Raw genomic sequence first — 70699 nt, 5'->3', positions numbered from 1 at the left:
TAATTCTATCCAAGACTTTCACTCCGAGAACCTTGGTACTTTCCATCAGAAATGCCATTGCCGTGTTTAGCTTGGCTACTGCAAAGAGTCTCTGTCACTGTGGTATTCTCTGTGCGATTGTCTGCCTGAGCTGATAAAACCCTTACACTAAGCGAAACATAGAAAGAGCGGTCCATTAATTTTATCCAAGACTTTAACTCCGAGAAGCTTGGTACTTTCCATCAGGAATACCATTGCCGTGGTTAGCTTGGCTACTGCGAAGAGTTAGTCTCTGTTGCTGTGGTATTCTCTGTGCGATTCTCTGCCTGAGCTGATAAAACCCTTACACTAAGCGGAACATATAGAAAGAGCCGTCCATTAATTCTATCCAAGACTTTCACTCCGAGAAGCTTGGTACTTTCCATCAGAAATGCCATTGCTGTGGTTAGCTTGGCTACTGCGAAGAGTTAGTTTCTTTTGCTGTGGTATTCTCTGTGCGATTGTCTGCCTCAGCTGATAAAACCCATACTCTAAGCGAAACATGTAGAAAGAGCCATCTTGTTCTATATTTTTCAGTCAGGGTTGGTGTAGGGTTATGGTCAGCAACAGAGACTGTCTGCCTGTGCAGATAAAACCCTTATACTAAATCTATCCCAACCCTTTAAAATGTAGAAAGAGCCATCTGTTAATTGTATACAAAGCTAAAGCTCCAGGACACTCAGTATTTCCCATCAGAAATGCCATTGCTGTGGTTAGCTTGACTCCAGCTAAGAATTAATCCCACAAAGAATACCATAGTAACAGAGACTGTCTTGGAGGTTGCCGAGCTAACCACTGCAGTGGCGTTTCTGATGGAAAGTACAGAGCTTCTCGGTGTGAAAGGTTTGGATAAAATTAACGGATAGCTCATTCTAAATTTGTTTTTTTTTTGTTTTTTTGCTCCTTTATGGGAGCTTCGCGGAAGGAGCGCATTCTGAGGGGTTAAAAAGGGGGAACATTTCATAAATCCACCAGTTTTATCCAGACCTAAACCTTAGTCCTAACCCTTACCCTAAAAACATTAAATTGCAATAGCAGACGACTTCCAAAAAAAAGAGAAGAAGCTTATATTACTCTAAACCCCACCAATAACTTTTCAAGCTTAAAGCAGGGTAAACTAATCAAGATGGGAGGTGAATTGTAAAGAAGAAACATCCAAATTTACCGTATCCTTAATCCATCAAACTCTATCCACATCCCTAACCCTAATTCTGGGGATATCTCGAAGCCAGCACTGGCGGAGGCACTCTGGTGACACGCGCTGTCCCGGGCATTCAACCATTAACTTTCACTCCGAGAAGCTCAATATTATCCATCGGAAATACCATTGCCGTGGTTAGCTTGGCTACTGCGAAGAGTTAGTCTCTGTTGCTGTGGTATTCTCTGTGCGATTGTCTGCCTGAGCTGATAAAACCCTTACCCTAAGCGAAACATATAGAAAGAAACGTCCATTAATTTTATCCAAGACTTTCACTCCGAGAAGCTTGGTACTTTCCATCAGAAATGCCATTGCCGTGGTTAGCTTGGCTACTGTGAAGCGTTCTTCTCTGTTGCTGTGGAATTCTCTGTGCAATTGTCTGCCTGAGCTGATAAAACCCTTACGCTAAGCGAAACATAGAAAGGGCCATCCATTAATTCTATCCAAGACTTTCACTCCGAGAAGCTTGGTACTTTCCATCAGAAATGCCATTGCCGTGGTTAGCTTGGCTACTGCGAAGGGTTCGTCTCTGTGCGATTGTCTGCCTGAGCTGATAAAACCCTTACACTAAGCGAAACCTATAGAAAGAGCCGTCCATTAATTTTATCTAAGACTAACTCCGAGAAGCTTGGTACTTTCCATCAGGAATGCCATTGCCGTGTTTAGCTTGGCTACTGCAAAGAGTTGGTCTCTGTTGCTCTGGTATTCTCTGTGCGATTGTCTGCCTGAGCTGATAAAACCCTAACGCTAAGCGAAACATGTAGAAAGAGCCGTCCAATAATTTTATCCAAAACTGTCACTCCGAGAAGCTTGGTACTATCCATCAGAAATGCCATTGCCGTGGTTAGCTTGGCTAATGTGAAGAGTTCGTCTCTGTTGCTGTGGTATTCTCTGTGCGATTGTCTGTCTGAGCTGATAAAACCCTTATACTAAGCGAAACATATCGAAAGAGCCGTCCATTAATTCTATCCAAGACTTTCACTCCGAGAAGCTTGGTACTTTCCATCAGAAATGCCATTGCCGTGGTTAGCTTGGCTACTGCGAAGAGTTAGTCTCTGTTGCTGTGGTATTCTCTGTGCGATTGTCTGCCATAGCTGAAAAAATCATTACGCTAAGCAAAACACATAGAAAGAACCGTCCATTAATTCTATCCAAGACTTTCACTCCGAGAAGCTTGGTACTTTCCATCAGAAATGCCATTGCCGTGGTTAGCTCGGCTACTGCGAAGAGTTAGTCTCTTTTGCTGTGGTATTCTCTGTGCGATTGTCTGCCTCAGCTGATAAAACCCATACTCTAAGTGAAACATGTAGAAAGAGCCATCTTGTTCTATATTTTTCAGTCAGGATTGGTGTAGGGTTATGGTCAGCAACAGAGACTGTCTGCCTGTGCTCATAAAACCCTTATACTAAATCTATCCCAACCCTTTAAAATGTAGAAAGAGCCATCTTTTAATTGTATACAAACCTAAAGCTCCAAGACACAGTATTTCCCATCAGAAATGCCATTGCTGTGGTTAGCTTGCCTCCTAAGAATTAATCCCACAAAGAATACCATAGTAACAGAGACTGTCTTGGCGGTTGCCAAACTAACCACTGCAGTGGCATTTCTGATGGAAAGTACAGAGCTTCTCGGTGTGAAAGGACTGGATATAATTAACGGATAGCTCATTCTACATTTGGTTTTTTTTTTTTTTTTTGCTCCTTTATGGGAGCTTCGAGGAAGGAGCGCATTCTGAGGGGTTAAAAAGGGGGAACATTTCATAAATCCACCAGTTTTATCCAGACCTAAACCTTAGTCCTAACCCTTACCCTAAAAACATTAAATTGCAATAGCAGACTACTTCAAAAAAAAGAGAAGAAGCTTATATTACTCTAAACCCCACCAATAACTTTTCAAGCTAAAAGCAGGGTAAACTAATCAAGATGGGAGGTGAATTGTAAAGAAGAAACATCCAAATTTACCGTATCCTTAATCCATCAAACTCTATCCACATCCCTAACCCTAATTCTGGGGATATCTCGAAGCCAGCACTGGCGGAGGCACTCTGGTGACACGCGCTGGCCCGGGCATTCAACCCTTAACTTTCACTCCGAGAAGCTCAATATTATCCATCAGAAATACCATTGCCGTGGTTAGCTTGGCTACTGCGAAGAGTTAGTCTCTGTTGCTGTGGTATTCTCTGTGCGATTGTCTGCCTGAGCTGATAAAACCCTTACACTAAGCGAAACATATAGAAAGAAACGTCCATTAATTTTATCCAAGACTTTCACTCCGAGAAGCTTGGTACTTTCCATCAGAAATGCCATTGCCGTTGCTAGCTTGGCTACTGCTAAGAGTTAGTCTCGTTTGCTGTGGTATTCTTTGTGCGATTGCCTGCCTGAGCTGATAAAACCCTTCAATTAAGCGAAACATAAAGAGCCGTCCATTAATTTTATCCAAGACTTTCACTCCGAGAAGCTTGGTACTTTCCGTCAGAAATGCCATTGCCGTGGTTAGTTTGGCTACTGCGAAGACTTGGTCTCTGTTGCTCTGGTATTCTCTGTGCGATTGACTGCCTGAGCTGATAAAACCCTAACGCTAAGCGAAACATATCGAAAGAGCCGTCCATTAATTCTATCCAAGACTTTCACTCCGAGAAGCTTGGTACTTTCCATCAGAAATGCCATTGCCGTGGTTAGCTTGGCTACTGCGAAGAGTTAGTCTCTGTTGCTGTGGTATTCTCTGTGCGATTGTCTGCCATAGCTGAAAAAATCATTACGCTAAGCAAAACACATAGAAAGAACCGTCCATTAATTCTATCCAAGACTTTCACTCCGAGAAGCTTGGTACTTTCCATCAGAAATGCCATTGCCGTGGTTAGCTCGGCTACTGCGAAGAGTTAGTCTCTTTTGCTGTGGTATTCTCTGTGCGATTGTCTGCCTCAGCTGATAAAACCCATACTCTAAGTGAAACATGTAGAAAGAGCCATCTTGTTCTATATTTTTCAGTCAGGATTGGTGTAGGGTTATGGTCAGCAACAGAGACTGTCTGCCTGTGCTCATAAAACCCTTATACTAAATCTATCCCAACCCTTTAAAATGTAGAAAGAGCCATCTTTTAATTGTATACAAACCTAAAGCTCCAAGACACAGTATTTCCCATCAGAAATGCCATTGCTGTGGTTAGCTTGCCTCCTAAGAATTAATCCCACAAAGAATACCATAGTAACAGAGACTGTCTTGGCGGTTGCCAAACTAACCACTGCAGTGGCATTTCTGATGGAAAGTACAGAGCTTCTCGGTGTGAAAGGACTGGATAAAATTAACGGATAGCTCATTCTACATTTGGTTTTTTTTTTTTTTTTTTGCTCCTTTATGGGAGCTTCGAGGAAGGAGCGCATTCTGAGGGGTTAAAAAGGGGGAACATTTCATAAATCCACCAGTTTTATCCAGACCTAAACCTTAGTCCTAACCCTTACCCTAAAAACATTAAATTGCAATAGCAGACTACTTCAAAAAAAGAGAAGAAGCTTATATTACTCTAAACCCCACCAATAACTTTTCAAGCTTAAAGCAGGGTAAACTAATCAAGATGGGAGGTGAATTGTAAAGAAGAAACATCCAAATTTACCGTATCCTTAATCCATCAAACTCTATCCACATCCCTAACCCTAATTCTGGGGATATCTCGAAGCCAGCACTGGCGGAGGCACTCTGGTGACACGCGCTGGCCCGGGCATTCAACCCTTAACTTTCACTCCGAGAAGCTCAATATTATCCATCAGAAATACCATTGCCGTGGTTAGCTTGGCTACTGCGAAGAGTTAGTCTCTGTTGCTGTGGTATTCTCTGTGCGATTGTCTGCCTGAGCTGATAAAACCCTTACACTAAGCGAAACATATAGAAAGAAACGTCCATTAATTTTATCCAAGACTTTCACTCCGAGAAGCTTGGTACTTTCCATCAGAAATGCCATTGCCGTTGCTAGCTTGGCTACTGCTAAGAGTTAGTCTCGTTTGCTGTGGTATTCTTTGTGCGATTGCCTGCCTGAGCTGATAAAACCCTTCAATTAAGCGAAACATAAAGAGCCGTCCATTAATTTTATCCAAGACTTTCACTCCGAGAAGCTTGGTACTTTCCGTCAGAAATGCCATTGCCGTGGTTAGCTTGGCTACTGCGAAGACTTGGTCTCTGTTGCTCTGGTATTCTCTGTGCGATTGACTGCCTGAGCTGATAAAACCCTAACGCTAAGCGAAACATGTAGAAAGAGCCGTCCATTAATTTTATCCAAAACTTTCACTCCGAGAAGCTTGGTACTATCCATCAGAAATGCCATTGCCTTGGTTAGCTTGGCTAATGTGAAGAGTTCGTCTCTGTTGCTGTGGTATTCTCTGCGATTGTCTGTCTGAGCTGATAAAACCCTTATACTAAGCGAAACATATCGAAAGAGCCGTCCATTAATTCTATCCAAGACTTTCCCTCCGAGAAGCTTGGTACTTTCCATCAGAAATGCCATTGCCGTGGTTAGCTTGGCTACTGCGAAGAGTTAGTCTCTGTTGCTGTGGTATTCTCTGTGCGATTGTCTGCCATAGCTGAAAAAATCCTTACGCTAAGCAAAACATATAGAAAGAACCGTCCATTAATTCTATCCAAGACTTTCACTCCGAGAAGCTTGGTACTTTCCATCAGAAATGCCACTGCCATGGTTAGCTTGGCTACTGCGAAGAGGTCGTCGCTGTTGCTGTGGTATTCTCTGTGCGATTGTCTGCCTGAGCTGATAAAACCCTTAAGCTAAGCGAAACATAGAAAGAGCCGTCCCTTAATTTCCTCCAAGACTTTCACTCCGAGAAGCTTGGTACTTTCCATCAGAAATGCCATTGCCATGGTCAGCTTGGCTACTGCGAAGAGTTAGTCTCTGTTGCTGTGGTATTCTCTGTGCGATTGTCTGCCTGAGCTGATAAAACCCTTACACTAAGCCAAACATAGAAAGATCCATCCATTAATTTTATCCAAGACTTTCACTCCGAGAAGCTTGGTACTTTCCATCAGGAATGCCATTGCCGTGGTTAGCTTGGCTACTGCGAATAGTTAGTCTCTGTTGCTGTGGTATTCTCTGTGCGATTGTCTGCCTGAGTTGATAAAACCCTTACCCTAAGCGAAACATGGAAAGAGCCGTCCAGTAATTTTATCTAAGACTTTCGCTTCGAGAGGCTTCGTACTTTCCATCAGAAATGCCACTGCCGGGGTTAGCATGGCTACTGCGAAGAGTTAGACTCTGTTGCTGTGGTATTCTCTGTGCGAATGTCTACCTGAGCTGATTAAACCCATACCCTAAGCGAAACATGTAGAAATAGCCATCTTGTTCTACATTTTTCAGTCAGGGTTGGTGTTGGGTTATGGTCAGCAACAGAGACTGTCTGCCTGTGCAGATAAAACCCTTATACTAAACCTATCCCAACCCTTTAAAAATGTAGAAAGAGCCATCTGTTAATTGTATACCAACCTAAAGCTCCAAGACACTCAGTATTTCCCATCAGAAATGCCATTGCCATGGTTAGCTTGACTCCTGCTAAGAATTAATCCCACAAAGAATACCATAGTAACAGAGACTGTCTTGGCGGTTGCCAAGCTAACTACTGCAGTGGCCTTTCTGATGGAAAGTACAGAGCTTCTCGGTGTGAAAGGACTGGATATAATTAACGGATAGCTCATTCTACATTTTTTTTTTTTGCTCCTGTATGGGAGCTTCGAGGAAGGAGCGCATTCTGAGGGGTTAAAAAGGGGGAACATTTCAGAAATCCACCAGTTTTATCCAGACCTAAAGCTTAGTCGTAACCCTTACCCTAAAAACATTAAATTGCAATAGCAGACTACTTCAAAAAAAAGAGAAGAAGCATATATTACTCTAAACCCCACCAATAACTTTTCAAGCTTAAAGCAGGGTAAACTAATCAAGATGGGAGGTGAATTGTAAAGAAGAAACATCCAAATTTACCGTATCCTTAATCCATCAAACTCTATCCACATCCCTAACCCTAATTCTGGGGATATCTCGAAGCCAGCACTGGCGGAGGCACTCTGGTGACACGCGCTGGCCCGGGCATTCAACCCTTAACTTTCACTCCGAGAAGCTCAATATTATCCATCAGAAATGCCATTGCCGTGGTTAGCTTGGCTACTGCGAAGAGTTAGTCTCTGTTGCTGTGGTATTCTCTGTGCGATTGTCTGCCTGAGCTGATAAAACCCTTACACTAAGCGAAACATATAGAAAGAAACGTCCATTAATTTTATCCAAGACTTTCACTCCGAGAAGCTTGGTACTTTCCATCAGAAATGCCATTGTCTCGGTTAGCTTGGCTACTGCGAAGACTTAGTCTCTGTTGCTGTGGTATTCTCTGTGCGATTGTCTGCCTGAGCTGATAAAACCCTTACACTAAGCGAAACATATAAAAAGAGCCGTCCATTAATTTTATCCAAGACTTTCACTCCGAGAAGCTTGGTACTTTCCATCAGGAATGCCATTGCCATGGTTAGCTTGGCTAGTGTAAAGAGTTGGTCTCTGTTGCTGTGGTATTCTCTGTGCGATTGTCTGCCTGAGCTGATAAAACCCTTACACTAACCGAAAAATATAGAAAGAAACTTCCATTAATTTTATCCAAGACTTTCACTCCGAGAAGCTTGGTACTTTACATCAGAAATACTATTGCCGTGGTTAGCTTGGCTACTGCGAAGAGTTCGTCTCTGTTGCTGTGGTATTCTCTGTGCGATTGTCTGCCTGAGCTGATAAAACCCTTACCCTAAGCGAAACATAAAGAGCCGTCAAGTAATTTTCTCTAAAACTTTAGCTTCGAGAAGCTTGGTCCTTCCATCAGAAATGCTATTGCTGTGGTTAGCTTGGCTACTGCGAAGAGTTAGTCTCTGTTGCTGTGGAATTCTCTGTGCGATTGTCTGCCTGAGCTGATAAAACCCTTACGCTAAGGGAAACATAGAAAGGGCCATCCATTAATTTTATCCAAGATTTTCACTCCGAGAAGCTTGGTACTTTCCATCAGAAATGCCATTGCCGTGGTTAGCTTGGCTACTGCGAAGAGTTCGTCTCTGTGCGATTGTCTGCCTGAGCTGATAAAACCCTTACACTAAGCGAAACCTATAGAAAGAGCCGTCCATTAATTTTATCCAAGACTTTAACTCCGAGAAGCTTGGTACTTTCCATCAGGAATGCCATTGCCGTGTTTAGCTTGGCTACTGCAAAGAGTTGGTCTCTGTTGCTGTGGTATTCTCTGTGCGATTGTCTGCCTGAGCTGATAAAACCCTTAAACTAAGCGAAACATAGAAAGAGCGGTCCATTAATTTTATCCAAGACTTTCACTCCGAGAAGCTTGGTACTTTCCAACAGAAATGCCATTGCCATGGTCAGCTGGCTACTGTGAAGAGTTAGTCTCTGATGCTGTGGTATTCTCTGTGCGATTGTCTGCCTGAGCTGATAAAACCATTACACTTAGCGAATCATAGAAAGATCCATCCATTAATTTTATCCAAGACTTTCACTCCAAGAAGCTTGGTACTTTCCATCAGAAATGTCATTGCCGTGGTTAGCTTGGCTACTGCGAAGAGTTCGTCTCTGTTGCTGTGGAATTCTCTGTGCGATTGTCTGCTTGAGCTGATAAATCCCTTACGCTAAGCGTAACATAGAAAGAGCCGTCCATTAATTTTACCCAAGACTTTCACTCTGAGAAGCTTGGTACTTTCCATCAGAAATAACATTGCCGTGGTTAGCTTGGCTACTGTGAAGAGTTAGTCTCTGTTGCTGTGCGATTGTCTGCCTGAGCTGATAAAACCCTTAAACTAAGCGAAACATATAAAAAGAGCCGTCCATTAATTCTATCCAAGACTTTCACTCCGAGAAGCTTGGTACTTTCCATCAGAAATGCCATTGCCGTGTTTAGCTTGGCTACTGCAAAGAGTTAGTCTCTGTTGCTGTGGTATTCTCTGTGCGAAAGTCTTCCTGAGCTGATAAAACCCTTACACTAAGCGAAACATAGAAAGAGCCGTCCATTAATTTTATCCAAGACTTTCACTCCGAGAAGCTTGGTACTTTCCATCAGGAATGCCATTGCCATGGTTAGCTTGGCTACTGCAAAGAGTTAGTCTCTGTTGCTGTGGTATTCTCTGTGCGAAAGTCTGCCTGATCTGATAAAACCCTTACAATAAGCGAAACATAGAGAGAGCCGTCCATTAATTTTATCCGAGACTTTCACTCCGAGAAGCTTGGTACTTCCATCAGGAATGCCATTGCCGTGGTTAGCTTGGCTACTGCAAAGAGTTAGTCTCTGTTGCTGTGGTATTCTCTGTGCGATTGTCTGCCTGAGCTGATAAAACCCTTACACTAAGCGAAACATATAAAAAGAGCCGTCCATTAATTCTATCCAAGACTTTCACTCCGAGAAGCTTGGTACTTTAAATCAGAAATACTATTGCCGTGGTTAGCTTGGCTACTGCGAAGAGTTCGTCTCTGTTGCTGTGGTATTCTCTGTGCGATTGTCTGCCATAGCTGAAAAAATCCTTACGCTAAGCAAAACGTATAGAAAGAACCGTCCATTAATTCTATCCAAGACTTTCACTCCGAGAAGCTTGGTACTTTCCATCAGAAATGCCATTGCCGTGGTTAGCTCGGCTACTGCGAAGAGTTAGTCTCTTTTGCTGTGGTATTCTCTGTGCGATTGTCTGCCTCAGCTGATAAAACCCATACTCTAAGCGAAACATGTAGAAAGAGCCATCTTGTTCTATATTTTTCCGTCAGGGTTGGTGTAGGGTTATGGTCAGCAACAGAGACTGTCTGCCTGTGCAGATAAAACCCTCATACTAAATCTATCCCAACCCTTTAAAATGTAGAAAGAGCCGTTTGTTTATTGTATACCAACCTAAAGCTCCAAGACACTCAGTATTTCCCATCAGAAATGCCATTGCTGTGGTTAGCTTGACTCCTGCTAAGAAGTAATCCCACAAAGAATACCATAGTAACAGAGACTGTCTTGGCGGTTGCCAAGCTAACCACTGCAGTGGCATTTCTGATGCAAAGTACAGAGCTTCTCGGTGTGAAAGGACTGGATAAAATTAACGGATAGCTCATTCTACATTTTTTTTTTGTTTTTTTTTTTTTGCTCCTTTATGGGAGCTTCGAGGAAGGAGCGCATTCTGAGGGGTCAAAAAGGGGGAACATTTCATAAATCCGCCAGTTTTATCCAGACCTAAACCTTAGTCCTAACCCTTACCCTTAAAACATAAAATTGCAATAGCAGACTACTTCAAAAAAAAGAGAAGTTTATGTTACTCTAAACCCCACCAATAACTTTTCAAGCTTAAAGCAGGGTAAACTAATCAAGATGGGAGGTGAATTGTAAAGAAGAAACATCCAAATTTACCGTATCCTTAATCCATCAAACTCTATCCACATCCCTAACCCTAATTCTGGGGATATCTCGAAGCCAGCACTGGCGGAGGCACTCTGGTGACACGCGCTGGCCCGGGCATTCAACCCTTAACTTTCACTCCGAGAAGCTCAATATTATCCATCAGAAATGCCATTGCCGTGGTTAGCTTGGCTACTGCGAAGAGTTAGTCTCTGTTGCTGTGGTATTGTCTGTGCGATTGTCTGCCTGAGCTGATAAAACCCTTACCCTAAGCGAAACATAGAAAGAGCCGTCCAGTAATTTTCTCTAAAACTTTCGCTTCGAGAAGCTTGGTCCTTCCATCAGAAATGCCATTGCTGTGGGTAGCTTGGCTACTGCGAAGACCGTCTCTGTTGCTGTGGTATTCTCTGTGCGATTGTCTGCCTGAGCTGATAAAACCCTTACGCTAAGCGAAACATAGAAAGAGCCGTCCCTTAATTTCATCCGAGACTTTCACTCCGAGAAGCTTGGTACTTTCCATCAGAAATGCCATTGCCATGGTCAGCTGGCTACTGCGAAGAGTTAGTCTCTGTTGCTGTGGTATTCTCTGTGCGATTGTCTGCCTGAGCTGATAAAACCCTTACACTTAGCGAATCATAGAAAGATCCATCCATTAATTTTATCCAAGACTTTCACTCCAAGAAGCTTGGTACTTTCCATCAGAAATGTCATTGCCGTGGTTAGCTTGGCTACTGCGAAGAGTTAGTCTCTGTTGCTGTGGAATTCTCTGTGCGATTGTCTGCCTGAGCTGATAAAACCCTTACGCTAAGGGAAACATAGAAAGGGCCATCCATTAATTTTATCCAAGATTTTCACTCCGAGAAGCTTGGTACTTTCCATCAGAAATGCCATTGCCGTGGTTAGCTTGGCTACTGCGAAGAGTTCGTCTCTGTGCGATTGTCTGCCTGAGCTGATAAAACCCTTACACTAAGCGAAACCTATAGAAAGAGCCGTCCATTAATTTTATCCAAGACTTTAACTCCGAGAAGCTTGGTACTTTCCATCAGGAATGCCATTGCCGTGTTTAGCTTGGCTACTGCAAAGAGTTGGTCTCTGTTGCTGTGGTATTCTCTGTGCGATTGTCTGCCTGAGCTGATAAAACCCTTAAACTAAGCGAAACATAGAAAGAGCGGTCCATTAATTTTATCCAAGACTTTCACTCCGAGAAGCTTGGTACTTTCCAACAGAAATGCCATTGCCATGGTCAGCTGGCTACTGTGAAGAGTTAGTCTCTGATGCTGTGGTATTCTCTGTGCGATTGTCTGCCTGAGCTGATAAAACCATTACACTTAGCGAATCATAGAAAGATCCATCCATTAATTTTATCCAAGACTTTCACTCCAAGAAGCTTGGTACTTTCCATCAGAAATGTCATTGCCGTGGTTAGCTTGGCTACTGCGAAGAGTTCGTCTCTGTTGCTGTGGAATTCTCTGTGCGATTGTCTGCTTGAGCTGATAAATCCCTTACGCTAAGCGTAACATAGAAAGAGCCGTCCATTAATTTTACCCAAGACTTTCACTCTGAGAAGCTTGGTACTTTCCATCAGAAATGCCATTGCCGTGGTTAGCTTGGCTACTGTGAAGAGTTAGTCTCTGTTGCTGTGCGATTGTCTGCCTGAGCTGATAAAACCCTTAAACTAAGCGAAACATATAAAAAGAGCCGTCCATTAATTCTATCCAAGACTTTCACTCCGAGAAGCTTGGTACTTTCCATCAGAAATGCCATTGCCGTGTTTAGCTTGGCTACTGCAAAGAGTTAGTCTCTGTTGCTGTGGTATTCTCTGTGCGAAAGTCTTCCTGAGCTGATAAAACCCTTACACTAAGCGAAACATAGAAAGAGCCGTCCATTAATTTTATCCAAGACTTTCACTCCGAGAAGCTTGGTACTTTCCATCAGGAATGCCATTGCCATGGTTAGCTTGGCTACTGCAAAGAGTTAGTCTCTGTTGCTGTGGTATTCTCTGTGCGAAAGTCTGCCTGATCTGATAAAACCCTTACAATAAGCGAAACATAGAGAGAGCCGTCCATTAATTTTATCCGAGACTTTCACTCCGAGAAGCTTGGTACTTCCATCAGGAATGCCATTGCCGTGGTTAGCTTGGCTACTGCAAAGAGTTAGTCTCTGTTGCTGTGGTATTCTCTGTGCGATTGTCTGCCTGAGCTGATAAAACCCTTACACTAAGCGAAACATATAAAAAGAGCCGTCCATTAATTCTATCCAAGACTTTCACTCCGAGAAGCTTGGTACTTTAAATCAGAAATACTATTGCCGTGGTTAGCTTGGCTACTGCGAAGAGTTCGTCTCTGTTGCTGTGGTATTCTCTGTGCGATTGTCTGCCATAGCTGAAAAAATCCTTACGCTAAGCAAAACGTATAGAAAGAACCGTCCATTAATTCTATCCAAGACTTTCACTCCGAGAAGCTTGGTACTTTCCATCAGAAATGCCATTGCCGTGGTTAGCTCGGCTACTGCGAAGAGTTAGTCTCTTTTGCTGTGGTATTCTCTGTGCGATTGTCTGCCTCAGCTGATAAAACCCATACTCTAAGCGAAACATGTAGAAAGAGCCATCTTGTTCTATATTTTTCCGTCAGGGTTGGTGTAGGGTTATGGTCAGCAACAGAGACTGTCTGCCTGTGCAGATAAAACCCTCATACTAAATCTATCCCAACCCTTTAAAATGTAGAAAGAGCCGTTTGTTTATTGTATACCAACCTAAAGCTCCAAGACACTCAGTATTTCCCATCAGAAATGCCATTGCTGTGGTTAGCTTGACTCCTGCTAAGAAGTAATCCCACAAAGAATACCATAGTAATAGAGACTGTCTTGGCGGTTGCCAAGCTAACCACTGCAGTGGCATTTCTGATGCAAAGTACAGAGCTTCTCGGTGTGAAAGGACTGGATAAAATTAACGGATAGCTCATTCTACATTTTTTTTTTGTTTTTTTTTTTTTGCTCCTTTATGGGAGCTTCGAGGAAGGAGCGCATTCTGAGGGGTTAAAAAGGGGGAACATTTCATAAATCCGCCAGTTTTATCCAGACCTAAACCTTAGTCCTAACCCTTACCCTTAAAACATAAAATTGCAATAGCAGACTACTTCAAAAAAAAGAGAAGAAGTTTATGTTACTCTAAACCCCACCAATAACTTTTCAAGCTTAAAGCAGGGTAAACTAATCAAGATGGGAGGTGAATTGTAAAGAAGAAACATCCAAATTTACCGTATCCTTAATCCATCAAACTCTATCCACATCCCTAACCCTAATTCTGGGGATATCTCGAAGCCAGCACTGGCGGAGGCACTCTGGTGACACGCGCTGGCCCGGGCATTCAACCCTTAACTTTCACTCCGAGAAGCTCAATATTATCCATCAGAAATGCCATTGCCGTGGTTAGCTTGGCTACTGCGAAGAGTTAGTCTCTGTTGCTGTGGTATTGTCTGTGCGATTGTCTGCCTGAGCTGATAAAACCCTTACCCTAAGCGAAACATAGAAAGAGCCGTCCAGTAATTTTCTCTAAAACTTTCGCTTCGAGAAGCTTGGTCCTTCCATCAGAAATGCCATTGCCGTGGTTAGCTTGGCTACTGCGAAGAGGTCGTCTCTGTTTCTGTGGTATTCTCTGTGCGATTGTCTGCCTGAGCTGATAAAACCCTTACGCTAAGCGAAACATAGAAAGAGCCGTCCCTTAATTTCATCCGAGACTTTCACTCCGAGAAGCTTGGTACTTTCCATCAGAAATGCCATTGCCATGGTCAGCTGGCTACTGCGAAGAGTTAGTCTCTGTTGCTGTGGTATTCTCTGTGCGATTGTCTGCCTGAGCTGATAAAACCCTTACACTTAGCGAATCATAGAAAGATCCATCCATTAATTTTATCCAAGACTTTCACTCCAAGAAGCTTGGTACTTTCCATCAGAAATGTCATTGCCGTGGTTAGCTTGGCTGCTGCGAAGAGTTCGTCTCTGTTGCTGTGGAATTCTCTGTGCGATTGTCTGCCTGAGCTGATAAATCCCTTACGCTAAGCGTAACATAGAAAGAGCCGTCCATTAATTTTACCCAAGACTTTCACTCTGAGAAGCTTGATACTTTCCATCAGAAATGCCATTGCCGTGGTTAGCTTGGCTACTGTGAAGAGTTAGTCTCTGTTGCTGTGCGATTGTCTGCTTGAGCTGATAAAACCCTTACACTAAGCGAAACATATAAAAAGAGCCGTCCATTAATTCTATCCAAGACTTTCACTCCGAGAAGCTTGGTACTTTCCATCAGAAATGCCATTGCCGTGGTTAGCTTGGCTACTGCGAAGAGGTCGTCTCTGTTTCTGTGGTATTCTCTGTGCGATTGTCTGCCTGAGCTGATAAAACCCTTACGCTAAGCGAAACATAGAAAGAGCCGTCCCTTAATTTCATCCGAGACTTTCACTCCGAGAAGCTTGGTACTTTCCATCAGAAATGCCATTGCCATGGTCAGCTGGCTACTGCGAAGAGTTAGTCTCTGTTGCTGTGGTATTCTCTGTGCGATTGTCTGCCTGAGCTGATAAAACCATTACACTTAGCGAATCATAGAAAGATCCATCCATTAATTTTATCCAAGACTTTCACTCCAAGAAGCTTGGTACTTTCCATCAGAAATGTCATTGCCGTGGTTAGCTTGGCTACTGCGAAGAGTTCGTCTCTGTTGCTGTGGAATTCTCTGTGCGATTGTCTGCTTGAGCTGATAAATCCCTTACGCTAAGCGTAACATAGAAAGAGCCGTCCATTAATTTTACCCAAGACTTTCACTCTGAGAAGCTTGGTACTTTCCATCAGAAATGCCATTGCCGTGGTTAGCTTGGCTACTGTGAAGAGTTGGTCTCTGTTGCTGTGCGATTGTCTGCCTGAGCTGATAAAACCCTTACACTAAGCGAAACATATAAAAAGAGCCGTCCATTAATTCTATCCAAGACTTTCACTCCGAGAAGCTTGGTACTTTCCATCAGAAATGCCATTGCCGTGTTTAGCTTGGCTACTGCAAAGAGTTAGTCTCTGTTGCTGTGGTATTCTCTGTGCGATTGTCTGCCTGAGCTGATAAAACCCTTACACTAAGCGAAACATAGAAAGAGCGGTCCATTAATTTTATCCAAGACTTTCACTCCGAGAAGCTTGGTACTTTCCATCAGAAATGCTATTGCCGTGGTTAGCTTGGCTACTGCAAAGAGTTATTCTCTGTTGTATTTTTTTTTGTGGGATTGTCTGCCTGAGCAGATAATCCCTAACCCAAACCTTATCTCAAGTGAAACATGTAGAAAGCTCTTTGTTCATTTTATGCAAAACTTTTACTCTGAAAAGCTCAGTACTTTCCATCAGAAATACCATTGCCGTGGTTAGCTTGGCTGCTGTGACGAGTTGGTGTCTTGCTGTGGTATTCTCTGTTGGATTGTGTGCCAGAGCAGATGAAACCCTTGCCCCAAACCTAATTGAAAGATATGGAGCCATCCGTTATGTTCAGCCAAACCTAATCCTACTTTCGGGGTTAAGTTCTTTAGTTTTATCGTGAGAAATGTTTTTCTAAAGTGAGCCCTGCCACCCACGATGATGAGCTGGGGTGCTTCTTCCTGAGCGCTAAGCGGGTACAGAGAAGTGGTTTAATCACAAGCTCTGTGCTTTAGATGATGTTTAATGTTCCTTTCATGGGAGCATCAAGAGAAGGGGCATGTTCTGAGTGGTAAAAAGGACAAAAGTGCAGAAATTCCTCAATTTGATCTAACCCTAAACCTTAGTTTTAACTCTTAACACATTAAATTGCAATTGCAGAAAAGTTCAATTTAAAAAAAAAAAAACAAACAAACAAAAAACACTTGTATTGTTTCAAACCCCACCAACAACTTTTCAAGTTTAAAACGGGATAAAGTAATCAAGATATAAGACAATGGGAGATCAGTTGTAACGAATAAACACCCAAATTGCCCCTAGACTTAACCAATCAAACTCTATCCCTAACCCTAATCCTTGGGGTATTTCTAATCCAGCACTTGGGCATTGGCGGAGGTGCTCAGTTGACATGTGTTGGCTCTGGCATTCAACCCTAACCGTAAAGTTAACCTAGTATTTTCAATCTGAAATGCCCTTGCCGTGGTTAGCTTGGCTACTGCGAAGAGTTGGTCTCTGTTGCTGTGGTATTCTCTGTGCGATTGACTGCCTGAGCTGGTAAAACCCTAACGCTAAGCGAAACATGTAGAAAGAGTCGTCCATTAATTTTATCCAAAACTTTCACTCCGAGAAGCTTGGTACATTCCATCAGAAATGCCATTGCCGTGGTAAGCTTGGCTACTGCGAAGAGTTGGTCTCTGTTGCTGTGGTATTCTCTGTGCGATTGTCTGCCTGAGCTGATAAAACCCTTATACTAACTGAAATATTTTGAAAGAGCCGTTCAGTATTTTTATTCAAAATTTTTACGAGTACCTCTATTTTCCATCATAAATGCCATTGCCGTGGTTAGTTTGGCTACAATTAAGAGTTGGTCTCTGTTGCTATGGTATTCTCTGTGCGATTATCTGCTAAAACAGGTAACACACTTACCCTAACCCAACCAAAACATGTAGGAAGAGCCATCCGTTAATTTTGTCCAAAACTTTCACTCCAAGATGCTCGGTTTTTCCTTCAAAAATGCCATTGCCATGGTTACCTTGGCTACCACGAAGAGTTAGTCTCTGTCGCTGTTGTGTTTCTGAGGGATTGTCCGCCTAAACGGATAAAACCCTTACTCTAAGCGAAACATTTAGAAAGCACTCTGTTAATTTCATCCAAAATTTTCAGTCCGAGAAGCCTGGTTCTTTCCTTCAGAAATGCCATTGCCGTGGGTAGCTTCGCTACTGCGAAGAGTTAGTCTCTGTTGCTGTGGTATTCTCTGTTCGATTGTCTGCCTGAGCAGATAATGCCCTTACAACTTAACAAAATATATAGAAAAAGCCGTCCAGTAATTTTATCATAACTTTTACTATGAGTAGCTTGGTACTTTTCATCAGAAATTCCATTTTCGTAGTTAGCTTGGCTACAATGAAGGGTTAGTCTCTGTTGCTGTTGTATTTCTGCGATTGTCTGCTTAAACAGGTAACACACTTACCCTAACCCAACCAAAGCATGTAGGAAGAGCTGTCCGTTAATTTTATCCAAAAACATTCACTCCAAGAAGCTCGGTTCTTTGCTTCAGAAATTCCATTGCCGTGGTTAGCTTGGCTACCACGAAGAGTTGGTCTCTGTTGCTTTTGTATTTCTGAGGGATTGTCCGCCTAAACGGATAAAACCCTTAGACCAAGCGAAATATGTAGAAAAGCCAGGCATTAATTTTACCCTAATCTTTCCCTCCAAGAAGCTTGGTACTTTCCATCAGAAATGCCATTGCCGTGGTTAGCTTGGCTACCACGAAGAGTTAGTCTCTGTTGCTGTTGTATGTCTGCGATTGTTTGCTTAAACGGGTAACGCACTTACCCTAACCCAACCAAAACATGTAGGAAGAGCCGTCCGTTAATTTTATCCAAAACATTCACTCCAAGAAGCTCGGTTCTTTGCTTCAGAAATTCCATTGCCGTGGTTAGCTTGGCTACCACAAAGAGTTGGTCTCTGTTTCTGTTGTATTTCTGAGGGATTGTCTGCCTCAATGGATAAAACCCTTAGACAAAGGGAAATATGTAGAAAAGCCGTGCATTAATTTTACCCAAATCTTTCCCTCCAAGAAGCTCGGTACTTTCCATCAAAAATGCCATGGACGTAATTAGCTTGGCTACCACGAAGAGTTATTCTCTGTTGCTGTTGTATTTCTGTGGGATTGTCCGCCTGAACAGATAAAACCCTTATCTTAAGCGAAATTTGTAGCCAGCGGCGTCCAGTAATGTTATCCAAAACATTCACACCGAGAAGCTTGGTACTTTCCATCAGGAATGCCATTGCCGTAGTTAGCTTGGCTACTACGAAGAGTTAGTCTCTGTTGCTGTGGTGTTCTCTGTGCGATTGACTGCCTGAGCTGATAAAACGCTAAGCGAAACATGTAGGAAGAGCCGTCCATTCATTTTACCCAAAATTTTCACTCCGAGAAGCTTGGTACTTTCCATCAGTACTGCCATTGCCGTAGTTAGCTTGGCTACTACGAAGAGTTACTGTTGCTGTGGTGTACTCTGTGTGATTGTCTGCCTGAGCTGATAAAACCCTTACACTAAGCGAAATATAAAGAGCTGTCCAGTAATTTTATGCCAAACTTTCACTCCGAGAAGCTTGGTACTTTCCATCAGAAATGCCATTGCCGTGGTTAGCTTGGCTACTGCGAAGAGTTGGTCTCTGTTGCTGTGGTATTCTCTGTGCGATTGACTGCCTGAGCTGATAAAACCCTTACACTAAGCGAAACATATAGAAAGAAACGTCCATTAATTTTATCCAATACTTTCACTCCGAGAAGCTTGGTACTTTCCATCAGAAATGCCATTGCTGTAGTTAGCTTGGCTACTATGAAGAGTTAGTCTCTGTCGCTGTGGGATTGTCCGCCTGAGCAGGTAAAACTCTTACCCCAACCCAACTGAAACATGTAGAAAGAACCATCCGTTTATTTTACCCATAACTATTGCTGCGACAAGCTCGCTGCTGTCCATCAGAAATGCCATTGCTATGGTTGGCTTGGCTACCACCAAGACTGTCTATTGGTGTGGTATTTCTATGGGATTATTTGGCTGAGCAGATAAAACCCTTACTCTTAAGTAAAATATGTAGAAAGAGTCATCTGTTAATTTCATCTGGAACTATCACTCCGAGAAGATCGGTACTTTCCATCAGAAATGACTTTGCTGTGGTTAGTTTGGCTACTATGAAGAGTTAGTCTCTGCTGCCGTGGTATTTTCTGTGGGATTGTCTGCCTGAGCAGATAAAACCGTAACTCTACTCTAACCTAAAGATGTGGAACTACCCAACCCTTAATTTTATCCAAAGATTTTATTCCGAGCAGCTCGGTACATTCCATCTGAAATGCCATTACTGTGGTTAGCTTGTCTATCGAAGTTATTCTCTGCTGCATTGGTATTCTCTAAGATTTTCTGCCTTAGCAGCTAAAACCCTATCCCAATCGAAACATCTAGAAAGAGCAATCCGTTAATTTTATCTGAAACTATCAGTCCATGTTCAGAAATGCTACTGCGAAGAGGTAGTTGATGTTGTATTGTTTGCCTGAGCAGACAAAACTCTTAGCCTAACTCATCCCTAAACGAAAGATGTAGAAAGAGCAATCTGTTAATTTTATCCAAACCTTTCAGTTGGAAAAGCTCAGCATTTTCCATCAGAAATGATTTTGTCATGGATAGCTTGGCTACTGCTAAGAGTTATTCTCTGTTGTGGTATTTTTTTTGTGGGATTGTCTGACTGAGCAGATAAGCCCTAACCCAAACCTTATCTCAAGTGAAACATGTAGAAAGCTCTCTTTGTTCATTTTATGCAAAACTTTTACTCTGAAAAGCTCAGTACTTTCCATCAGAAATACCATTGCCGTGGTTAGCTTGGCTACTGCGACGAGTTGGTGTCTTGCTGTGGTATTCTCTGTAGGATTGTGTGCCAGAGCAGATGAAACCCTTGCCCCAACCCTAATGGAAAAACATAGAGCCATCCGTTATGTTTAGCCAAACCTAATCCTACTTTCGGGGTTAAGTTTTTTAGTTTTATCGTGAGAAATGTTTTTCTAAAGTGAGTCCCGCCACCCACGACGATGAGCTGGGGTGCTTCTTCCTGAGCACTAAGCGGGTACAGAGAAGTGGTTTAATCACAAGCTCTGTGCTTTAGATGTTCAATGTTTCTTTCATGGGAGCATCAAGAGAAGGGGCATGTTCTGAGTGGTAAAAAGGGAAAAAAGTGCAGAAATTCATCAATTTGATCTAAAGCTAACCCTAAACCTTAGTCTTAACTCTTAAAACATTAAATTGCAATTGCAGAAAAGTTCAATTTAAAAAAAAAAAATACAAAACAAACAAAAAACACTTGTATTGTTTCAAACCCCACCAACACTTTTCAAGTTTAAAACGGGACAAAGTAATCAAGATATAAGACTATGGGAGATCAGTTGTAACGACTAAACACCCAAATTACCCCTAGACTTAACCAATCAAACTCTATCCCTAACCCTAATCCTTGGGGTATTTCTAATCCAGCACTTGGGCATTGGCGGAGGTGCTCAGTTGACATGTGTTGGCTCTGGCATTCAACCCTAACCATAAAGTTAACCTAGTATTTTCAATCTGAAATGCCCTTGCCGTGGTTAGCTTGGCTACTGCGAAGAGTTGGTCTCTGTTGCTGTGGTATTCTCTGTGCGATTGACTGCCTGAGCTGATAAAACCCTTACACTAAGCGAAACATATAGAAAGAGCCGTCCATAAATTTTATCCAAGACTTTCACTCCGAGAAACTTGGTACTTTCCATCAGAAATGCCATTGCCGTGGTTAGCTTGGCTGCTGCGAAGAGTCAGTCTCTGTTGCTGTGGTATTCTCTGTGCGATTGTCTGCCTGAGCTGATAAAACTCTTAAACTAAGCGAAACATATAGAAAGGGCCGTCCATTAATTTTATCCAAGACTTTCACTCCGAGAAGCTTGGTACTTTCCATCAGAAATGCTGTTGCCGTGGTTAGCTTGGCTACCGCGAAGAGTTGGTCTGTTAATGTGGGGTTTTCTGTGGGATATGCTGCCTGAGCAGATAAAACCTTTACCCTAATACAAACCTCCAAGACAGTGTCTGTTGCTATGGTATTTGTGGGATTAATTCTTAGCAGGAGCCAAGCTAACCACGGCAATGGTATATCTGGTGTTTCGGAGCTTTGGTTCAGATATAATTAGCGGCTGGCTCTTTCTACATCTTTTTGTAAGGTTTGGGATATGTTTAGTATAAGGGTTTTATCTACTTAGGCAGACAGTCTCTGTCGCTATTGTGTTTCTGCGGGATTTTCCGACTGAACAGATAAAACCCTTACTATAAGTGAAATATGTAGAATAGCCGTTCATTAATTTTATCCACAAGTTTCACTGCAAGAAATTGATACTTTTCATCAGGAATGCCATTGCCGTAGTTAGCTTGGCTACCACGAAGAGTTAGTCTCTGTTGCTATTGTATTTCTGCGGGATTGTCCGACTGAACAGATAAAACCCTTACTCTAAGTGAAACATGTAGAAACAGCCTCCGTGAAAAAAAATTTTCCGAAGCTGTCGCTCAAACCCGGTACTTGAAAAGAGCAGTGCCATTGCTGTGGTTGGCGTGGCTACGACGAAGTTAGTCTCTGTTGCTGTGGGATTGTCTGTCTGAGCAGGTAAAACACTTGCGCTAACCTAATCGGAACATTGTAGCAAGAGCATACGTCAATAAGATCCAAAACTGTCACTCCGAGAAGCTGGGTACTTTCCATCCGAAATGCCATTGCCGTGGTGAGCTTTGCTACTGCAAAGGGTTAGTCTCAGTTGCTGTGAGATTGTTTGCCTGAGCACATAAAACCCTTAACCAAATCCTACCTCAACCAAAACATGAAGAAAGTCAGTTAGTTTGATCCAAAATTTTGAGTACGAGAAAGTCGGTACTTTATTTCAGAATTTTCATTGCTGTGTTTAGCTTGGCTACCGTGAAGTGTTAGTCTCTGTTGCTTTGCTATTCTGTGTGGGATTGTCTGCCTGAGCAGGTAAAACGCTTACCCTAAACCAACCGAAACATGTAGAAAGAGCCATCCGTTTATTTTACCCAAAACGATCGCTGCGAGAAGCTTGCTACTCTCCATCAGAAATGCCATTGCCATGGTTGGCTTGGCTACCACCAAGACTGTCTGTTGCTGCGGTATTTCTGTGGGATTATCTGGCTGAGCAGATAAAACTCTTACGTGAAACATGTAGAAAGAGTCGTCTGTTAATTTCATCCGGAACTATCACTCCGAGAAGCTCGGTACTTTCCATCAGAAATGACTTTGCTGTGGTTAGTTTGGCCACTATGAAGAGTTAGTCTCTGTTGCTGTGGTATTTTCTTTGCGATTGTGTGGCTGAGCAGATAAAACCCTTACCTTAACTCAAATCCTACCTCAAGCGAAACATGTAGAAAGCGCTGTCCGTTAATTTTATGCAAAGCTTTTACTCTGAGAAGCTCTCTACTTTCCATCAGAAATACCATTGCCGTGGTTAGCTTGGCTACTGCGATGAGTTGGTCTCTATTGCTGTGGTATTGTCTGCCAGAGCAGATAGAACTCTTACCCCAACCGTAACCAAAAGATATAGAGCCATCCATTGAGTTTATCAAAACCTAATACTAATTTCGGGGATAATTTCTTTAGTTTTTATCTTGAGAAATGTTTTTCTAAAGTGCGAGTCACGCCACCCACCATGATGAGCCTGGGGTGCTTCTCCCTGACCACGAAGCAGGTACAGAGAAGTGGTTTAATCACTCGCTCTGGGCTTTTGGTGACCATTCAGTGTTGCTTTTTATAGTTATCAAGAGGAAGGAGCATGTTCGGTGTGGTAAAAAGGAGGGGCAAAAATGTAGAAATTCATCAATTTTATCTAAACCTACCCCTAAAACTTAGTCCTAACCCTAAAAACATGACAATTGTAGAAGTGCAATTCAATAAAAGAAACACACTTGTATTGCTGCAAACCCCACCAACAACTTTTCAAGTTTAAAACGGGATAAACTAATCAAGAGGGAAGACAATGGGGGATCAAGTGTAAAGAATAAACAACCTCCAAATAGATCCTATACCCAATCCATCAAACTCTCTCCAAATTCGTAACCCTAAACCTGGGGGTATCTGTAAGCCAGTGTTTGGGCATTGTTGAGGCGCCTGGTTGACATATGTTGGCTCTGGCATTCAATTCTCTAACCCTTACCTTTCACTCAGAGAAGCCTAGTATTTCCCATCAAAAGTGCCATTGCCATGGTTGGCGTGGCTAACATGAAGAGTTAATCTCTGTTACTGTGGGATTTTCTGCCTGAGCAGGTAAAACCTTTACCTTAACACAAACCCTACCCTTGCGTGTTGAAAGAGCCGTATGTTGAATTTTATCCAAACCTTTCACACCGAGAAGCTCTGTACTTTCCATCAGAAATGCCATTGCAATGGTTAGCTTGGCAACCGCCAAGACAGTCTCTGTTGCTATGGTATTCTTTGTGGGATTAATTCTTGGCAGAAGTCAAGCTAACCACGGCAATGGTATTTGACGGAAAATACTGTCACGGAGCTTAAGGTTTGGATATAATTAACGGATGGCTCATTCTACATCTTTCTGTAAGGGTTGGGATAGGTTTAGTGTAAGAGTTTTATCTGCTCAGGCAGACAGTGTCTGTTGCTGTGGTATTCTCTGTGGAAGTACTTTTGAGTAGGAAAAACGCTCACTGTAACCCTTCGCCAACCCTGGCCAAAAGATGTAGAAAAAGACAACCATTAATTTTATCCAAAACTTTCATTTTGAGAAGCTCGGTACTTTCCATCAGAAATACCATTTCTATCAAATTATGCAAACCTAATCCTAACCAAAAGATTCAGAAGACTACACTTTCAGCGGTCATTTCTGTCGTTCTTGGCTTGAAAAATGTTTGTGTGAGTCCGCCACCCACGATGATGAGCTGCGGTGCTTCTTCCTGAGCATGAAGCAGGTACAGCGAAGTGATTTGATTACAAGTTCTGTGCTTTTGAGGAAAAGATTGTGCTCTGAGTGGTAAAAGAAAAAATTGAGAAAGCCATCAATTACTTTTATTTTAAACCTAACCCTAAAAACATTAAACTGCAATAGCAGTGGACTTCAATTAAAAAAAAATCACTTAATGCTCCAAACCCCACCAACAACTTTTCAAGTTTAAAACAGGATAAACGGTGGATAATCTCAAGCTGTGTGCTTTTGAGGCAAGATGCATCCTCTGATTGGTAAAATGGAGAAATCTATCAATTTTATTGAAACATAACTCTAAAAACAAACTGCCATAGCAAAGAACTTCAATTAAAAACAAATCATTTATAATGCTCCAAACCTCACCAGCAATTTTTAAAGTTTAACACGGGATAAACTAATCAAAATACAGGACAGTGGCAGATCAGTTGTAAAGAACAAAAAACATCCAAATTGAACCCTTCAATCTCTCCATAACTCTCATATTGGGGTATCGCTAAGCCAGCGGTTGGGCACCGTCCGCCTGAGCAGAAAAACTTGACCCTAAACTCAAACACTACGTAAACCAAAACATGTAGCAAGGACCATCCGTTGATTTTATCCAAAACTTTTACTACGAGAAGCTTGGTACTTTCCATCAGAAATGCAATTGGCGTGGTTAGCTTGGCTGCTGCGAAGAGTCAGTCTCTGTTGCTGTGGTATTCTCTGTGCGATTGTCTGCCTGAGCTGATAAAACTCTTAAACTAAGCGAAACATATAGAAAGGGCCGTCCATTAATTTTATCCAAGACTTTCACTCCGAGAAGCTTGGTACTTTCCATCAGAAATGCTGTTGCCGTGGTTAGTTTGGCTACCGCGAAGAGTTGGTCTGTTAATGTGGGGTTTTCTGTGGGATTTGCTGCCTTAGCCGATAAAACCTTTACCCTAATACAAACCCCAACCCAAACGTGTTGAAAGAGCCGTCTGTTAGTTTTATCCAAATCTTGCATACCGAGAAGCTCTGTACTTTCCATCAGAAATGTTATTGTTAGCTTGGCAACCTCCAAGACAGTGTCTGTTGCTATGGTATTTGTGGGATTAATTCTTAGCAGGAGCCAAGCTAACCACGGCAATGGTATATCTGGTGTTTCGGAGCTTTGGTTCAGATATAATTAGCGGCTGGCTCTTTCTACATCTTTTTGTAAGGGTTGGGATAGGTTTAGTATAAGGGTTTTATCTACTTAGGCAGACAGTCTCTGTTGCTATTGTGTTTCTGCGGGATTTTCCGACTGAACAGATAAAACCCTTACTATAAGTGAAATATGTAGAATAGCCGTTCATTAATTTTATCCACAAGTTTCACTGCAAGAAACTTGATACTTTTCATCAGGAATGCCATTGCCGTAGTTAGCTTGGCTACCACGAAGAGTTAGTCTCTGTTGCTATTGTATTTCTGCGGGATTGTCCGACTGAACAGATAAAACCCTTACTCTAAGTGAAACATGTAGAAACAGCCTCCGTGAAAAAAAATTTTCCGAAGCTGTCGCTCAAACCCGGTACTTGAAAAGAGCCGTGCCATTGCTGTGGTTGGCGTGGCTACGACGAAGTTGGTCTCTGTTGCTGTGGGATTGTCTGTCTGAGCAGGTAAAACACGTGCGCTAACCTAATCGGAACATTGTAGCAAGAGCATACGTCAATAAGATCCAAAACTGTCACTCCGAGAAGCTGGGTACTTTCCATCCGAAATGCCATTGCCGTGGTGAGCTTTGCTACTGCAAAGGGTTAGTCTCAGTTGCTGTGAGATTGTTTGCCTGAGCACATAAAACCCTTAACCAAATCCTACCTCAACCAAAACATGAAGAAAGTCAGTTAGTTTGATCCAAAATTTTGAGTACGAGAAAGTCGGTACTTTATTTCAGAATTTTCATTGCTGTGTTTAGCTTGGCTACCGTGAAGTGTTAGTCTCTGTTGCTTTGCTATTCTGTGTGGGATTGTCTGCCTGAGCAGGTAAAACGCTTACCCTAAACCAACCGAAACATGTAGAAAGAGCCATCCGTTTATTTTACCCAAAACGATCGCTGCGAGAAGCTTGCTACTCTCCATCAGAAATGCCATTGCCATGGTTGGCTTGGCTACCACCAAGACTGTCTGTTGCTGCGGTATTTCTGTGGGATTATCTGGCTGAGCAGATAAAACTCTTACGTGAAACATGTAGAAAGAGTCGTCTGTTAATTTCATCCGGAACTATCACTCCGAGAAGCTCGGTACTTTCCATCAGAAATGACTTTGCTGTGGTTAGTTTGGCCACTATGAAGAGTTAGTCTCTGTTGCTGTGGTATTTTCTTTGCGATTGTGTGGCTGAGCAGATAAAACCCTTACCTTAACTCAAATCCTACCTCAAGCGAAACATGTAGAAAGCGCTATCCGTTAATTTTATGCAAAGCTTTTACTCTGAGAAGCTCTCTACTTTCCATCAGAAATACCATTGCCGTGGTAAGCTTGGCTACTGCGATGAGTTGGTCTCTATTGCTGTGGTATTGTCTGTAGGATTGTCTGCCAGAGCAGATAGAACTCTTACCCCAACCGTAACCAAAAGATATAGAGCCATCCATTGAGTTTATCAAAACCTAATACTAATTTCGGGGATAATTTCTTTAGTTTTTATCTTGAGAAATGTTTTTCTAAAGTGCGAGTCACGCCACCCACCATGATGAGCCTGGGGTGCTTCTCCCTGACCGCGAAGCAGGTACAGAGAAGTGGTTTAATCACTCGCTATGTGCTTTTGGTGACCATTCAGTGTTGCTTTTTATAGAGTTATCAAGAGGAAGGAGCATGTTCGGTGTGGTAAAAAGGAGGGGCAAAAATGTAGAAATTCATCAATTTTATCTAAACCTACCCCTAAAACTTAGTCCTAACCCTAAAAACATGACAATTGTAGAAGTGCAATTCAATAAAAGAAACACTTGTATTGCTGCAAACCCCACCAACAACTTTTCAAGTTTAAAACGGGATAAACTAATCAAGAGGGAAGACAATGGGGGATCAAGTGTAAAGAATAAACCTCCAAATAGATCCTATACCCAATCCATCAAACTCTCTCCAAATTCGTAACCCTAAACCTGGGGGTATCTGTAAGCCAGTATTTGGGCATTGTTGAGGCGCCTGGTTGACATATGTTGGCTCTGGCATTCAATTCTCTAACCCTTACCTTTCACTCAGAGAAGCCTAGTATTTCCCATCAAAAGTGCCATTGCCATGGTTGGCGTGGCTAACATGAAGAGTTAATCTCTGTTGCTGTGGGATTTTCTGCCTGAGCAGGTAAAACCTTTACCTTAACACAAACCCTACCCTTGCGTGTTGAAAGAGCCGTATGTTGAATTTTATCCAAACCTTTCACACCGAGAAGCTCTGTACTTTCCATCAGAAATGCCATTGCAATGGTTAGCTTGGCAACCGCCAAGACAGTCTCTGTTGCTATGGTATTCTTTGTGGGATTAATTCTTGGCAGAAGTCAAGCTAACCACGGCAATGGTATTTGACGGAAAATACTGTCACGGAGCTTAAGGTTTGGATATAATTAACGGATGGCTCATTCTACATCTTTCTGTAAGGGTTGGGATAGGTTTAGTGTAAGAGTTTTATCTGCTCAGGCAGACAGTGTCTGTTGCTGTGGTATTCTCTGTGGAAGTACTTTTGAGTAGGAAAAACGCTCATTGTAACCCTACGCCAACCCTGGCCAAAAGATGTAGAAAAAGACATCCATTAATTTTATCCAAAACTTTCATTTTGAGAAGCTCGGTACTTTCCATCAGAAATACCATTTCTATCAAATTATGCAAACCTAATCCTAACCAAAAGATTCAGAAGACTACACTTTCAGCGGTCATTTCTGTCGTTCTTGGCTTGAAAAATGTTTAAGTGTGAGTCCGCCACCCACGATGATGAGCTGCGGTGCTTCTTCCTGAGCATGAAGCAGGTACAGCGAAGTGATTTGATTACAAGTTCTGTGCTTTTGAGGCAAAGATTGTGCTCTGAGTGGTAAAAGAAAAAATTGAGAAAGCCATCAATTACTTTTATTTTAAACCTAACCCTAAAAACATTAAACTGCAATAGCAGTGGACTTCAATTAAAAAAAAATCACTTAATGCTCCTAACCCCACCAACAACTTTTCAAGTTTAAAACAGGATAAACGGTGGATAATCTCAAGCTGTGTGCTTTTGAGGCAAGATGCATCCTCTGATTGGTAAAATGGAGAAATCTATCAATTTTATTGAAACATAACTTTAAAAACAAACTGCCATAGCAAAGAACTTCAATTAAAAAAAAATCATTTATAATGCTCCAAACCTAACCAGCAATTTTTCAAGTTTCACACGGGATAAACTAATCAAAACACAGGACAGTGGCAGATCAGTTGTAAAGAACAAAAAACATCCAAATTGAACCCATCAATCTCTCCATAACTCTCATATTGGGGTATCGCTAAGCCAGCGGTTGGGCACTGTCCGCCTGAGCAGAAAAACTTGACCCTAAACTCAAACACTACGTCAACCAAAACATGTAGCAAGGACCATCCGTTGATTTTATCCAAAACTTTTACTACGAGAAGCTTGGTTCTTTCCTTCAGGAATGCAATTGGCGTGGTTCGCTTGGCTACTGCGAGGAGTTGGTCTCTGTTGCTGTGGTATTCTCTGTGCGATTGTCTGCCTGAGCTGATAAAACCCTTACACTAAGCGAAACATAGAAGGAGCCATCCGTTAATTTTATCCAAGAGTTTGACTCCGAGAAGCTTGGTACTTTCCATCATAAATGCAATTGCCGTGGTTAGCTTGGCTACTGTGAGGAGTTGGTCTCTGTTGCTGTGGTATTGTCTGTGCTGATAAAACCCTTACACTAAGCGAAACATAGAGCCGCCCATTAATTTTATCCAAGACTTTCACTCCGAGAGGCTTGGTACTTTCCATCAGAAATGCCATTGCCGTAGTTAGCTTGGCTGCTATGAAGAGTTAGTCTCTGTTGCTGTGGTGTTCTCTGTGCGATTGACTGCTTGAGCTGATAAAAGGCTAGACGAAACATGTAGAAAGAGCCGTCCATTAATTTTACCCAAAATTTTCACTCCGAGAAGCTTGGTACTTTCCATCAGTACTGCCATTGCCGTAGTTAGCTTGGCTACTACGAAGAGTTAGACTCTGTTGCTGTGGTGTTCTCTGGGTGATTGTCTGCCTGAGCTGATAAAACCCTTACACTACGCGAAACATGTAGAAAGAGCTGTCCAGTAATTTTATCCAAAACTTTCACTCCGAGAATCTTGGTACTTCCCTTCAGTAATGCCATTGCCCTGGTTTGCTTGGCTACCACAAAGAGTTAGTCTCTCTTGCTGTTGTATTTCTGCGGGATTGTCCGACTGAACAGATAAAACCCTTACCCTAAGTGAAACATTTAAAAAGAGCCGTCCATTAATGTTATCGAAAACTTTCACACCGAGAAGCTTGGTACTTTCCATCAGGAATGCCATTGCCGTGGTTAGCTTGGCTACTGTGAGGAGTTAGTCTCTGTTGCTGTGGTATTGTCTGTGCGATTGTCTGCCTGATCTGATAAAACCCTTACACTAAGCGAAACATAGAGCCGTCCGTTAATTTTATCCAATACTTTCACTCCGAGAAGCTTGTTACTTTCCATCAGGAATGCCGTTGCCGTAGTTAGCTTGGCTACTACGAAGAGTTAGTCTCTGTTGCTGTGGTGTTTTCTGTGTGACTGAGTGCCTGAGCTGATAAAACGCTAAGCGAAACATGTAGATAGAGCCGTCCATTAATTTTACCCAAAATTTTCACTCCGAGAAGCTTGGTACTTTCCATCAGGAATGCCGTTGCCGTAGTTAACTTGGCTACTACGAAGAGTTAGTCTCTGTTGCTGTGGTATTCTGTGTGGGATTGTCTGCCTGAGCAGGTAAAACGCTTACCCTAAACCAACCGAAACATGTAGAAAGAGCCATCCGTTTATTTTACCCAAAACTATCGCTGCGAGAAGCTTGCTACACTCCATCAGAAATGCCATTGCCATGGTTGGCTTGGCTACCACCAAGACTGTCTGTTGCTGCGGTATTTCTGTGGGATTATCTGGCTGAGCAGATAAAACCCTTACTCTTACGTGAAACATGTAGAAAGAGTCGTCTGTTAATTTCATCCGGAACTATCACTCCGAGAAGCTCGGTACCTTCCATCAGAAATGACTTTGCTGTGGTTAGTTTGGCTACTACGAAGAGTTAGTCTCTGTTGCTGTGGTATTCTCTGTGCGATTGTCTGCCTGAGCTGATAAAACCCTTACCCGAAGTGAAACATTTAGAAACAGCCTCCGTGAAATTTTTTTTCCGAAGCTGTCACTCAAACCCGGTACTTGAAAAGAGCAGTGCCATTGCTGTGGTTAGCTTGGCTACGACGAAGTTAGTCTCTGTTGCTATGGGATTGTCTGTCTGAGTAGGTAAAACGCTTGCGCTAACCTAATCAGAACATTGTAGCAAGAGCATGCGTCAATAAGATCCAAAACTGTCACTCCGAGAAGCTGGGTATTTTCCAACCCGAAATGCCATTGCCGTGGTGAGCTTTGCTACTGCGAAGGGTTAGTCTCTGTTGCTGTGAGATTGTTTACCTGAGCACATAAAACCCTTAACCAATCCCAAACCCTACCTCAACCAAAACATGAAGAAAGTCAGTTAGTTTGATCCAAAATTTTGAGTACGAGAAAGTCGGTACTTTATTTCAGAATTTTCATTGCTGTGTTTAGCTTGACTACCGTGAAGTGTTAGTCTCTGTTGCTTTGCTATTCTGTGTGGGATTGTCTGCCTGAGCAGGTAAAACACTTACCCTAAACCAACCGAAACGTGTAGAAAGAGCCATCCGTTTATTTTACCCAAAACTATCGCTTCGAGAAGCTTGCTACTCTCCATCAGAAATGCCATTGCCATGGTTGGCTTGGCTACCACCAAGACTGTCTGTTGCTGTGGTATTTCTTTGGGATTATCTGGCTGAGCAGATAAAACCCTTACTCTTACGTGAAACATGTAGAAAGAGTCGTCTGTTAATTTCATCCGGAACTATCACTCCGAGAAGCTCGGTACTTTCCATCAGAAATGACTTTGCTGTGGTTAGTTTGGCTACTATGAAGAGTTAGTCTTTGTTGCTGTGGTATTTTCTTTGGGATTGTGTGGCTGAGCAGATAAAACCCTTAACCTAACCCAAATCCTACCTCAAGCGAAACATGTAGAAAGCGCTGTCCGTTAATTTTATGCAAAGCTTTTACTCTGAGAAGCTCTCTACTTTCCATCAGAAATACCCTTGCCGTGGTTAGCTTGGCTACTGCGACGAGTTGGTCTCTATTGCTGTAGGATCGTCTGCCAGAGCAGATAAAACTCTTACCCCAACCGTAACCGAAAGATGGAGCCATCCATTGAGTTTATCAAAACCCAACAGTAATTTCGGGAATAATTTCTTTAGTTTTTATCTTGAGAAATGTTTTTCTAAAGTGCGAGTCCCGCCACTCACCATGAAGAGCCTTGGGTGCTTCTCCATGACCGCGAAGCAGGTACAGAGAAGTGGTTTAATCACTCGCTATGTGCTTTTGGTGACCGATCAGTGTTGCTTTTATGTAGTTATCAAGAGGAAGGAGCATGTTCGGTGTGGTAAAAAGGAGGGGCAAAAATGTAGAAATTCATCAATTTTATCTAAACCTACCCCTAAAACTTAGTCCTAACCCTAAAAACATGACAATTGTAGAAGTGCAATTCAATAAAAGAAACCCACTTGTATTGCTGCAAACCCCACCAACAACTTTTCAAGTTTAAAACGGGATAAACTAATCAAGAGGGAAGACAATGGGGGATCAAGTGTAAAGAATAAACGACCTCCAAATAGATCCTATGCTCAATCGATCAAACTCTCTCCAAATTCGTAACCCTAAACCAGGGGGTATCTGTAAGCCAGTATTTGGGCATTGTTGAGGCGCCTGGTTGACATATGTTGGCTCTGGCATTCAACTCTCTAACCCTTACCTTTCACTCGGAGAAGCCTAGTATTTCCCATCAAAAATGCCATTGCCATGGTTGGCGTGGCTAACATGAAGAGTTAATCTCTGTTGCTGTGGGATTTTCTGCCTGAGCAGGTAAAACCTTTAACACAAACCCTACTCTTACGTGTTGAAAGAGCCTTATGTTGATTTTTATCCGAAGCTCTGTACTTTCCATCAGAAATGCCATTGCAATGGTTAGCTTGGCAACCGCCAAGACAGTCTCTGTTGCTATGGTATTCTTTGTGGGATTAATTCTTAGCAGAAGTCAAGCTAACCACGGCAATGGTATTTGACGGAAAATACTGTCACGACGCTTAAGGTTTGCGTATAATTAACGGATGGCTCTTTATACATCTTTCTGTAAGGGTTGGGATAGGTTTAGTATAAGAGTTTTATCTGCTCAGGCAGAAAGTGTCCGTTGCTGTAGTATTCTCTGTGGAAGCACTTTTGAGTAGGAAAAACCCTCACTGTAACCCTACGCCAACCCTGGCCAAAAGATGTAGAAAGAGACATCCATTAATTTTATCCCAAACTTTCATTTCGAGAAGCTCGGTACTTTCCATCAGAAATGCCTTTTCCATCAAATTATGCGAACCTAATCCTAACCAAAAGATTCAGAAGACTACACTTTCAGCGGTCTTTTCTGTCGTTCTTGGCTTGAAAAATTTTTCTAAGTGTGAGTCCGCCACCCACGATGATGAGCTGTGGTGCTGCTTCCTGAGCATGAAGCAGGTACAGAGAAGTGATTTGATTGCAAGTTCTGTGCTTTTGAGGCAAAGAGTGTGCTCTGAGTGGTAAAAGAAAAAAAAAATTGAGAAAGCCATCAATTACTTTTATTCTAAACCTAACCCTAAAAACATTACACTGCAATAGCAGTGAACTTGGATTAAAAAAAAAATCAGTTATAATGCTCCAAACTCCACCAACAACTTTTCAAGTTTAAAACGGGATAAACGGTGGATAATCTCAAGCTGTGTGCTTTTGAGGCAAGATGCATCCTCTGATTGGTAAAATGGAGAAATATATCAATTTTATTGAAACTTTACTTTAAAAACAAACTGCCATAGCGAAGAACTTCAATTAAAAAAAAAAGATTTATAATGCTCCAAACCTCACCAGCAATTTTTCAAGTTTCACACGGGATAAACTAATCAAAATACAGGACAGTGGCAGATCAGTTGTAAAGAACAAAAAACATCCAAATTGATCCCATCAATCTCTCCATAACTCTCATATTGGGGTATCGCTAAGCCAGCGGTTGGGCACTGTCCGCCTGAGCAGAAAAACTTGACCCTAAACTCAAACACTACGTCAACCAAAACATGTAGCAAGGACCATCCGTTGATTTTTATCCAAAACTTTTACTACGAGAAGCTTGGTTCTTCAGGAATGCAATTGGCGTGGTTAGCTTGGCTACTGCGAAGAGTTGGTCTCTATTGCTGTGGTAGTCTCTGTGCGATTGTCTGCCTGAGCTGATAAAACTTTTACCATAAGTGAAACATGTAGAAAGAGCCATCCATTAATTTGATCCGAAACTTTCACTCCGAGAAGGTTGGTGCTTTCCATCAGAAATGCCATTGCCGTGGTTGGCTTGGCTACTGTGAAGAGTTAGTCTCTGTTGTTGTTGTATTTCTGTGGGTTTGTCCGCCTGAACAGATAAAACCTTTACCGTAAGTGAAACATGTAGAAATAGCCGTCCATTAATGTTATACAAAACTTTCACTCTGAGTTGCTTGGTGCTTTCCATCAGGAATGCCATTGCTGCAGTTAGTTTGGCTACTACGAAGAGTTAGTCTCTGTTGCTATGGTATTTTTTTGCGATTATCTGCTTAAACGGGTAACACCCTTACCCTAACCCAACCAAAACATGTAAGAGTCATCTGTTAATTTTGTCCAAAACTTTCACTCCAAGATGCTCGGTTTCTCCTTCAAAAATGCCATTGCCGTGGTTACCTTGGCTACCACGAAGAGTTAGTCTCTGTCGCTGTTGTATTTCTGAGAGATTGTCCGCCTAAACAGATAAACCCCTTAATTCAAGCGAAACATTTAGAAAGCACTCCGTTAATTTCATCCAAAATTTTCAGTCCGAGAAGCTCGGTTCTTTCCTTCAGAAATGCCATTGCGGTGGTTAGCTTCGCTAATGCGAAGAGTTAGTCTCTGTTGCTGTGATATTCTCTGTGCGATTGTCTGCCTGAGCAGATAATGCCATTAGAACTAAGCGAAATATATAGAAAAAGCCGTTCAGTAATTTTATCCAAAACTTTTACTACAAGTAGCTTGGTACTTTCCATCAGAAATTCCATTTTCGTAGTTAGCTTGGCTACAATGAAGGGGTAGTCTCTGTTGCTGTTGTATTTCTGCGATTGTCTGCTTAAACAGGTAACACACTTACCCTAACCCAACCAAAACATGTAGGAATAGCCGTCCGTTAATTTTATGCAAAACATTCACTCCAAGAAGCTCGGTTCTTTGCTTCAGAAATTCCATTGCCGTGGTTAGCTTGGCTACCACGAAGAGTTGGTCTCTGTTGCTGTTGTATTTCTGAGGGATTGTCCGCCTAAACGGATAAAACTCTTACACTAAGCGAAATATGTAAAAAAGCCGGGCATTAATTTTACCCAAATCTTTCCCTCCAAGAAGTTTGGTACTGTCCATCAGAAATGCCATTGCTGTGGTTAGCTTGGCTACCACGAAGAATTAGTCTCTGTTGTTGTATTTCTGTGGGTTTGTCCGCCTGAACAGATAAAACCCTTACCGTAAGTGAAACATGTAGAAAGACCCGTCCATTAATGTTATACAAAACTTTCACTCTGAGAAGCTTGGTGCTTTCCATCAGGAATGCCATTGCTGCAGTTAGCTTGGCTACTATGAAGAGTCATTCTCTGTTGCTGTGGTGTTCTCTGTGCGATTGTTTGTCTGAGCTGATAAAACCCTTTCGCTTAGCGAAATATGTAGAAAGAGCTGTCCAGTAATTTTATCCAAAACTTTCACTCCGAGAAGCTTGGTACGTTCTTTCAGAAATGACTTTGCCATAGATAGCCTGGCTACTGCTAAGAATTATTCTTTGTTGTTGTGGGATTGTCTGATTGAGCTGATAAAACCCTTAGACTAAGCGAAATATGTAGAAAGAGATGTTCAGCAATGTTATCCAGAACTTTCACTCCGAGAAGTTTGGTACTTTTCATCAGAAATGCCATTGCCGTAATGAGCTTGGCTACTGCGAAGAGTTAGTCTCTGTTGCTGTGGTAGTCTTTGTGCGATTGTCTGCCTGAGCTGATAAAACCCTTACCCTAAGTGAAATATGTAGAAACGGCCTCTGTCAATTTTTTGCCCTGAAAGTATCACTCAGAAGCTCGGTACTTGAAGAGCTGTGCCATTGCTGTGGTTAGCTTGTCTACGACGAAGTAATTCTCTGTTGCTGTGGGATTGTGTGCCTGAGCAGGTAAATCCCTTGTGCCAACCAAACCGAAACATTGTAGGAAGTGCATACGTTAATAAGATCGAAAAAACTGTCACTTTGAGAAGCTTGGTACTTTCCATCAGAAATGTCATTGCCATAGTGAGCTTTTCTACTGCGAAGAGTTAGCCTCTGTTGCTGTGAGATTGTCTGTCTGCCTGAGCAGGTAAAACCCTATCCCAACCGAAACATTTAGAAAGAGCAATCCGTTAGTTTTATCTGAAACTATCATTCCATGTTCAGAAATGCTACTGCGAAGAATTATTCTCTGTTGCTGTGGTATTGTGTGTTGGATTGTTTGCCCGAGCAGATAAAAATCTTAGCCTAACTCATCCCTAACCGAAAGATGTAGAAAGAGTCCTCCATTAATTTTATCCAAAACTTTCACTCTAAGAAGCTTGGTTCTTTCTTTCAGAAATGACTTTGCCATAGATAGCCTGGCTACTTCTAAGAATTATTCTCTGTTGTTGTGGTCATTTTTTGTGGGATTGTGTGACTGCGCTGATAAAACCCTTACAACTAAGCGAAATATGTAGAAAGAGCTGTTCAGCAATGTTATCCAAAACTATCAGTCTGAGGAGCTCGGTACTTTCCATCAGAAATGACTTTTCTCTGGTTAATTTAGCTACTATGAAGAGTTGGTCTCTGTTGCCGTGGGATTATCTGCCTGGCCAGATAAAATCCTTATCGTAACTCTACTCGAACCAAAAGATGTGGAAAGACCCAACCCTTAATTTTATCCAAAATTTTTATTCGGAGAAGCTCTGTACATTCCATCTGAAATGCCATTACCATAGTTGGCTTGTCTATCGAAGTTATTCTCTGTAGGATTTTCTGCCTTAGCAGGTAAAACCCTTACCCTATCCCAACCGAAACGTGGAAAGAGCCATCCGTTAATTTTATCTGAAACTATCACTCCATGTTCAGAAATGCCTTTGCCATGGTTAGCTTGGCTACTGCGAAAAGGTAGTCACTGTTGCTGTGGGTTTGTTTGCCTGAGCAGATAAAACTCTTAGCCTAACTCATCCCTTACTGAAAGATGTAGAATGAGCCATCTGTTAATTTTATCCAAACCTTCTAGTTGGAAAAGCTCAGTACTGTCCATCAGAAATGACTTTGCCATGGATATCTTGGCTACTGCTAAGAGTTGTTCTCTGTTGTTGTGGTATTTTGTTGTGAGATTGTCTGACTGAGTAGATAAGCCCAAACCCTACCTCAAGCGAAACATGTAGAAAGCGCTGTCCGTTAATTTTTTGCAAAGCTTTTACTCTGAGAAGCTCTCTACTTTCCATCAGAAATACCATTGCCGTGGTTAGCTTGGCTACTGCGACGAGTTGGTCTCTATTGCTGTGGTATTGTCTGTAGGATTGTCTGCCAGAGCAGATAAAACTCTTACCCCAACCGTAACCGAAAGATATAGAGCCATCCATTGAGTTTATCAAAACCCAACAGTAATTTCGGGGATAATTTCTTTAGTTTTTATCTTGAGAAATATTTTTCTAAAGTGCGAGTCCCGCCACTCACCATGATGAGCCTGGGCTGCTTCTCCCTGACCGCGAAGCAGGTACAGAGAAGTGGTTTAATCACTCACTCTGGGCTTTTGGTGACCGTTCAATGTTGCTTTTAAGGAGTTATCAAGAGGAAGGAGCATGTTCGGTGTGGTAAAAAGGAGGGGCAAAAATGTAGAAATTCATCAATTTTATCTAAACCTACCCCTAAAACTTAGTCCTAACCCTAAAAACATGACAATTGTAGAAGTGCAATTCAATAAAAGAAACCCACTTGTATTGCTGAAAACCCCACCAGCAACTTTTCAAGTTTAAAACGGGATAAACTAATCAAGAGGGAAGACAATGGGGGATCAAGTGTAAAGAATAAACAACCTCCAAATAGATCCTATACTCAATCGATCAAACACTCTCCAAATTCGTAACCCTAAACCTGGGGGTATCTGTAAGCCAGTATTTGGGCATTGTTGAGGCGCCTGGTTGACATATGTTGGCTCTGGCATTCAATTCTCTAACCCTTACCTTTCACTCGGAGAAGCCTAGTATTTCCCATCAAAAATGCCATTGCCATGGTTGGCGTGGCTAACGTGAAGAGTTAATCTCTGTTGCTGTGGGATTTTCTGCCTGAGCAGGTAAAACCTTTACCTTAACACAAACCCTACTCTTACGTGTTGAAAGAGCTGTATGTTGATTTTTATCCAAACCTTTCACACCGAGAAGCTCTGTACTTTCCATCAGAAATGTCATTGCAATGGTTAGCTTGGCAACCGCCAAGACAGTCTCTGTTGCTATGGTATTCTTTGTGGGATTAATTCTTAGCAGAAGTCAAGCTAACCACGGCAATGGTATTTGACGGAAAATAATGTCACGGAGCTTAAGGTTTGGATATAATTAACGGATGGCTCTTTCTACATCTTTCTGTAAGGGTTGGGATAGGTTTAGTATAAGAGTTTTATCTGCTCAGGCAGACAGTGTCTGCTGCTGTGGTATTCTCTGTGGAACTACTTTTGAGTAGGAAAAACCCTCATTGTAACCCTACGCCAACCCTGGCCAAAAGATGTAGAAAGAGATCTCCATTAATTTTATCCAAAACTTTCATTTCGAGAAGCTCGGTACTTTCCATCAGAAATGCCATTTCCATCAAATTATGCAAACCTAATCCTAACCAAAAGATTCAGAAGACTACACTTTCAGCGGTCATTTCTGTCGTTCTTGGCTTGAAAAATATTTCTAAGTGTGAGTCCGCCACCCACGATGATGAGCTGCGGTGCTTCTTCCTGAGCATGAAGCAGGTACAGAGAAGTGATTTGATTACAAGCTCTGTGCTTTTGAGGCAAAGAGTGTGCTCTGAGTGGTAAAAGAAAAAAATTGAGAAAGCCATCAATTACTTTTATTTTAAACCTAACCCTAAAAACATTAACCTGCAATAGCAGTGAACTTCAATTGAAAAAAAAAATCACTTATAATGCTCCAAACCCCATCAACAACTTTTCAAGTTTAAAACAGGATAAACGGTGGATAATCTCAAGTTGTGTGCTTTTGAGGCAAGATGCATCCTCTGATTGGTAAAATGGAGAAATCTATCTATTTTATTGAAACATAACTCTGCCATAGCAGAGAACTTCAATTTAAAAAAAAAAAAGATTTATAATGCTCCAAACCTCACCAGCAATTTTTTAAGTTTCACACGGGATAAACTAATCAAAATACAGGACAGTGGCAGATCAGTTGTAAAGAACAAAAAACATCCAAATTGAACCTATAAATCTCTCCATAACTCTCATATTGGGGTATCGCTAAGCCAGCGCTTGGGCACTGTCCGCCTGAGCAGAAAAACTTGACACTAAACTCAAACACTGTCAACCGAAACATGTAGCAAGGACCATCCGTTGATTTTATCCAAAACTTTTACTACGAGAAGCTTGGTTCTTTCCTTCAGGAATGCAATTGGCGTGGTTAGCTTGGCTACTGCGAAGAGTTAGTCTCTATTGCTGTGGTATTGTCTGCCTGAGCTGATAAAACCCTTACACTAAGCGAAACATATAGAAAGAGCCGTCAGTTAATTTTATCCAAGACTTTCACTCCGAGAAGCTTGGTACTTTCTATCAGAAATGCCATTGCCGTGGTTGGCTTGGCTACCAGCAAGACTGTCTGTTGCTGTGGTATTCTCTCTGCGATTGTCTGCTTGAGCTAATAAAACCCTTAAACTAAGCGAAACATGGAAGGAGCCGTCCGTTAATTTTATCCAAGACTTTCACTCCGAGAAACTTGGTACTTTCCATCAGAAATGCGATTGCTGTGATTAGCTTGGCTACTGCGAAGAGTTAGTCTCTGTTGCTCTGAGATTGTTTGCCTGAGGAGATAAAACCCTACCTCAACCAAAACATGAAGAAAGTCATCAGTTAATTTGATCCAAAATTGACTACGAGAATTCGGTACTTTATTTCAAAATTTTCATTTGTGTTTATCTTGGCTACCGCGAAGTGGTAGTCTCTGTCGCTGTGGGATTGTCTGCCTGAGCAGGTAAAACACTGACCCTAACCCAACCCAAACATGTATGTAGAAAGAACCATCCGTTTATTTTACCCAAAACTATCGCTGCGACAAGCTCGCTGCTCTCCGTCAGAAATGCCATTGCCGTGGTTGGCTTGGCTACCACCAACACTGTCTGGTACTGTGGTACTTCTATGGGATTATCCGGCTGAGCAGATAAAACCCTTTCTCTTAAGTGAAACATGTAGAAAGAGTCATCTGTTAATTTCATCCGGAACTATCACTCCGAGAAGCTCGGTACTTTACATCAGAAATGACTTTGTTGTGGTTAGTTTGGCTACTATGAAGAGTTAGACTCTGTTGCTATGGTATTCTGTTTGATTGTCTACCTGAGCTGATAAAACACTTACCCTAAGCGAAACATGTAGAAGGAGCCGTCCATTAATTGTATCCCAAGATTTTATTCCGAGCAGCTTGGTACATTCCATCTGAAATACCATTACCGTGGTTAGCTTGTCTATCGAAGTTATTCTCTGTTGCAGTGGTATTCTCTAAGATTTTCTACTTTAGCAGGTGAAACCCTAACCCTATCCCAACCGAAACATCTAGAAAGAGCAATCCATTACTTTTATCTGAAACTATCACTCCATGTTCAGAAATGCTACTGCGAAGAGGTAGTCGCTGTTGATGTGGTGTTGTATTGTTTGCCTGAGCAGACAATACTCTTAGCCTAACTCATCCCTAAACGAAAGATGTAGAAAGGGCTATCTGTTAATTTTATCCAAACATTTCAGTTGGAAAATCTCAGTATTTCCATCAGAAATGACTGTCATGGATAGCTTGGCTACTGCTAAGAGTTATTCTCTGTTGTAGTATTTTTTTGTGGGATTGTCTGACTGAGCAGATAAGCCCTAACCCAAACCTTATCTCAAGTGAAACATGTAGAAAGCTCTCTTCGTTCATTTTATGCAAATCTTTTACTCTGAAAAGCTCAGTACTTTCCATCAGAAATGCCATGGTTAGCTTGGCTACTGCGACGAGTTGGTGTCTTCCTGTGGTATTCTCTGTAGGATTGTATGCCGGAGCAGATGAAACCCTTACCCTAACCCTAACCCAAAGATATAGAGCCATCCGTTACGTTTAGCCAAACTTAATCCTACTTTCGGGGATAGGTTCTTCAGTTTTATCGTGAGAAATGTTTTTCTAAAGTGAGTCCCGCCACCCACGACGATGAGCTGGGGTGCTTCTTCCTGAGCGCTAAGCGGGTACAGAGACGTGGTTTAATCACAAGCTCTGTGCTTTAGATGATGTTCAATGTTCCTTTCATGGGAGCATCAAGAGAAGGGGCATGTTCTGAGTGGTAAAAAGGAAAAAAGTGCAGAAAATCTTCAATTTGATCTAAACCTTAGTCTTAACTCTTCAAACATTAAATTGCAATTGCAGAAAAGTTCAATTAAAAAAAAAACAAAAAAAACACTTGCATTGTTTCAAACCCCACCAACAACTTTTCAAGTTTAAAACAGGATAAAGTAATCAAGACATAAGACAAAGGGAGATCAGTTATAATGAATAAACACCCAATTTGCTCCTAGACTTAACCAATCTATCCATATCCCTAATCCTGGGTGTATTTCTAATCCAGCACTTGGGCATTGGCAGAGGTGCTCAGTTGACGTGTTGGCTCTGGCATTCAACCCTAACCATAAAGTTAACCTAGTATTTTCAATCTGAAATGCTGTTGCCGTGGTTAGCTTGGCTACCGCGAAGAGTTGGTCTCTGTTGCTGTGGGGTTTTCTGTGGGATTTGCTGCCTGAGCAGATAAAACCTTTACCTTAATACAAACCCAAACCCAACCCAAACTTTTTGAAAGAGCCGTCTGTTAGTTTTATCCAAATCTTGCATACCGAGAAGCTCTGTACTTTCCATCAGATATGCTATTGTTGGCTTGGCAACCTCCAAGACAGTCTCTGTTGCTACGGTATTATTTGTGGGATTAATTCTTAGCAGGAGCCAAGCTAACCACGGCAATGGTATTTCTGGTGGAAGATACGGAGTGTTTCGGAGCTTTTGGTTCAGATATAATTAGCAGCTGGCTCTTCATGTTTTTGTAAGGGTTGGGATAGGTTTAGTATAAGGGTTTTATCTGCTTAGGCAGACAGTCTCGATTGCTGTTGTATTTCTGCGGGATTTTCTGCCTGAACAGATAAAACCCTTACCGTAAGTGAAACATGTAGAAAGAGCCGTCCATTAATGTTATACAAAACTTTCACTCCGAGAAGCTTGGTACTTTCCATCAGGAATGCCATTGCTGTAGTTAGCTTGGCTATTACGAAGAGTTAGTCTCTTGCTGTGGTGTTCTCTGTGCAATTGTCTGCCTGAGCTGATAAAACCCTTATACTATGCGACACATGTAGAAAGAGCTGTCCAGTAATTTTATCTAAAGCGTTCACTCCGAGAATCTTGGTACTTTTCTTCAGTAATGCCATTGCCCTGGTTTGCTTGGCTACAACAAAGAGTTAATCTCTGTTGCTGTTGTATTTCTGCGCGATTGTCCGACTGAACAGATAAAACCCTTACCATATGTGAAACCTGTAGAAAGAGCCGTCCAATAATGTTATCCAAAACTTTCACTTTGAGAAGCTTGGTACTTTCCATCAGGAATGCCATTTCCGTAGTAAGCTTGGCTACTACCAAGAGTTAGTCTCCTTTGCTGTGGTGTTCTCTTTGCGATTGACTGCCTGAGCTGATAAAACACTAATGCTAAGCGAAACATGTACAAAGAGCTGTCCATTAATGTTATCCAAAACTTTCACTCCGAGAAGCTTGGTACTTTCCATCTGAAATGCCATTCCCATGGTTAGCTTGGCTACTGCGAAGAGTTGGTGTCTGTTGCTGTGGTGTTCTCTGTGTGATTGTCTGCCTAAGCTGATATAACCCTTACACTAAGCGAAATATGTGGCAAGAGCTGTCCAGTAATTTTATCCAAAACTTTCACTCCGAGAATCTTGGTACCTTCCCTCAGTAATGACATTGCCTTGGTTTGCTTCGCTACCATGTAGAGTTGGTCTCTGTTTCTATTGTGTTTCTGCGGGATTGTCCGACTGAACAGATAAAACCCTTACTATAAGTGAAATATGTAGGATAGCCTTTCATTAATTTTATCCAAAACTTTCACTGCAAGAAACTTGGTACTTTCCATCAGGAATGCCATTGCCGTACTTAGCTTGGCTACTACGAAGAGTTAGTCTCTGTTGTTCTCTGTGTGATTGACTGCCTGAGCTGATAAAACGCTAAGCGAAACATGTATAAAGAGCCATCCGTTTATTTTACCCAAAACTATCACTGCGAGAAGCTTGCTACTCTCTATCAGAAATGCCATTGCCATGGTTGGCTTGGCTACCAGCAAGACTGTCTGTTGCTGTGGTATTTCTTTGGGATTATCTGGCTGAGCAGATAAAACTCTTACGTGAAACCTGTAGAAAGAGTCGTCTGTTAATTTCATCCGGAGCTATCACTCCGAGAAGCTCGGTACCTTCCATCAGACATGACTTTGCTGTGGTTAGTTTGGCTACTATGAAGAGTTAGTCTCTGTTGCTGTGGTATTTTCTTTGGGATTGTGTGGCTGAGCAGATAAAACCCTTAACCTAACCCAAATCCTACCTCAAGTGAAACATGTAGAAAGCGCTGTCCGTTAATTTTATGCAAAGCTTTTACTCTGAGAAGCTCTCTACTTTCCATCAGAAATACCATTGCTGTGGTTAGCTTGGCTACTGCGACGAGTTGGTCTCTATTGCTGTGGTATTGTCTGCCAGAGCAGATAAAACTCTTACCGTAACCGAAAGATATGGAGCCATCCATTGAGTTTATCAAAATCTAATACTAATTTCGGGGATAATTTCTTTAGTTTTTATCTTGAGAAATGTTTTTCTGAAGTGCGAGTCCCGCCACCCACCATGATGAGCCTGGGGTGCTTCTTCCTGAGCGCTAAGCGGGTACAGAGAAGTTGTTTAATCACAAGCTCTGTGCTTTAGATGAGGTTCAATGTTCCTTTTATGGGAGAATTAAGAGAAGGGGCATGTTCTGAGTGGTAAAAAGGAAAAAAGTGCAGAAATTCATCAATTTGATCTAACCCTAAACCTTACTCTTAACTCTTAAAACATTAAATTGCAATTGCGGAAAAGTTCAATTTGAAAAAAAAAACAAACAAACAACAAACACTTGTATTGTTTCAAACCCCACCAACAACTTTTCACGTTTAAAACGGGATAAAGTAATCAAGATATAAGACTGGGAGATCAGTTGTAACGAATAAACACCCAAATTGACCCCAGACTTAACCAATCAAACTCTATCCATATCCCTAATCCTGGGGGTATTTCTAATCCAGCACTTGGGCATTGGCGGAGGTGCTCAGTTGACATGTGTTGGCTCTGGCATTCAACCCTAACCATAAAGTTAACCTAGTATGTTCAGTGTGAAATGCCGGAGCCGTGGTTAGCTTGGCTACCGCGAAGAGTTGGTCTCTTGCTGTGGGGTTTTCTGTGGGATTTGCTGCCTGAGCAGGTAGAACCTCTACCCTAATACAAACCCCAACCCAAACGTGTTGAAAGAGCCGTCTGTTAATTTTATCCAAATTTTGCATACCGAGAAGCTCTGTACTTCGCATCAGAAATGCCACTGCAGTGATTAGTTTGGCAACCGCCAAGACAGTCTCTGTTGCTATGGTATTATTTGTGGGATTAATTCTTAGCAGGAGCCAAGCTAACCACGCCAATGGTATTTCTGGTGGAAGATACGGAGTGTTTCGGAGTTTGTGGTTCGGATATAATTAGCGGCTGGCTCTTTCTACATGTTTTTGTAAGGGTTGGGATAGGTTTAGTATAAGGGTTTTATCTGCTAAGGCAGACAGTCTCTGTTGCTGTTGTATTTCTGCGGGATTGTCCGCCTGAACAGATAAAACCCTTACCATAAGTGAAACATGTAGAAAGAGGCGTCCATTAATGTTAACCAAAACTTTCACTCCGAGAAGCTTGGTACTTTCCATCAGGAATGCCATTGCCGTAGTTAGCTTGGCTACTACAAAGAGTTTTTCTCTGTTGCTGTGGTATTTTCTGTGCGATTGACTGCCTGAGCTGATAAAACCCTTACAATTAAGCGAAATATGCAGATGGAGTCATCCATTAATTTCATCCAAAACTATTACTCCAAGAAGCTTGGTACTTTCCATCAGAAATGCCATTGCTGTGGTTAGCTTGGCTACTGCGAAGAGTTTGACTTTGTTGCTGTGGTATTCTTTGTGTGATTGTTTGGCTGATAAAACCCTTACAACTAAGCGAAAAATGTAGAAAGAGCCGTCCATTAATTTTATCTAAAACGTATACTCTGAGAGGTTTGGTACTTTCCATCAGAAATGCCATTGCCGTGGTTAGCTTGGCTACGACGAAGACTCTGTTGCTATTGTAATATCTGCGGGATTGTCTGCCTGAACAGATAAAATCCTTACTATAAATGAAACATTTAGAAAGAGCCGTCCATTAATGTTATCCAAAACTTTCACTCCGAGAAGCTTGGTAATTTCCATTAGTAATGCCATTGCTGTAGTTAGCTTGGCTACTACGAAGAGTTAGTCTCTGTTGCTGTGGTATTCTCTGTGCGATTGTCTGCCTGAGCTGATAAAACCCTTACTCTAAGTGAAACATGTAGAAACGGCCTCCGTGAAATTTTTTTCCGAAACTGTAACTCAGAAAGTCGGTACTTGAGAAGAGCAGTGCCATTGCTGTATTTAGCGTGGCTACGATGAAGTTAGTCTCTGTTGCTGTGGGATTGTCTGCCTGAGCAGGTAAAACACTTACGCTAACTAAAACGAAACGTTGTAGAAAGAGCTTACGTCAGTAAGATCCAAAACTGTCACTCCAAGAAGCTGGGTACTTTCCATCAGAAATGCCATTGCCGTGGCGAGCTTTGCTACTGCGAAGGGTTAGTCTCTATTGCTGTGAGATTGTTTGCCTGAGCACATAAAACTCTCAACCAAAACATGAAGAAAGTCAGTTAGTTTGATCCAAAATTTCGAGTACGAGAAAGTCGGTACTTAATTTCTGAATTTTCCTTGCTGTGTTTAGCTTGGCTACCGTGAAGTGTTAGTCTCTGTTGCTGTGCTATTTTGTGTGGGATTGTCTGCCTGAGCTGGTAAAACACTTACACTAAACCAACTGAAATATGTAGAAAGAGCCATCCGTTTATTTTAGCCAAAACTACCACTGTGAGTAGCTTGCTACTCTCCATCAGAAATGCCATTGGCTACCACCAAGACTGTCTGTTGCTGTGGTATTTCTTTGGGATTATCTGGCTGAGCAGATAAAACCCTTACTCTTACGTGAAACATGTAGAAAGAGTCGTCTGTTAATTTCATCCGGAACTATCACTCCGAGAAGCTCGGTACTTTCCATCAGAAATGACTTTGCTGTGGTTAGTTTGGCTACTATGAAGAGTTGGTCTCTGTTACTGTGGTGTTTTCTTTGGGATTGTGTGGCTGAGCAGATAAAACCCAAATCCTACCTCAAGCGAAATATGTAGAAAGCGCTGTCCGTTAATTTTATGCAAAGCTTTTACTCTGAGAAGCTCTCTACTTTCCATCAGAAATACCATTGCCGTGGTTAGCTTGGCTACTGCAACGAGTTGGTCTCCATTGCTGTGGTATTGTCTGTAGGATTGTCTGCCAGAGCAGATAAAACTCTTGCCCCAACCGTAACCAAAAGATATAGAGCCATCCATTGAGTTTATCAAAACCTAATACTAATTTCGGAGATAATTTCTTTAGTTTTTATCTTGAGAAATGTTTTTCTAAAGTGCGAGTCCCGCCACTCACCATGATGAGCCTGGGGTGCTTCTCCCTGACCGCGAAGCAGGTACAGAGAAGTGGTTTAATCACTCACTCTGTGCTTTTGGTGACCGTTCAGTGTTGCTTTTATGGAGTTATCAAGAGGAAGGAGCATGTTCTGTGTGGTAAAAAGGAGGGGCAAAAATGTAGAAATTCATCAATTTTATTTAAACCTACCCCTAAAACTTAGTCCAAACCCTAAAAACATGACGATTGTAGAAGTGCAATTCAATAAAAGAAACCCACTTGTATTGCTGCAAACCCCACCAACAACTTTTCAAGTTTAAAACGGGATAAACTAATCAAGAGGGAAGACAATGGGGGATCAAGTGTAAAGAATAAACAACCTCCAAATAGATCCTATACCCAATCCATCAAACTCTCTCCAAATTCGTAACCCTAAACCTGGGGGTATCTGTAAGCCAGTATTTGGGCATTGTTGAGGCGCCTGGTTGACATGTGTTGGCTCTGGCATTCAATTCTAACCCTTACCTTTCACTCGGAGAAGCCTAGTATCTCCCATCAAAAATGCCATTGCCATGGTTGGCGTGGCTAACGTGAAGAGTTAATCTCTGTTGCTGTGGGATTTTCTGCCTGAGCAGGTAAAACCGTTACCTTAACACAAACCCTACCCTTACGTGTTGAAAGAGCCGTATGTTGATTTTTATCCAAACCTTTCACACCGAGAAGCTCTGTACTTTCCATCAGAAATGCCATTGCAATGGTTAGCTTGGCAACTGCCACGACAGTCTCTGTTGCTATGGTATTCTTTGTGGGATTAATTCTTAGCAGAAGTCAAGCTAACCATGGCAATGGTATTTGATGGAAAATACTGTCACGGAGCTTAAGATTTGGATATAATTAACGGATGGCTCTTTATACATCTTTCTGTAAGGGTTGCGATAGGTTTAGTAGAAGAGTTTTATCTGCTCAGGCAGACAGTGTCTGCTGCTGTGGTATTCTCTGTGGAACTACTTTTGAGTAGGAAAAACCCTCACTGTAACCCTACGCCAACCCTTGCCAAAAGATGTAGAAAGATACGGCCATTAATTTTATCCAAAAGATTCAGAAGACTACACTTTCAGCGGTCATTTCTGTCGTTCTTGGTTTGAAAAATGTTTAAGTGTGAGTCCGCCACCCACGATGATGAGCTACGGTGCTTCTTCCTGAGCATGAAGCAGGTACAGAGAAGTGATTTGATTACAAGCTCTGTGCTTTTGAGGCAAAGAGCGTGCTCTGAGTGGTAAAAGAAAAAAATTGAGAAAGCCATCAATTACTCTTATTTTAAACCTAACCCTAAAAACATTAAACTGCAATAGCAGTGAACTTCAACTAAAAAAAAAATCACTTAATGCTCCAAACCCCACCAATAACTTTTCAAGTTTAACACGGGATAAACTAATCAAGATACAGGACAGTGGCAGATCAGTTGTAAAGAAGAAAAAACATTCAAATTGAACCCATCAATCTCTCCATAACTCTCATATTGGGGTATCGCTAAGCCAGCGGTTGGGCACTGTCCGCCTGAGCAGAAAAACTTGACCCTAAACTCAAACACTACGTCAACCAAAACATGTAGCAAGGACCATCCGTTGATTTTTATCCAAAACGTTTACTACGAGAAGCTTGGTTCTTTCCATCTGAAATGCCATTCCCTTGGTTAGCTTGGCTACTGCGAGGAGTTAGTCTCTATTGCTGTGATATTCTATGTGCGATTGACTGCCTGAGCTGATAAAACCCTTATACTAAGTGAAATATGTTGAAAGAGCCGTTCGGTAATTTTATTCAAAATGTTTACTACGAGTACCTCTACTTTCCATCATAAATGCCATTGCCGTGGTTAGCTTGGCTACAATGAAGTTAGTCTCTGTTGCTATGGTATTCTCTGTGCGATTATCTGCTTAAACAGGTAACACACTTACCCTAACCCAACCAAAACATGTAAGAAGAGCCATCCGTTAATTTTGTCCAAAACTTTCACTCCAAGATGCTCGGTTTTTCCTTCAAAAATGCCATTGCCGTGGTTACCTTGGCTACAACGAAGAGTTTGTCTCTGTCGCTATGATATTTCTGAGGGATTGTCCGCCTAAACAGATAAACCCCTTACTGTAAGTGAAACATTTAGAAAGCACTCCGTTAATTTCATCCTGTAGAGCCGAAGTAACGGAGAAGACCGTAGGTTCACACTTTAGCCGTGTAGGCAACTTTCTTTAATCCACGGTAAATCAGCGAGACAAACAAAACCCACAGCTCGACTGAGCGGAGGTGGCAAGAATAACCAGAAAACTGGCTGGACAACCATAACTTAACCCTGCGTTAACCTGCCAGGGCAACCATGACTTAACCCTTAGTTCCTGGGTTGAATTCTGTCCCCAATACGTGTCCACCACATGAGCCCCCCCAGAATTCGCCCTAGTAATCGAAGTCAGGCAGGCGCGGGTGGACGACAGGCCGTCCGCAGCGGCTCCGGATAACAGGGGCCGGAGTGTCTGTGGGAGGCATTGACGCGGGCCTGTGGAGGTCGGCCTGAGGAGCAGAAGAGGCAGCTCGGGCCTCCACGGGGGGAGGAGGCGGAGCCGGGGGACGACCGCGACGAGGAGGTTGGGCTAACTCCAACGGCTGCGTCAAGTCCAGGTGTGCGGGTTTAACTCGATCCACTGAAACATGCTCGGCCGTGCCCCCAAAATCCACCACCAGGTGCTTAGTTCCCCGTTCCAGGACGCGGAAGGGGCCGTCATAAGGGGGTTGCAGAGGGGGGCGGTGTGCGTCGTGACGGATGAACACGTAGTCCGCTGACTGCAGACCTGGGGGCACCTGGGACGACGGAGCGCCGTGTTGGGCGGTAGGGACGGGTGTGAAAGCTCTGACCCCGTCCAGCAAGGAGGCTCGTTGGTCCACAGCTGACCAGGGACGCGTTGCATTGGGCATGAAATCGCCTGGGACTCGCAGCGGCGTGCCGTACACCAGCTCCGCAGAGGAGGCTTGTAGGTCTTCCTTCGGGGCGGTCCGCAGGCCCAGCATGACCCATGGGAGCTTGTCAACCCAGTTGCAGTCCTTGAGAGTAGCCCGAAGCGCAGCCTTCATGGACCGGTGGAACCGCTCACATAGGCCGTTCGCCTGAGGGTGGTAGGCGGTAGTGCGATGAAGCTTGACGCCCAGAGCCTCACCCACAGCATTCCATAGCTCTGAGGTAAACTGTGGCCCACGGTCAGATGAAAGGTCGGAAGGCGTACCGAAACGTGAGACCCACGACCCAATAAAAGCCCGGGCCACATCAGCAGACGTCGTGGATGCCAGGGGAACAGCTTCAGGCCAGCGCGTAGTCCTGTCCACCACAGTGAAGAGGTAGGTGAACCCATGGGAGGGGGGTAGGGGACCAACCAGGTCGACGTGGACATGGTCAAATCGTCTCTCCGGCACTGCGAAGCGTTCCAGGGGCGCCTTAATGTGGCGGTGTATCTTAGCCCGCTGACAGGCAACACACGAGTCGGCCCACGCTTTCACGTCTCTCTTAAGTCCCTCCCACACAAACTTAGCAGAGGTCAGGCGCACGGATGGCTTACCGCCTGGATGAGAGAGGCCGTGCACAGCTTCAAATACGGGGCGTCTCCAGCTGTGCGGGACGATGGGCCTGGGCTGTCCTGTGGAGACGTCACACAGGAGGGTGACACCTGTGTCGCTGAAAGGAACGTCCTGCAGGCGGAGCCCCGTGTCGGAGGCCCGGAGACGGAGGATGCTCGGGTCCGTGGCCTGGTCAGCAGCCATCTGTGCATAGTCAAGGCCTAGGTGGACCGCTCCAATCACTGCCCTAGACAGGCAGTCAGCTACCTGGTTAGACTTACCAGCGACGTGCTGGATGTCGGTAGTGAATTCCGAAATGTAGGAGAGTTGTCGCTGCTGGCGAGCGGACCATGGCTCGGCCGTCTTGGACATGGCAAACGTGAGGGGCTTGTGGTCCACGTACGCAGTAAACTCGCGGCCCTCTAGCAGGAAACGGAAATGCCGGACGGCGAGCCAGAGACCGAGGAGTTCCCTGTCAAAAGTACTATACTTGCGCTCTCGGGGTGTAAGCTGGCGACTGAAAAAGGCCAAAGGCTGCCAAGCCCCCCCCACCCACTGTTCGTGAACCGCACCAACAGCATAGTCCGATGCATCCGTGGTTATGAAAATAGGCGCTGTAGGTGAAGGATGCGCTAGCAGGGTAGCCTGGGAGAGCGCAGCTTTAGTCTCGGTGAACGCACGGTCCCGCTCTGCTGTCCAGTCGACCGCCTGGTTGGGGGACATGCCTTTCAGCGCCTCGTACAGTGGCCGGATGATAAAGGCGGCTCGAGGAATGAAGCGGTGGTAGAATGTCACCATCCCGATGAACTCCCTGAGCGCACGAGCTGTTTGGGGGCGCGGAAAGGCCGCCACCGCTTCCACCTTTGAGGGCAGGGGGACTGCCCCGTCCCCAGTGATGCGGTGCCCGAGGAAATCAATGGCTGTCAGCCCGAACCGGCACTTCGCCGGGTTGACGATCAGCCCATGCTGGCTGAGGCGTGTGAAGAGGGCATGAAGATGGGACAGGTGTTCTTCCTCGGAGGCGCTGGCGATGAGTATGTCGTCCAAATAGACGAAGATGAAAGGAAGGCCACGGAGCACTGAATCCATTAGCCGCTGAAAGGACTGGGCCGCGTTTTTGAGTCCAAATGGCATTCGTAGGAATTCAAATAGGCCGAATGGGGTTGTCACCGCTGTCTTGGGGATGTCTGAGGGGTGCACGGGAACTTGATGATAACCACGGACCAGGTCGACTTTTGAGAAGACGCATTTGCCAGACAGGTTTGCAGAAAAGTCCTGGATATGCGGGACAGGATAGCGGTCAGGCGTGGTGGCGTCATTTAGTCGGCGGTAGTCCCCGCATGGGCGCCAACCTCCATCAGGCTTAGCGACGATGTGGAGTGGGGACGCCCACGGGCTGTCAGAGCGGCGGATGATCCCCATGCGTTCCAGGTGCTCGAACTCAGACTTGGCAATGGCGAGTTTGGCGGGGTCGAGACGCCTGGCTCTGGCGTAGACCGGGGGCCCCTTCGTAGCAATGTGATGCTCCACCCCATGCTTAGCGGTGGGTGCAGAGAAGGTAGGCTGGGTGAGGTCAGGGAACTCAGCGAGGAGGGGGCGGTTGAACTTGTCTGCCTCTGAGAGAGAGTTGGCTAGACCTGCATAGGCCGCTTCCCTCCGCGTACATGCGAAGGAGGAGAAGGTTAAGGCATCGACCAGACGGCTGTTCTGAATGTCCACTAGCAAACCGTAAGCGCACAAAAAATCAGCTCCGAGGAGGGGAAGCGTTACATTGGCCATGACGAACTCCCACGTGAAACGTTGTCCACCAAAACACAGTTCTACAGACCGCACGCCGTAGGTGTGGATAGGGCTGCCGTCAGCCGTCGCCAACTGGGGGCCCCGCTCCCCGCCCATGATGTCGACGTCAGTAGCAGGGAGCACGCTTCTCTGTGGGCCCGTGTCACAAAGAAATCGCCGACCGGAGATGGTGTCGAGGATGAAGAGTAGCCTGCTCATATCGCCAACACTCATGGCCACTACTGAGTGTTGGCCCTCTCGTTTCCCGTCGGCCTGTAGTTGCAGGGGGAACGGCACCGTTTAGCTTTCGCTTATCGAGCGTGGTACATACAGAGTCCAGAGGGCTTGTAGCGGTCTGATGCTGTGGCGCCACCGTCGGGCCACGCCCGCGATGTCGGCGGGGGGCCAGTGAAGGTAGGAGCCAGCACCCCGGCATGGGAGGAACGTTGTGTAGCGACGAAGAATCGGTCAGCCTCCTTTGCCAGCTCACGGGGATCAGTGATGGTGGAGTTAGCGAGCGCAGTCTGGACGTGGGGCGGCATGTTGCGCAGAAACAGCTCCATAAACAGGAAACATGGCTTTTCTTGACCCAGTAGGTTTAACATCCTGCTCATTAGCTCCGATGGTTTGCCATCTCCCAAGCCCTGAATTGCGAAGAGGCGACGTGCTCTCTCCGTTGCTGACAGTTCAAAAGTTTCAAGGAGGAGATGTTTAAGTGCGGCGTATTTACCATCGGCCGGTGGGTTGGTTATGAAACCGCTTATCCTGGAAGCCGTAGCGCACCCCAGCGCTGCCACTACGTAGTAGTACCTGGTCTCGTCTGCTGTTATGTCTCTGAGCGCGAACTGTGCCTCAGCCTGCGCGAACCATGTAGCCGCGGAAGACTCCCAAAACTCCGGCAGTTTAATTGCAACGGCGTTCGTAGCCATAATGTGTGTGGTTTCAGAAAACTTATCCGAAAACCGACGTCGGGGTCACCAGTGTAGAGCCGAAGTAACGGAGAAGACCGTAGGTTCACACTTTAGCCGTGTAGGCAACTTTCTTTAATCCACGGTAAATCAGCGAGACAAACAAAACCCACAGCTCGACTGAGCGGGGGTGGCAAGAATAACCAGAAAACTGGCTGGACAACCATAACTTAACCCTGCGTTAACCTGCCAGGGCAACCATGACTTAACCCTTAGTTCCTGGGTTGAATTCTGTCCCCAATACGTGTCCACCACAATCCAACATTTTCAGTCCGAGAAGCTCAGTTCTTTCCTTCAGAAATGCCATTGCCGTTGTTAGCTTCGCTACTGCGAAGAGTTAGTCTCTGTTGCTGTGGTATTCTCTGTGCGATTGTCTGCGTGAGCAGATAATGCCCTTACAACTAAGCGAAATATATAGCAAAAGCCGTCCAGCGATTTTATCCAAAACTTTTACGAGTAGCTTGGTACTTTCCATCAGAAATTCCATTTTCGTAGTTGGGTTGGCTACAATGAAGAGTTAGTCTCTGTTGCTGTGGTGTTCTCTGTGCGATTGACTGACTGACCTGATAAAACGCTAAGTGAAACATGTACAAAGAGCCGTCCATTAATTTTATCCAAAACTTTCACTCTGAGAAGCTTCGTACTTTCAATCAGTAATTCCATTGCTGTAGTTAGGTTGGCTACTACGAAGAGTTAGACTCTGTTGCTGTGATGTTCTGTGTGATTGTCTGCCTGAGCTGATAAAATCCTTACACTAAGCGAAATATGTAGAAAGAGCCGTCCAGTAATTTTATCCAAAACTTGCACTCCGAGAAGCTTGGTACTTTCCATCAGAAATGCAGTTGCCGTAGTTAGCTTGGCTACTGCGAAGAGTTAGTCTCTGTTGCTGTGGTATTCTCTGTGCGATTGTCTGTCTGAGCCGATAAAACCCTTAGATGTAAGCGAAACATGTAGAAAGAGCCGTCCATTAATTTTATCCAAAACTTTCACTCCGAGAATCTTGGTACTTACCCTCAGTAATGATATTGCCCTGGTTTGCTTGGCTACCACGAAGAGTTAGTCTCTGTTGCTATTGTATTTCTGCGGGATTGTCTGACTGAACAGATAAAACCCTTACTATAAGTGAAATATGTAGAATAGCCGTCCATTAATTTTATCCAAAACTTTCACTGCAAGAAACTTGATACTTCCCATCTGGAATGCCGTTGCTGTGGTATTTTCTGTGCGATTGTCTGCCTGATAAAACCCTCACACTAAGCGAAATATGTAGAAAGAGCTGTCCAGCAATTTTTTCCAAAACTTTAACTCCGAGAAGCTTGGTACATTCCATCAGGAATGCCGTTGCCGTAGTTAGCTTGGCTACCATGAAAAGTCTGTCTCTGTTGCTGTTGTATTTTTGCGGGATTGTCCGACTGAACAGATGAAACCCTTACCATAAGTGAAACATGTAGACAGTGCCGTCCATTAATGTTATCCAAAACTTTCACTCTGAGTAGCTTGGTACTTTTCATCAGAAATGCCATTGCCGTAATGAGCTTGGCTACTGCGAAGAGTTAGTCTCTGTTGCTGTGGTATTCTCTGTGCGATTGTCTGCCTAAGTGAAACATGTAGAAACGGCCTCTGTCAATTTTTTGCCCCGAAAGTATCACTCAGAAGCTCGGTACTTGAGAAGAGCAGTGCCATTGCTGTGGTTAGCTTGTCTACGACGAAGTAATTCTCTGTTGCTGTGGGATTGTCTGCCTGAGCAGGTAAATCCCTTGCGCCAACCAAACTGAAACTTTGTAGAAAGTGCATACGTTAATAAGATCGAAAAACTGTCACTCCGAGAAGCTTGGTACTTTCCATCAGAAATGTCATGGCCATGGTGAGCTTTGCTATTGCGAAGAGTTAGCCTCTGTTGCTGTGAGATTGTCTGCCTGGGCAGGTAAAACCCTTACCCTATCCCAACCGAAACATGTAGAAAGAGCAATCCATTAGTTTTATCTGAAACTATCGTTCCATGTTCAGAAATGCTACTGCGAAGAATTATTCTCTGTTGCTGTGGTATTGTGTGTTGGATTGTTTGCCTGAGCAGACAAAAATCTTAGCCTAACTCATCCCTAACCGAAAGATGTAGAAAGAGTTCTCCATTAATTCTATCCAAAACTTTCACTCTAAGAAGCTTGGTTCTTTCTTTCAGAAATGACTTTGCCATAGATAGCTTGGCTACTGCTAAGAGTTGTTCTCTGTTGTTATGGTATTTTGTTGTGAGATGGTGTGACTGAGTAGATAAGCCCAAACCCTACCTCAAGCGAAACATGTAGAAAGCGCTGTCCGTTAATTTTATGCAAACCTTTTACTTTGAAAAGCTGGGTTCTTCAGAAATGCAATTGCCGTGGTTAGCTTGGCTACTGCGAAGAGTTTCTCTATTGCTGTATTGTTCTTTGTAGGATCGTCTGCCAGAGCAGATAAAACCCTTACAACTAAGACAAACATGTAGAAAGAGCCGTCCGTTAATTTTATCCCAAACTGTTCCTCCGAGAAGCTCGGTACTTTCCATCTGAAATGCCATTTACGTGGTTAGCTTGTCTGGCGAAGTTATTCTCTGTTGCGGTGGTATTCTCTGTAGGATTTTTGGCCTGAGCAGATAAAACCCATTACTCTTAAGTGAAACCTGTAGAAAGAGTTGTCCGTTAATTTTAACTGAAACTATCACTCCGAGAAGCTTGGTACTTTTCATCAGAAATGCCATTGCCGTGGTTAGCTTGGCTACCACGAAGAGTTGGTGTCTGTTGCTGTGGTATTTTCTGTGGGATCGATTTGCCTGAGCTGATAAAACCCTTACAGTAACCCTATCCCAAACCTAACCAAAAGATGTAGAAAGAGCCAACCCTTAATTTTATCCAAAAGTTTTACTCCGAGAAGCGCTGTACTTTTCCTCTGAAATGCCACTGCCATGGTTGGCTTATGTATGCGAAGGTATTCTCTCTTGCAGTGGTATTCTCTTTAGGATTTTCTGCCTGAACAGGTAAAACCCGTACTCTACCCCAACCCAAACATGTACAAAGAGCATATGTTAATTTTATCCGAAACTATCACTCTGAGAAGCTCGATACCTTCCGTCAGAAATGCCATTGCCATGGTTAGCTTTGCTACCATGGAGAGTTAGTCTCTTTTGCTGTGGTATTCTCTGTGGGATTTTCTGCCTGAGTAAGTAAAACCCTCACCCTAACCAAACTGAAATGCGTAGAGAGAGCATACGTTAATGTTATCAGAAACTATCACTCCTAGAAGCTTGGCACTTTTCATCAGAAATGACATTGCTGTGCATAGCCTGGCTACTGCTTAGTTGGTCTCGGTGGTGTTCTGTGCGATTGTCTGCCTGAGCTGATAAACCCCTACCCTAAGCAAAACATGTCGAAAGAGCCATCCGTTAATTTTATTCTCTTTTCACTCCGTGAAGCTCAGTACTTTCTGTCAGAAATGCCATTGTTGTGGTTGGTTTGGTTTTCGCAAAGAGTTGATCTCTGTTGCTGTGGTATTGTCTGTGGGATGGTTTGCCTGAACCGATAAAACACTTACCCTAACCCAACCGAAACGTGTAGAAAGAGCCATCTGTTAATTTTATCCAAAACTATCACTCCATGAAGCTCTGTACTTTCCATCAGAAATGTCTTTGCCATGGTTAGTTTGGTAACTGTGAAGAGTTAGTCGCTGTTGCTGAGGTATTATCTGCCTGAGCAGATAAAACTCTTAGCCTAACTCATCCCTAACCGAAAGATGTAGAAAGAGCTATCTTTTTTTTCTTTTTTATGATTAATAGTTTTTTTTCACAATAATAAAACATATAAACAAGTATTTCAGTTTGAAATAACATGGACATTAAATCAGAATACGAACGAAACAAGCACAACCAAACGAAAATAAATAAAAGATAGGAGAGACATCCTGAAATAATGAAAGAAGAAAAAAAAGAGGAAAAAACAAACAAAAGAAGAAAAAACATGACTGTGAGCCATCTTTTAATTTTATCCAAACGTTTCACTCAGAAAAGGTTAGTACTTTCCCTCAGAAATGACTTTGTCATGGATAGCTTGGCTACTGTCAAGAGTTATTCTCTGTTGTGGTATTTTTTTTTGTGGGATTGTCTGACTGAGCAGATAATCCCTAACCCAAACCCTACCTCAAGTGAAACATGTAGAAAGCGCTGTCTGTTAATTTTATGCAAAACTTTTACTCTGAAAAGCTCGGTTCTTTGCTTTAGAAATGCCATTGCCATGGATAGCTTGGCTATCGCGACGTTAGTCTGTATTGCTGTGGCTCTGTAGGATTGTGTGCCAGAGCAGATAGAACCCTTATCCCAACGCTAACTGAAAGATATAGAGCCACCCGTTACGTTCATCTACACCTCATCCTAATTTCGGGGATAATTTCTTTAGTTCTCATATTGAGAAATGTTTTTCTAAAGTGTGAGTCCCGCCACCCACAATGATGAGCTGGGGTGCTTCTTCCTGAGTGCGAAGCAGGTACAGAGAAGTGGTTTAATCACAAGCTCTGTGCTTTTGGTGACCGTTCAGTGTTCCTTTTATGGGAGCATCAAGGGAAGGAGCATGTTCTGAGTGGTAAAAAGGGAAAAAAAATGCAAGAATTCATCAATTTTATCCAAATCTAAACCTTAGTCCTAACCCTAAAAACATTAAATTGCAGAAAATTACAATTAAAAAGAAAAACACATCCACTCATTAATTTGGTATATAAAATGTGTTGCTATATAAAAATCCCAAAATCCAACCCAACAGGCTTGAAAACATAGGAATTGACACCAAGATCAATCAAGCCAAAAAACGACACAAAATATATTTAAAAAAAAAAAAATGCCATTTTTGGAGGCTAATTTGACAGCCATCTTGAAAAATGGCCTCCATCTTGGATTTTCAAGTGGCCAATCAGACAGATTTGATTGGAAGCCTGTGGAGAAGAAATGCACCAAATTTCATGCTTGTATCATAATTTGCACAATTTCACTCGAGTTTGGCTTTTATCCGCTCCACTATAACCCAAAACATACCTCAACCGCAACATATAGAAAGAGCCATCTGTACAATTTATCCAAAACTGTCACTCCGAGAAGCTTGGTACTTCCCATCAGAAATGTCATTGCCATTGTTAGCTTAAGAGTTCGTCTTTGTTGTTGTGATATTTTACAGTATACCCACCAGCAACAAGCTCCCCTCACTACACATACCCAAATAGTGCCCAAACAAATTTTAACAAAAACCAGCATCCCCCAAAAATACTTTGGGGGACATTTGTCCCTGATTTAGTTTGTCTCGTCATAAAGACTGGTTTGTTTGTTCCTGGTTTAGTTTGTCAAGTCATAAAGACTGGATTATTATTTGTTCCTGATTTAGTTTCTCAAGTCATAAAGACTGGATTATTGTTTGTACTTGGTTTAGTTTGTCAGGTCATAAAGACTGGATTATTGTTTGTTCCAGATTTAGTATGTCAAGTCATAAAGACTGGATTATTTTCAGTTTTATTGTCATTAAAAACAATGTGCAAGCACATGTTCTTGAGTTAGGGTCTCAAGTCATGAAGACTGGGTTATTTGTTCCTGATTTAGTTTGTCAAGTCATAAAGGCTGGATTATTTTTTTTTTCCCCTGATTTAGTTTGTCAAGTCATAAATACTGGTTTATTGTTTGTTCCTGGTGAGTTTGTCAAGTGAAAGACTGGATTATTGTTTGAAGCCTGGTTTCTGTCTGATTTTTTTTTTCTGTACTTGGGTCCATACCAAACCAAGGTCCTAACAAAGATGTGCCCCCCTTCTTTATTTATTAACTGTGTTCCCCAGCTGTGAGAGGAACTTGTATTGGAGATGTGTGTGTGTCTGTGTGTGTGCAACATGGTATTTGATAGATATAATAAATACAGTATAGAACAGAGAACATAGAGTATAGAACATAGTATAGATAGATGTAATATAATCGTTAGATAGTATAGAGCAGAGAACATAGAGTATAGGACATAGTATAGTTAGATATAATCGATGGATATAATAGTATAGAGCAGAGAACATGGCAGAGACAAGTTGATTTGAAGATATGCTTTTTGGTAAATAATTTTATTAGCCACACGAGCAAAACCGGTGGAATTAGTTTTTGCTACATTTTGATTCTGCAGCACAATATATACATGTACAACAACAGACACTCCACAAATCATGAACAATACAGTTACACAATAGCAGAAATAAACATATCAGGTATAACCGGTGAATGGTGGTATTTATGCCAATGGTGTGTGAGGATGGGACTATAGGGAGGAATTCAGAGTCTTGATGGACAGGGAGAAAAAAACTGTTTGCAAAGCGTGTAGTCTTAGTTGACAGTGACCTGTAGCGCTTCCCTGAGAGAAGGAGCTGGAAGAGGTGATGAGCAGGATGTGAGGGGTCGCAGGTGATCTTTGCTCGCTTTACAGTCCAGTTAGTATGTAGAGATTCAACTGAGGGGAATGGGTTGCCTATGATTTTGGATGCCTAGTTGACAATCCGCTGCAGTTTTTTCGTGTTTGACTGTCTGTGCTGCTGTACCATACGGTAATACTGTAATAGAAGATGTTATGATGGACTCGGGTAATGGCTGAGTAAAATGACGAGCAGTAGATGTTTGATCCGGTACCTTTTTTTTCTTTTTTCACAAATTTTATTTATTGAAATTTCACAATCAAAATGTTATACAGACATATATGAAGTCGATGTTTATTGGTCCACTTCATTCAAACATGAAACCTACCGCTAAAAATTTGGTGTCATCTTTGACCAGTGTCTTTTGATCACCATGTTACTAAGGTTGTCCAATCCTGTTTCCTTCAGCTACAAAATATTGCAAAAATCACTTTTAAAGACATTGAAAAATTAATTCACACTTTCTCCCTTCTAGATTAATGTAACTTTCTCTACTCTGGCCTCAACTATGCTACTTTAAATCATCTACAGTTGGTTCAAAATGCAGTTGCTAAACTAACTAGAACTAGTTGTAGGTCCCATATTACCCCTATTCTTGCATCTCTTCATTGGCCTCCTGTAAAGTTCAGAATAATCTTGAGTTTATTGATTACATTTAAAGCACTGCATGATCTTGCCCCCAGTTATATTTGCGATCTTCTCATTTCACTTTCAGACCACTCTGATCCTCAAACCTCAGTTATATTTCCATCAAAGCACAGACGCAAGTGGCTTTCTCGCTACTGGTTTATTTGAAAGTTGTCTTTGCCTCCAAATCCACCATGAAAACTGACAGTATTAATGACCCATGAAGACCATAATAGCTTCACGTGGAAAAAATGGTATACGCTCCATGTTGCATAACATATATTGAAGTAACATACAGACAAAGAAAATGCCTATGACTCAGAAAATGGGTTATAAAGCAAACTGGGCTAAATAATCTAAAATAGGTTTGGCTAAGGAGGCATTGGAAAATAATATTATTCAGACAACAGTATTATAAAAGAGAAACGGCCGGCATTTATTAAACATATTAATAACAATACAAGTGCACTTTGAATGGTCAATAAGGAAAATAATAAAGAATAAGGGTCAGACCCCTTTTGGGCTGTCTGTAATGTCTTTTCAGTGTGTAGACTCAGAGCTCTGGTCAAAAAGAGAGAATATGAAAAGATAAAAGTCTGAAACTACCTGGGTAGTGTGTGTAGTGTTTGTTCACAAAAATGGAGATCTCCAAAACGGTCTTGTCTGTCTCTCCTGGTCGTCCTCAATGGAGAAGCAAGACGCCACTCTTCCACGTGCTGTCTATGCCTCGTGGGTCACAGGGCTTGCTGCTCCATTCTCTTGGGGAAGGAATCCAGTACACAAAAAAACCAACCTGCATACCGCAGGGTAGAAAATAAGTCTCTACTCTCTAAAGCACCAGATCTAGAATATTTGAATCAATCTTTCACATTACCAAATAATGGAATTAGGAAACAAAACGAAGCTAGTGAAGGTCCTTGCAGCTAACAAGTACAAATCACAGCGGAATCGTATAACATTTCACATTCATATTAAGCTATAGGATATAGGCTATCTGAAAATCCTCCGATTGGTTCTTGTAATGAAATGTTCTAGGTTCTCTTCAGTTCTAGGCCTAACAGGCCTACACATTATAAGACACCTACTATGCTACTACAGTGCATGGATAGAAAAAAGACAAACATGGCTAAACTAGCGCATGGTTAGCTACTGTAGAAACTCACTGAAGAATCCGGGCAAATAAAGAAAACGGGTTTCCAAGCAAGCAATCCTCTGCAATCCAAACGGGATTAATTAATTTAAACTGGTAAACTTAAATGAGTAAGGATAACAAAGGCTTAAATTTTGTATCTCTGTTCCAGCTTCTACGAGTTGGACTTTGGTTCATTCGTCTGCAGCTCAAGAAAGGTCTGCAGTCAATCTTTTACTCTAGTTCTGATCTGACAAGGCCTGGTAATTTTCCGTTTGGACAGGCTGCTAGCGCCCTCTACAGGGGACTGCATGGACATGCATTAACTCTTTCTAGGGCAGCTAAAATCAGGGGGGTTACACCTCGTTGGTTACATGCTACGACAGGGAAGTCGTCAAATCTTGTTTGTAAATATTAACTTCTCAAAGTTCGCTATATACGACATAAACTTTCATTACACATGAAGTCTTGTTAGTTTCTTGCTTGCGGAGATCTTCCCTTCATCTAACTTATGTGAAAGAAACCCAACAGGATTTGCCCCTCAACATTAAAATCGGCTGTCAAAATAAGTCTCAATACAAATCATAGTTGCATGTAATACAATAATTGCTTGCCGGTACTGGTTAAGTCTTCCTGACGTATATGTATGTGTATGTAACCTTAAGCTGAGACTTCAAAATGATAGTACTATTACTTATAATAAATGAAATGATGTATACATAACAAATGCAGTTAAAATGAACTCTCAATCATAACATTGGTCTTGGAAAAGGTAGACGAATATTACAAATTATGTAAACATGATGGCATCAGTCTTTTATCTATTGCTTATTCCAACTGCAAAACAAAATATGACTTCGCCTTTGCAGTTTTAGCCCCAAGCCTCTGGAATAATCTCCCCCAATCTATTAAATTTGCTAAATCTTCGATTGTTTTAAGCGGCTTCTAAAAACCCATCTTTTAATGGATTCCCATGTTTGACTTCTGTTTTGTTTTTTTAGCTTGGTCTGTTACTACCGGTTCTATATATATATATATATATATATATATATATATATATATATATATATATATATATATATTAAAAGATTTCATTCACTTTATGTATTTGTTCGCATTTTGTGTATGTAATGTAAAGCACTTTGTAACGGTGTTTAACAGTGATATAAATAAAATTTTGCTTGCTTCAAACTAATGGGACTGTGTCCAGATAGATGGGGTTTCCTCAGTTTTAGGTAGTAATTGTCGTCTTTATGCTTACCACAGATACTGTTCTCTGGCCATGACAATTGCACTCCTTGTCGGCCGGTTTAATGATCTGTCTGTTATCGAGGAGTTCTGATAAGGCTCTGTCTTTTGTACTATTAGGTTTTACTACATGCTGTATGCGGAAGAATTTGTAAAAATAATTCAAATTGGCCACAATGAGGGTCGCGATTTCTGCCAGCAGCGTGCTGTTAGGAGTCTATTCTGACTTGGGAGTGAATGGCAGGGGCTCCGCATCTGTGCTGTCCTTGTAATACACTGCTAGTTTCAGTCTTCTGTGGCATTGTTGAATGTCCCTTCTGATCTGTTCCATTATGCTTTTTGTTACTTAGTTGGAATGAATTTTATTCCTCTGTTCAGTAGGGTTAATTGTGGGGAAGTTCGGAGAAAGTTTTTCGCTAGTACTACATTTTCATTCCCGTCCTGTATCGGCAGGCTTGTGGGGACTTTTAATTTAAATACTCCAACCAGTTTTGTCAGTAATTATATTGCTGTCTGTGGAGTCCAGTGCACCTTGTCCTTCTATAAGTCTCGAAGAGAGTCCTATTTAGTGGTGGCATGGTTGGAGTTGCCTTTGATGTATTCATTCAGTTTTTGTAGGTTTGTTTGTTCCCCCAGCAGGAGGCTTGTGGAGTAGTTAATCATGGGTATCTGCACATTGGCCTGTGGTAATTTGCTTTATGCTGCTCTGATGCCCCCTGAAGCTGCTTGATGGTGGTCCTTTTCAGTTTTTGTGATCTATTACTTCGCCTAAAGGACACAATCACCTCTTCCATTGTGTTGGAGTGGGTGGCTTTGTTGGTTGTGCTCTGCGCATGTCTGAATGTGGCTCCCGGATAACTGTCAATTTGTAGGTTAGCCAAGTCGAAAGGTGGGAATTTGGCAGCATTTGAATTTCCCATTATCAGTATAGTTTTGCTTGTGCTTATGTTAAACCTCTAGTCTTGGCATTTGTTTTGTTTGTTTGCCAGATAGTCTGGGGTATAGTGGTCAGGTTTATTTTTCGTCCACTTCCAGACAGCTCTGTTTAGCTGTTGTGTGATTTGGCGTGAGGGTCAGACCAGTCAGGATTGGTGAGTTGTTGTTGGGACGGTCCCGCCTCGTCCTGTAGGAGTGTTTATTTGGTCTGGATTCCCATATGGATCAGTCTGTTGTGTGGGTATTCCAGTGTGGTTCCTTCCCTGCCTCTGTTCTTTTGGGGATGGTGCCTGCAGTGGTGGTGTGGGGAGTATAGTCCTGCTTTTCAGCTGACCAGTCTCCCCTGATCTCCGCGGCCTCGCTGGTCCTCAGTTGCAGCTGTGGGGCCGTAGACGGCTGTGGGCGATCACTCATTGTTTGCGTGGGGGAGGTTGTTTGTTGTTTTCTGCCCCCGTGATGCGATTCGGCGGCACATGGACTTGGGTGACCACAAGCTTCGTTGTACCAGATGGCCCCGCCATTGGTGATTGACTTGGGCGTTTGGTGGCTTCGATTGGCTGTCCTCAGCCTCGAAGTCTGTCAATTTGGAGATGAATATTGTCTGTCGTCAATCGTCTCCTCCTGCAAGTGGCAGCCCAGGCCTTTCCTTGCCGAGGATGAGGCTACCTGGAACGGGCCATCCTAGTCCCGTGTGGATAGGTTGGTGAATTTATCCATTTCTCCTTTTATCAAGTTTTTGTAGTGTTGCTGTACTATTCTCATGGTTGTGGCAGCCCAGTTTTTTTGCAATGTCCTCAATCTTTCTCCGTGTCTTCGTTCAGGACTGCTGGTTTAATGGTGGTAGTCAAATTGTTGGCCAGACTAACTGGTTGGTTGGGGGCTGCTGTGAGGCCGACGCAGTTTTCGAGTGATGGTTTGCTGTGAGCAGTTTATGAAAATTCGCCGTCTTTAAGCCGAAGTCTGTCATCAGACCGTTGTCTTTAATTTCATTTAGCTCTATTTGTTGTTGTAGAGGGCCTTAAAGGAGCAGCAGCCCCTGGTGAATCTACCCTCAAATGTGTATCACCACAGTGGCATAGAAAGGGACTTTGTCTGTAAGCAGCTACTCCGTGAAAAGAATCTCACCCTGGAATTAGCGATAAGCACCTGTGTGCTTCATGAACAGTCAGAAAAGAGCTCCAAGGAGTTAAAGAAAGAAGCGGATATGTACGCTATTCAGAAAACTCGCTGTGGCAACTGCAATGGACAACACACGTTCCTGACCATAGTAAATGTTATGCATTCAATAAACAATGCAATAATTGTGGCAAACTCAATCATTCTGTTAAATGCTGCAGATCCACACCAGCATTGCCCATAGTTAGCGCCAAAGCCCCCCAGTCATTACTAAAAAAGACAGCCAGATAGTGAGAACGAACTGACCACACAACCAGACAGTGCTTTGGATGATACGTTTTTTTGCGACCCAGTTGATTCAGCCACTCGGGAGAAATCTTCACAACGCTGAAACTGAAAAGTAGAAAGGGCAACTGAAGGTAAAATTGGTTTACACTTTGATTTTTGTATTGTCTTTTAACATTTCTCTGTTCAGCACACGTATTCTTATCTCGTTTGTAGCCGGGCTCTGCTTAGGTTTGGCGGTGGAGAATGCGTGGTTGCCAGATACAGCTGATAGTTTCCAGCCCAAAAGCTGTCCAAAAACCGCCAGGATGTACATAAAACTGCCCAAAATGTAAAATCAATATATAGTTCAGTAATGTTATTTAATTGCCATACTATCCAGCATAAAAACAATGTACACTGACAGCCGAAGCACGCACAAAATAGCCTAACTCTTATAATGAGAAATTACAGCACTGCAAACCACAGCATATCGATCTTAGGTGCTACTGCCACCCTCTGGACAACATATAAATACTGTATGAGAGTCATCAAATGGGTTCGCCATGGTGCTGCGCATCTCTCTACTCCTCGGGAAGCGGCAAGTCAGACAGAGCTGAACCAAACAATTATCGTTTTCATGTCAATGCAGCAACAATATGTTGCGATCAAATCTATGTCCCTCTTTGCAAAAGCACAGAGGCACAGAGCGCGGTCAGTGTGCTCAAGCGCACGCAGGTATTGCACTTTTACAGGGTAGATTTAAATAGAGTTTATCTGTGAACATACACAGTAATCAATATTAGCTTTTACTCCAGACGTGTGTGTGTGTGTGAGAGAGAGAGTGAGTGATATCTTGCCTTTAGATGCAGAACAGGCTGTCGGTTGCAACTTGAACACACTGGTGAAAAACACATGTGAACTTTATAGAACTATGTACAGTTTGACATAGCTGTGTAGTACATGGATGAGTCAAACCTCCCCAACAGCTGTGGGGGAGGTTGGAACATGGCTGAGGTACATCTGTGTTAGACTTGTGCGCACATCCATCAGAGCAGAAAGGAGCAGTAATTCCATGCAATTTCTGGTATCGTCCTTGTTACTTGGGAAATGTTCTTTCCACATGCGCAGTTGAGATGGGCAGGGTCAGAAATCTTATTGCACCTAGTGCTAAATCCTGGAAGCACTGGTTTCCTCCAACATCTGTAAAGGTTTCCACCTCCAGCCAAAAGGCATCGATGGGCTGATCATGGGAGAAATTTGTTGATGCCATATTTCTCCACTGGGTCTCAAGTGAGCATGGAAAAAAAGCCGGGCACAGTAGCTCTAGTTTCCACAGCATTTCCAAAGAGGCAGGTAAGCACACCTGATGCTGCACCAGGACTTCTTTCAGAAACTCCATGCAGCATGTTGTAATGAGCTGCGTCTTCTCAAGGGGCGGAGTACTGGTCTCTAATTTCTGACTAAAAGAGGTCACCAGAGCTGCCTCAAGAGGTGAAATGAATGTTTGGGTGTTGTAGGTCCAGTTACCTGATCTGTTGATCGGTGTTCATGCGACGTATGATCTGCTTGATTATTCGTCTGTGTTGACATGAACAGCCTGTTAAGGTCCCTGAAAACGCCTAAGCTGTCTCCTGTTTCCATCTGAAAGTACTTGATCACAACTTTGATCTCCTGAAGAATTAGATGTAGAAAATGCATGAAAAGACTTTGTCGAGTCATTATACATCTCACTCAGGAGTCGCACAGCATAGCAGTGCTCATCATTTGTTGCCTGAGTGAAGTGTAACTTGAGCTTATTTTCTTGCTCAAGTATTCTATCGATGCAGTCAGCTGTCACTAACCAACGGGTAGCACTTGGTGAAAAAAATTTCAGCGGACATTCCCCATTGTTAATGGTCTTGTAGATAGCTCGCTTGGCTGAATGAGCGAACCAGTTGTAGGACTCGTATGTAATCCAGATTGTTGGGGAGATGCTGCATCGCCTTGTGAGCAACGATGTCAAGGGAATGGCGCACACACAGCTAATTAGCTGTAAACCGGGTTGTTGTTTTATGAGTAGTGTAAACTGAATGTTGTTTATCAACTATGACCCTGGCTCCGTCAGGAGCAATTCCCACCATGTTGTTAATTTTTAGACGGCTATCTTCCAAAAACCTAATGATAGCTTCCACAATCCCTTTGGCATCTGAACGTGAAAGTTCAGCCAGGCCGAGGTAATTGCTGACAAAGTTGTTGTTTCTTGGAGCGACATTTCACGTAAATGCAAAGCAGTTTGTTTACAGAAATGTTGGTGGTTTCATTCAGGTCAAGTGAGTAAGGGGACTCACCGATGTCCTCTCTGAGCTCTTGTCTGAAATGCGGTGCCAGTACTGATCTGATTACAGCCGTACACTTGGTTCTGCGTTTTAAATTCTCCGGTCTCATCTTGCAGTATATCTGAGAAGTCGTTAACAGCGTTAATAGAAGTGTGGCGAGCGATAGACGTTGCTATGCTGAGCTCGTGGCGTTTCCGGTCGTCTTTGATGTTCTGGTTGCTCGTCATGGGCACAGTAAAGGGTTTCACACTAGACAGGCAACGAACCTTGTGTTTGCTGGTTGCACCGTGATCTTAAGTCTTTTAAATGAGCCCTAATGCCGTTTTTGTAAAATTTGCAATGTGCCTTTGTCTCGTAGGTAGTACCATAACTCATTTCTCCTCTCACCAGAATGTTGTGCTTAGATGTTATTTAGCCTAGTTAACCATATATATTTTAATGTACTGGAATTTGTAATACAAAAAAACCTGCCCAACTCATGGAAAACCAGCCGAAACGACACCCACCTGCCCAAGGCCATTTTAACCCGCACAATCCAACCGAAAATCGTCCAATTACCTGGCGACAGTTAAGGTAACAGCGGACTTGTGACCACGTGATCTGCATGAGCTTATCCCCCCCCGGGGGTGTTCTTGAGTGGCCACAGGCGGTTAGCACCGGTCCTACAGTAAATCAGGAAGTGAAGAAAAACTCGGGAAGTGAAGCTAAGTTTACTAGTTAAATTGACCGTTAATTCCTCTTGGATTACATGTTTGCGTGGATCAAATGAGTGAATACTTTGGTGTTAAGAGTATGTCATGGAATGCAGGTAATATGAAGTTAGTACTGTTATTTGGGTGACATTTCATGCTTCCAACATAGTGTTATTAACATACAACATGTAACCTGATTCTCTGGCGCTTGCATGTTTGTTTCCTGTAGACCACCCACTGTGGTGCCTGCCAATAAACGGGTAAAGGGAAGTTCTGTCTCCTCTGTTTGATCAACACACATTGGTGACGGCTGTCGCACCTGGACCACATACTCTCACCTACACCTTCTTTATGCTAGCTCCATCCCGTCTGCTCCTGGGTCCTTCGTTGGTCCGTCGACGAAGAAAACGTGTTCCGTCGTTGGCGTAAATGGCTCCGTTGGCGGGAGCGGTGTTGGTAGTTTTGTGGTTGGTCTTGCTTTCCAACGCGTCCGTCTCTGGTCCCCGAAGCACAAGTCCGTCGGAGTCTCGGTCTGGTGAGCCATAGCCGTTGCGCTGGTGTGGGCGCCCGTGCCGGTAGTTGACTGTCGTCCACTCGGTGGCTTCCGTGTAGGTTTGCCGGTGGTGGAAAAGACGTGGTCTGTCATCCGTGTAGGTGGCTCCTTCATTTCGGTTAGTCGCATCTCGTCTGTAAGGGGGTCCCGTGTTGGTTTGTCGTTGAGGAAAACGTGTTCCGTCTCTGATTTAAGTAGCTCTATTGGTGAAGGCGGTGTTGGTAGTTGCGTGGTTGGTACTCCCTTCCAACGCGGCCGTCGAAGTCTTGGTCTGGCGAGCCATAGTCGTTGCTGCTGTCGACGCCCGTGTCGATAGTTGATGTTCATCCACTTAGTGTTTTGTTTCTTCTGTCCTAGGTCGCCATAATGCTGTGGATTGACTCGTCCGGATAAAAGTTAAAAAATAAATAAATAAATAATTCTGGGTTTTTAAGTATTTTGTCCAGAAACCAAAGTGTTGTCAATTGGCTTGGTTTCTGTTTAGACAGGCCATTGAGATGTTGCTCTGTCTAAAAAAAACATTTTTTTTAACTTTTTCTAAATAAGAGAGGGGGGGTATTTTGTCCAGAAACCACAGCGCCGTCTATCGGCTTGGTTTCTGCTTAGACAGGCTGTTGAATGTTGCAACGTTTCGGTTTTTAAGAGACATTCAGGCCGGCCTATATGACGTTTTATGGTAAAAATAAATACATTGAAATAGCTACGTGGAAAAAAATCCGTCATTGATGTAGCGTTCCTCTCCTATCTTCTGTTTCTCTATTTTTATAGTCCCTCAGGGCTTTGAAAAGCAGGTTGGCATGCTGATTGAAAGATTTTTCATTTTGTCCAAGAAATCTTATGTATCTTGGATGTAGCTAGGATGTTTGTTAGAAATGTGGTTAAGATAACATTCAGTAAATTCTGCTGTTAAGTATCACTGTTGCAGTCAAACAATTGTGTAACCGGGAGGAATTTCATAGGGTGTACTCCAGGATTTCGGATCTTGGTAATAAATAAAATCTTTTAGGGCGGGGATTGTCACTACCCTTCAAATATATATGTGTGTATATATGTTCTTTTTAGTATTCATCAAACCTCCAATATTTTGTGTACTACTGGTATGGTGTATGGGAAAATGGGGATAAGTTTGGTGTAATGTCTGGTGTTACTGAATTCTGTCTGCGACATATTATTCCCTATCCAAAATAACCTCCCCACTACCTTTATCTGCGGGTTTAATAACAATGTGTTTGTTTTGAAGTTGCTTAAGAGCTTCAATTTCTTCCTGGGATAAATTAGTGTTGTCTTTTCCATCCCAGTGAAGATTCCTCAGAACGAATATACGCTATGTACAAAAGTATTGGGACACACCTCTTAATCATTGAATTCAGGTGTTTCATTCAGATTCATTGCCATAGGTGTATAAAATTAAGCAGCTAGCCATGCAGCCTGCATTTACAAACATTTGTGAAAGAATGGGTCTGACTAACCATTAAGTGGCAAGGTCTGCATCAGTCCTGTATTAGTCAGATTCAATGTCAATATATTATTGGCGAATTATCTCCCTTGCAAGCTCTGACGAATGAAGGCGTAACCTTACATTCACTATCGGTGAGTAAGTGGAAAAGAGGAGACGAGAGCTGTGCCTAATGTTAATAAGATTGGCTTGTCTTTAATTTTCTGAGTGTTGGGAGATGACCGACAACAAAACTGGCAGAAGCCAAAAGATCAAAAACATCATTCACAATGAATGGGAGGAAGATTTTTATTTTTTATTCCAACGCAAAATCCATATGTCTGATCTGCAATACTAGTGCCGACGAAGAGTAATTTGGAGCGGCATTTTAAAATGGTGCACAAAAGTAATGATACAGATTTCTCAGTGAAAACGGCTCTAAGAACCAGAAAATAGCAGGAATTGAAGTCTCAATTAGCGCAAGTAATTTTTATGAGACAACTCCAAGGGTAAGGCTGCAATGATGATATCGTATCGCAATCAGTCACGTTCTTGTTAAGCATACAACCATTCAAGACGGTGAAATTGTGAAAGACGTTTGTTGTGGCTGCGGATGCACTCTAAGGTGATTTCAAGAATAAAACGGACACTGACTGCCATTAAAGACCTTCAACTATCCCGGAATACTGTTAGACGGCGCTGTGAGGAAATGGCCGAGAATCTTAACGAGCAACTGAATGACATGGATGCATGCGAGTGTTTTTCCTTCTAGTTTGACGAGTTAACTGATATGGTAGTTGTGGCGCAGTTATGCATTTTCGCTAGAATGTTCTTTGAAGACATGAGCGCAAAAGATCTACTCCCCATTTTGCCGCTTAAAGGGCAGACTAGAGGCGAATATATTTTTCAAGCATTCATGGAATTCGTTAACCAGACTATACTTACCCTTTTTTAAACTCTCCCTTGCAACTGATGGCGCACCTGCTA

The 70699-nt window shown here is 42.8% G+C and overlaps 10 non-coding genes and 5 pseudogenes across 10 annotated transcripts; all 15 read left to right on the top strand.

Annotated features, from left to right (window-relative positions):
- Positions 1-16125: 16125 nt before the first annotated feature.
- On the top strand, positions 16126-16337 carry LOC130121309 (small nucleolar RNA U3). The gene has a single exon (XR_008811042.1). It is a non-coding gene; the product is annotated as a small nucleolar RNA U3 (small nucleolar RNA).
- A 3932-nt stretch (positions 16338-20269) lies between these two features.
- On the top strand, positions 20270-20478 carry LOC130121326 (small nucleolar RNA U3). The gene has a single exon (XR_008811055.1). It is a non-coding gene; the product is annotated as a small nucleolar RNA U3 (small nucleolar RNA).
- Positions 20479-22903: 2425 nt separating this feature from the next.
- LOC130121324 (small nucleolar RNA U3) lies at positions 22904-23123 on the top strand. The gene has a single exon (XR_008811054.1). It is a non-coding gene; the product is annotated as a small nucleolar RNA U3 (small nucleolar RNA).
- Positions 23124-24146: 1023 nt separating this feature from the next.
- On the top strand, positions 24147-24320 carry LOC130121336 (small nucleolar RNA U3; annotated as a pseudogene).
- A 2549-nt stretch (positions 24321-26869) lies between these two features.
- Positions 26870-27091, top strand: LOC130121320 (small nucleolar RNA U3). The gene has a single exon (XR_008811051.1). It is a non-coding gene; the product is annotated as a small nucleolar RNA U3 (small nucleolar RNA).
- Positions 27092-28109: 1018 nt separating this feature from the next.
- On the top strand, positions 28110-28285 carry LOC130121335 (small nucleolar RNA U3; annotated as a pseudogene).
- A 3422-nt stretch (positions 28286-31707) lies between these two features.
- Positions 31708-31923, top strand: LOC130121337 (small nucleolar RNA U3). The gene has a single exon (XR_008811058.1). It is a non-coding gene; the product is annotated as a small nucleolar RNA U3 (small nucleolar RNA).
- Positions 31924-32925: 1002 nt separating this feature from the next.
- Positions 32926-33103, top strand: LOC130121328 (small nucleolar RNA U3; annotated as a pseudogene).
- Positions 33104-37211: 4108 nt separating this feature from the next.
- Positions 37212-37427, top strand: LOC130121331 (small nucleolar RNA U3). The gene has a single exon (XR_008811056.1). It is a non-coding gene; the product is annotated as a small nucleolar RNA U3 (small nucleolar RNA).
- A 1023-nt stretch (positions 37428-38450) lies between these two features.
- LOC130121327 (small nucleolar RNA U3) lies at positions 38451-38628 on the top strand (annotated as a pseudogene).
- Positions 38629-40915: 2287 nt separating this feature from the next.
- Positions 40916-41127, top strand: LOC130121318 (small nucleolar RNA U3). Its single transcript, XR_008811049.1, has one exon. It is a non-coding gene; the product is annotated as a small nucleolar RNA U3 (small nucleolar RNA).
- Positions 41128-43635: 2508 nt separating this feature from the next.
- LOC130121319 (small nucleolar RNA U3) lies at positions 43636-43854 on the top strand. The gene has a single exon (XR_008811050.1). It is a non-coding gene; the product is annotated as a small nucleolar RNA U3 (small nucleolar RNA).
- Positions 43855-46548: 2694 nt separating this feature from the next.
- LOC130121317 (small nucleolar RNA U3) lies at positions 46549-46769 on the top strand. The gene has a single exon (XR_008811048.1). It is a non-coding gene; the product is annotated as a small nucleolar RNA U3 (small nucleolar RNA).
- A 942-nt stretch (positions 46770-47711) lies between these two features.
- On the top strand, positions 47712-47887 carry LOC130121330 (small nucleolar RNA U3; annotated as a pseudogene).
- A 9451-nt stretch (positions 47888-57338) lies between these two features.
- On the top strand, positions 57339-57553 carry LOC130121304 (small nucleolar RNA U3). Its single transcript, XR_008811037.1, has one exon. It is a non-coding gene; the product is annotated as a small nucleolar RNA U3 (small nucleolar RNA).
- Positions 57554-70699: the final 13146 nt, after the last annotated feature.

This window comes from Lampris incognitus, chromosome 11, assembly GCF_029633865.1.
Source record: "Lampris incognitus isolate fLamInc1 chromosome 11, fLamInc1.hap2, whole genome shotgun sequence".
NCBI classification, from domain to species: Eukaryota; Metazoa; Chordata; class Actinopteri; order Lampriformes; family Lampridae; genus Lampris; species Lampris incognitus.
Note: the sequence above shows the minus strand (reverse complement) of the source record. Positions and strands in the feature narration are given on the sequence as shown.